A 72,089-nucleotide genomic window follows, 5' to 3' on the forward strand; every position below is an offset into this window, starting at 1 on the left:
CTCCTGGAAAGGGTTAGCCTCCAAAGTCAATTAATAAATAATTTCATTCTCTTAGGAGATAATTTCCCCAAAAGAGTCAAAATCCCTGGAAAGGGTCAGCCTCCAAAAAACATGATAAAGTCAGTCTTTTAACAGACAAATTCACCAGCTGAGTCAAAATCCCTGGAAAGGGTTAGCTTCCAAAGAAAAACAGTCTTTTAATAAATAAAATCTCCTCAGTAGAGTCAAAACCAACAAAAACAGTTAGCCTCAACCTTGGGCTTCATACAAGGCACCCAAACAATAAAACTCCCCTGTCAAGAGTCTGCCTCAACCTTGGGCATTGTACAAGGCAGATAATAGAGTCTCCCCAGTGAGTTCTTCATCATTCAGTAGCCACAACCTTGGGCTTTGTACAAGGCAGATAAACCATATTTTTCATGTGTCAAAGATTCCTAACACTTAGGATCTTTCCCCATATAGTCATCCATACTTAATTCATTTAAGAGTCCGCCACAACCTTGGGCTTTGTACAAGGCAGAAAATAATGTTTTCCCTAGCAACAGTCAGCCACAACCTTGGGCTTTGTACAAGGCACATAAAATAGAGTCATTCATTCAAATATCCTCAACAGTCAGCCACAACCTTGGGCTTTGTACAAGACACATAAATAGAGTCTCCCTAAGTAGAGTCAGCCTCAATTCTGGGCTTTGTACAGAACACTAAAATACCCTGTAATTAATCCCCAGTGGAGTCATCTCCCAGAGTCAATAATATCAATTAATCAATCAAAAAGCCTCAAGCTTGGGCCTCATACAAGCCAGCTAAAGTCAAATCTTTTATACAGTAGATAGACATAGCTTATCTCTATAGAGAGATATTTTTACTACTCTACCACATTCAAACAAACAAACATTTCATTTCAATTTTAATCAAGTCTCCCATTTAGGATTTTGAAAGGCATGAGCTGGCAGTAAAACCCAGACATGTGGTAACTTTCCCTAATTTGGATGAGCATCCTTCTTTCATTTAAGAGGCATTTGACTGGTATACTTGCACATACACAAGTAAGGTCCCCCTCTTGAATGAAATGAATTCAGTTATTCTGTCACTCTTTAAATGTTTGTGGTAGAATAGTACAAATACCCCTCTGTAGAGATAATTTCATGTCTCTTTACTGTAAACAGAGATTTAATTCCAAGCTTCAACCTTGAGCTTCAAGCAAGGCACCAAAAACAATTATTTTCCCTAGTTAGTTCCCCGAACTACATTAAGCTCTGACTTCCACTAGGGATATGTAGGCATGAGGTTCGCAAGGAATCTCAGCGAGCTAATAAAATACCAAAAAATAGTCAGTCAGTCTATCTGTCTGTCTTTCTTTAATCAATTCAATTCTCTCTCCTAACACAAAGGAGAAACTTTCCCAATCATTAGCAATAAACACAAACACAAATGACACAGAGAAGGTTCCTGTAGAGTACTACAGATATGTAGGGTGTTTAAACACTTTCCTATGTATAACCGACCCCCCGGACTCCAGAATTTCTAGTCTAGGTGAAATCCCCACACTTAGCAAACTCCTAGGGTTTAGTTGAGATCTTTTTTCCCCTTTCCTACTCGTAGGACAAAATAAGAAAGTTCGTGTGATATCGTAGGAAGAACTGAAACAAAATTCATCCCACCACGGGCGCATTCTCCTTCCAAATTTCGCGTGAAGGGTCTAGCGTGCCGTCCTCCCAAGTGAAACGGGGAGGTAAAAGAAAACGACACCACAACGAGATGGCTTTGTGGACAAGAACTACCTTTGTACTTCTCAAAGTCAGGGACCTTGAATTTAGCTGGTATTTGTACACTGGGAACCAAACATAGCTCCTGAGCATTCTTTCCAAACAAATCTTTTCCCCAAATAGCTTTAACTTCCAGCTGCATCTTGTTGAATTGTTCTTGGAGATCTCCTACAAGGCTTCGCTGATTTGTGCTATCACCTTGATCATGATAAATCTCATTGCTATCATAAGGAACAGTGTGAACCGTAGGGGTCAGAACCGTCATAGTGGGTTGAGAAAGTACCATAGTGATTTGGGAAAAAGTTACCCCCTGATTTGGAGTGAACAGTGAACTTTGTGCAGCGGGCGCTTTAGTTGTGGTTGTTTGAACCCCAGAGAAATTATGGCGAAAACCTGCACCAAAGCTGAAAGGCGTGCGCCAACCTTCTGGCATGGAGAAAGATGGAATGTTGAACGCAACCGTAGAGACTGGAGTAGTGACTTCAGATGTCACTGTTGCTTGACTGTTTGGTGGCGGCGGCTGATTCTGTGCGGCTATTAAGGAGTCAACCAGAGTAGTGAGACTTTCCAACTTTTCCTGAAGGGTGGTCACTGTACCACGGAGCTCAATATTCTCTTGTTCAGAGTGTTCCATTATTCTTCTTCTGCTTGAACGAGTATTGTATCTGTGATCTGATTGCGAGCGCGGTCGAGAAACTTTGAGACGCGACAGCTTGACGATCTATTGGAGAGAGATCCAAAAGATAAGACTCTAGACAACAGACTCGATATGCAGAATGATGTATGCAACAAGAAGTTTATGATTTTTCCAAACATTTTTTAAAGATTATTTCCTTGCAAACATTTGAACGCAAACTATTCTTTTATTGAATAAATGGGAAATGTTACAACATTGGAGCGTAGCTCCTTACAAAAGCAAATGATAAATAAAAAGCTAAACAATCCTAAGCATCTTCATCAGACGAAGAACTAAACGCATTGTGCAGCTTGAGCTTCATGATTTCTTTCCCATAATAAGCTTTCAACTTGGCCTTTTCGGTCCTCAGCTTGTCAATCACATTCTTCCAGTCGTCAGGAGTTGGAGCGTTGCTTGTTGAGCCTTCAAGCTTTTTCTTGCTTTCTTTGATGTACCTCTTGATTGCAGCGTCTTTCTGACGGATCTTCTCATATTTGCTCATGAGCCATCCATCTTGACAATAAAGAGTTTCTTCGTGATCTTTCACTCGTTTCTTCAACTTTCTATTTTCCACATCAGTTCTACGAAACTTTTCTTCCCAAGCGTCTTTTTCTATCCTCATATTAGCCAAAGTGTCTTGGTATTCCTCCATAGTGGGAATGTTGGGTTGTTGAGACACTGCAGGAAACATGGGTTTTTCATAATCATAAGGCATTTGAAACTCCTTTGCTCTTTTCTTTACCCAACAGGTGTAGGTGTCCACGGCAATGCAATTTCTCGCCTCACCTTTTTCTTTCCATCGGACGTCGTACCAAGCTCTCACCATTCTTGTTTTCAACCTTTGAGGATCATCCCCTTCTTTGTAAAAGTAGCATTCCACTGCGAGACCAAAGGGTTTAGCTGAATTTGCATACCCGAGTTGTCGTCGGGCTAAGATCGGATTGTAGTTAATTCCTCCTTGTGTACCAATGAGGGGTACGTTGGCGAACTTTCCACAACTTTCAATGGTTTCTGTACCACAGTGAGCCAAGGTATACCAACGGATATCATTATTAGTAAGAGACATAAGTCTTCGAGGCCAACGCAACCCTTCTCGGTTTTCCGTGAAAATAGGAGACTCAGGTAAGTGTGAAACAATCCATTTGAACAACAGAGGTGCACAACAAACAATGATTCCACCGCCTTGGCGATTCCTATGATGAACAGAGAAATACATGTCACCAAGCAAAGTCGGAACAGGATTTCCAATCAGAAAGATCTTTATGGCATTGATATCAACAAAGTCGTTGACGTTGGGAAACAGAACTAACCCATAGATGAGCAAGGCTAGTATAGCTTCAAAAGCTATCATGCTACCAGTTTCGATGAAATCAAAGGCTTTCTTTACCAGGAAGTGTGAAGTTAAACCCGGGAGGTTTCCTTTGGTAGTCCAATTACTCTCTACTTCAGATTTCTTCAAGTGGATACTTGCTGCAATGACGTGTGACTTAGGAATGGCTTCCAAACCATTGAAGGGTATTTTGTCAGATACAGGAATACCCAAAAGATTGGCATATTCTTCCAAGGTCGGTACCAACTGGTAGTCTGGAAAGGTAAAACAACGGTAGACGGGATCATAGAACTGAACCAGAGTCTTGAGAAGTCCTTCATCAACATGAGTATTCAGGATAGGCAAAAGCTTTCCATAACTTTTCCTAAAATCCGAAGGATCTTGTACAAAAGATGATAACTCTATCAGTTTTCCCACATCAGGCGCTTTGAAACCATATTTCTTGGTATGCCTCTTTACCTCTTCCATAACTTAATCCTAATGTTTGCAAAGAAAATTTCTCTAAATCTTTGGAAAAATCATGTTTTTTTATGGAAAAAAGATGGTTTTTTTTAATGAATGTATGAATGCGTGGATGCATGAATGCCACATATTCAAACATGGTAAAACAAACATGGTAATACGAACATGGTAACGCAAACATGGTACACAAACATGGTAACACAAACATGGTACACATAGGTTCAAAGGTCCAGCGTCACGAGCATGAGGTCAGAGAACCAAAAATGGGATAGTTCTAGTTAATCACCTGCACAACATGTTCTACTGATACGTCAGAGTCTACATTTTTCTTTCGGATATTACCGGCCTTCCACAATTAAACTCATGAGCCAGCAATATTCTCAAGAAAAACTCGTCTGAGTGTGGTTCTCCGCATGACAACTATCCAAGTCTTCACCTGGATCGTTTCTGCACCACGTCCTAATAAGGCCAGGATGGGTTGGGGTTCTACGGCCAACTCAGCTTCTACAGTTCAATGCAGCAATAATGTTTTCGCTACGAAACATGCTAAACATATATTACCAACAAGGAACCTCCACTGAGCGGAAGGATTCTCACGTACGCCTGTACATGACTATACCCTCCACCTAATTCTTATGTGTACTTAATCCGGGTTAGGATTTGTCCATAATGTATCACTTGTAACAGAACCACACAAGTAACAGAACCAAAGAATCACACATGTAAAAACAATAATTAGAAATAACCCTTCCTTTGGAAACAATAAAAAGATGGTCCCCAGTGAAGTCGCCATTTTTCTGTCGCGGGCGAAAAATCGTTTATCCTTTTTTTTTTTCGGGATGAGACACCTGATGCCTTCTTTGGGCTCGAGTGCTCATAAAAAATGATTTTTCTTTTGTTCCGACCAAACTTTTTATTGTTTCCAAAGGAGGAAAAGGAAAAAAGCTGCAATAACCTAAAAAGTGGGGGAGAGATCTTGGGTAAGAGGGTTGGTTATACGAAGGGAAGGTATTAGCACCCAACGTATCTATAGTACTCTATAGGATTCTTTATTGTTTTTCATTCTATGTTATGGTGGAGGTTCTGTTGTGAAATAGGTGGGACCTAAGGTGTTTGTTTGATTATGCTCGCAAAGATCATCGCGATCCTCTGCATACATATCCCCTATAGGGAATCAGAGCATCTGTAGCTCGAGGTCTACGGGTTCTAAGGTTTGAATGGTTTGAGGGAGAAGTTTTGCTCGCCAAGGATACGACCTTGTGCCTACGTATTCTCAAAGGGATGTTGAGAAAGTCAGAGCAATCGTAGTTCCCACTTATGCTAGTGGAAGCAAAGGATAAGAGACAAATGTCATCTAAATGTTCGATGTATCTAATCTATATCATCACATACATCTGTTTGTTTTTTGTTTGAAAATCTTTTCATTATAAGCCCTGGGCTGTGCCACTTATGGCGCTTAGAATGATAAAGATGTTTTTTTGTTTAACCAGCCTTGTGGCAAAAACTTTCAATGAAGTCAGCCTTGTGACAAAAAGTTTTGATTAATCAGCCAGCCTTGTGGCAAAAGTTTCAATGAAGTCAGCCTTGTGACAAAAACTTTGATTAATCAGCCAGTATGGTGGCAAAAAGGTTTGATTGATTAGCCAGCCTTGTGGCAAAAAAAAGTTTGATAAATTGATTGATTGATTGATTGTTTGTGATGATATAGATGAGATACTCCTATCATAGAGATGATAAATGTCTAATCTCCTAGGGTATTTGATTTGGATATTGGGGATGCTTATAATAAGCCCGTGGGTCCTTGTACGAAGCCCAAGAGGAGGCTATCCGAGGGTCCTTGCATTGTAAGCCCAAGAGGAGGCTATGGGAGGGTCACTCGTTTGTACAAAGCCCCAGGGGAGGCATGGTATAGTTGGTTTGAGCTCTTAGAGCGATTTCACCGGGAAACCATACTCTATGTCCTAACCTAAACTAGGGAGATTCTTTGCACGAAGCCCAATAGGAGGCTATGGGGAACCTAGTGTTGTACTAAGTTGAACAAGCACACATATCACACATATGAACAAACATGAACAAGTATGAACAAACATGAACAGGTATGAACAATTATATATATGACAAAGTGTGTGTATATAATGGAGTTTATGAAGGAAATATACCTGTAAGCATGATCCATTTGTATACACGGGGGCTCGGGACTTATACTCGAGGAGAGGTCCACTTGAATTTATTCAAAGCTATGTAAACAGGTATTCACAAAAGGGCTTGGGACTTATACCTACATGGAGGCCCATGTTTTATTTGCAAAACATGGTTGATTGTTTTATTTACAGACGCGTCGTTTGAAAAAACCGTTTGAAAGTTGTTTTGAAAGAAGTTTTTTGTTTGAAGAAACTGAAACTGTACAAAGGCAAAGGTATGTACAAAAGGGGCTTGGGACTTATACCTACATGGAGGCCCATGGTATATTGAAAAGTTTTGTTTCTTTGAAGTTTTGTTGTTTTGAAAATGATTTGAAAATTGTTTGAAAAGGTTTTATTTTGAAGAAGTTTTATTGTTTTGAAAAAAACTGTACAAAAAGAAAAGAAATGGTACTTACACTCTCTAATATTCGAGAGGCCCCACTTCGTTTTGAAAATCAATTGATCAATCAAAAAAAGATTTAATCAATAGTTCTTTTGAAAAGAAAAATCAAAAGGAAATGGTTATCGTTTTGAAAAGAATCGTGATCGCTTGTTTTAAAACGATTTTGAATTTAAAAGAAATCAACTTAATTAAGTTAAAACAAGTTTTAATGCTTAATTAAGACCTAAGTGATTAGGGTTTGATCACAAAAAATATTTACAAGTGATTATGTTTGAAAAAATCAAATAAAACAATATTTAAAGTATTTGAAAATACCTAAAAACATGTCATTTTAAACCTAATTAAAAATGTATTAAATAAATCTTTTTTGATGATTTTTTTTGGTATTCATAAAATATGTATATTAAACAAAGAGTGTGCAAAAAATGAAGTGAAAATAATGAATTTTGATTGGTTAAATTAATTGATGAAGTTATGAAGAAAAATAAGAAAAATAGTGATAAAAATTGGGTTTTGTCTCCACAAGGACTTGAACCCACGCCCTCATGCTTGCCAATCAAAACAATGACCAACTGAGCTGCGCGCGCAGCTTGTTATACGTATGCCTCCATTTAATTATATTAAAAACAAACATTTGAAATTTATGAACAAAAAATGGCGCCAAGAACACATCCCCAATTCAAATTTGAAAATTCTGAAAACTGAATTGTTTGGATCAAGTAAGGGGTCTATTTCACTCGATTTTCCATAAGGAACATGATGGTGATCTTTAATTTCATTTATTTCCACTCTAAGGTCATCAATTTTCTGGAAATCGTGAAGAACCCTAATTCTGAGATTGATCATGAAATTGTGTATGTGCAAGATAAATAGCAATTGATTGAGGGTTAATGATCCTCATGTGTGCAGAAACAAGATGGTATGTTCATATTTTATTTATGATGCATGGAGAATAGAGTTTGAAGTTCATGAACACTTACCTTAAAAATGGCAAAACTGAGAATCGAATTCTGCAAATGAGGAGTTCCAGTTGTTGTTTCTTGATCTGGACAGCATCAATGGACCTTATGGAACATGTTTGAATGCTTGGAACAGTTTGAATTCACTTGAGCAAGGCCATGGAACCCGATCTGCAGAAGCTTCAAGTATGGGTCGAGCTTGATGATTATGAGGTTACAGGTTGATGGTGAGTGTTTGGATAGTTCATATGAAGTATATGGACGGTGTTTTAAGTGTTAGTTTGGACAGAAATAGCCTGGAGTTGATTTTGGCATGATAAGGCTTATTATGTGCATATATGGAAGTGAGGTAGTGATTTTGAGATTTGAGGTGTTTTGGGGTGTGTGAATGGATCAAACACATCCCATATGATGTTTATGAGATGTTAGAACCATCACTTTGGCCATAACTTCAATGGTTTGGAGGCTGAGTTTTCTACCTCTTTGAAAACTATGAAACTTGCAATTCAAGAAAGAAGAGAGAAAACCTATAATTGTGAGGTTTTGGTGTGAATTTGAATGAAGTTTGGACCTCTATTTATAGGCCAAGAGTTCTGAACTCAGACCTTTGTAAGTTGATCAAGAAGTGATGATTTGGCTTAAGAGATAAAAAGGAATCTTTTACATTTAATGCAAAATGGTTAAAGTAACTTAACCATGGTCATTCTTCCAAGCTTCTTATCCTCTTCCATTCTGATCTCAAACCAGAAAAATATCTTCCAATTATTGCATTGGTGTGTCATCACTTGAATTATAGGTCATATAGTATTGAACTTAGTGAAAATGGCTTGTAATCTCATGCATAATGACCTCTAATGACAAAATTCAAAACCATAGCTAGGCTCCATATTTTTTCATGCTCTTGGACATTTTGGAAAGATCATATTTCATAATTCAAAACCCTAGTTGAAAGTTTCTTCAAGACCTTTAAGGAAATGGGTGAAAAAGATCCATGAACTTTGAAGAAAATGAAGTTTTAAGTGAAATTTTCAAAAGATACCAACTTTGAAGCTCCATATCTCTTAAATGGTTGATCTTTTGGAAAAAAATTATATGTGACAAAGTTGTTCATTGGATCAAAATCTACAACTTTCATGTTGGAAGTTTTTTTCAGTTTGTAGGTGAAATTTTGAGAAATTCCCTTCCAAAGTTTGGAAAAAACCATTGAAAAACACTTAGAATTTTTCTAAGTATGGAAAGTCAAACTTTTGACTTTTTGATTCTTGATTGATTTTCTTGATTTTTCTTGATCAAATGACTTCATATATCATATATTAATGATTCAAAACTTCAAAAGTCATGGTTGACCAAAATTCCCCAAAAGTCAATGGTGATCTTGTACAGTTGACTTTTTCAGACGAATCGCGTTTCTGGAGATTTCCAATGAACCAGGCTATCCTCATCAAATGAATGGTATGAATGGATCATATTGAGGCATTAGATGATATTGAGCCATGATTTGAGTTGTGGCACCATGTCCTGATTAAAAAGGCAGTTGTTCAGTGAATTAGGTCAAAAACCCTAATTGTCGACCTGATGAAATTGATGACTGTGGATCTTGAATTGAGATGTAATTTCCATTGGATGTTGTCATAGGGATTATTTGAAGATGATTGAAACCTTTGATTGACTTCCTGGGGATTTTTAGGGTTTCCCAAATGTGATCCCTGATTTTAGTCCCTGATAGTTCAAAACCCTAATCTGAGGATTTGTTTGATCAATCTCTGGGTGAGGGATGTCTTGATCCAATAAATTAGGTCAAGATAATGCACTTGGGGTCTTGATGTCATGTCCCAAGCCATAATTTCAAATCCTGAGCCAAAAATTCAAGAGTATGCTGTCTTCAGTCAAAACCCTAATTTGGTCGATTCAAAGCTGTTGAGCTTGTTGAAGTAAATCTCTGAGGACCAAATGTTGATTGTTGATGAAGATAGTTCTTTTGAGATGAAGGGAAAACAAAACCCTAATTGATTGTTACTTGTACTGAAGAGTGATTTCTTGATTAAACCCTGCTGAGCACAAGTAGCAAACACAAGCTATGCAATTTGTTAGAGATGCAAATGATGCATATGCAGATGATATGAGGTGGTATCTTAGGTCAAAAATTGGGGTATGACACATTGATAGCATCTCTTATATGGGAAATATTTGCTCTTTTTTTGATGTTTTCTTTTATGTTGCATCTTTTGATTAGGCATCATCTGTTCCATCAAGTAAGTCTGATTTCTTACTTTTGCATCCTTGTTGTGAGATTTGTTCAGCAACTTCTCTTTCAGAGCATCAATGTTTGACCGAAGGCTTATGTTTTCTTCTTGAAGGAGAGTGTAGGCACTTCTATCCTCCAAAATTCTTGCATATAGTCTCTCATTTCTTAGATTGTTCTCAGAGAGAATAGTAGCAAGTTCTCCGACCGTGAGATCGCTGGCAGATGTCTCTTTATCTGATTCTCTCAAATTTCCAGCTACATTTTTAACTGATCTTTCTTGATGATTTTCCTCGATCACTTCCTTGGTCATGGAGTCTTTAGAGGAACAATTTGGAATACTAGGTTCCCATAAGTAGCAGTTTTCTTTAGACCTAGAGCCCTTCATGACTTCTTTATGTTCTTCATTTGTGACGATGCATTCCTTCTTGGTGAATCCGACATTGAAGCCTTGGTCACACAATTGACTGATGCTAATTAGATTCACAATTATTCCTTTTACCAGAAGAACATTGTTCAGATTTGGACCTTCAGGATATTCTAGTGTTCCAATCCCTTGGATTTCTCCTTTTTCTCCATCACCAAACGTGACATAGTTAGAGGAATGAGGATTGACATCTATTAACAGATTCCTTGTACCTGTCATGTGTTTTGAGCAGCCGCTATCAAAGTACCAGTCTTCTTTTGATGACACTCGCAGGGGAGTGTGAGCCATTAAGGCAATGCCTTTAGGTATCCATTGTTGTTTCTTGACTGAGGCGTTCTGCTTAGTTTTATTTTGAAGCAACTGATTTGGATAACCATACAGTCTAAAACAAAAAGGTTTTATGTGACTAAATCTTCCACAATGATGACATCTCCATTGATTAAATTTCCTCCTAGCATGATTTATCCTTCTATTCTTTTGATGTTGTGTCAATGGTCTAGACATCTCCATTGCAAGATGTTCTTTCTTTTCAGTTTCCAACTCCTTTATGAGCCTCATTTGCTTCTCCACTTGCTTACATACTTCAGTGCTTTTGGCATATAGCTCTTTGTAGGAGGTTGCAAGCTCATCAAAGGTAAGTTCATCTTCACTGGAATCATCATCAGATTCACAAGCACCCGTTAGTGCTGTGACATATTGTGCAGTATCTTCTTTATTCTTGTTCATAGTATCAGAATTTTGCTGTCCCTAGATCTCACCCAGATGTAAACAGGCAGGGTGCCTGCTCTGATGCCAATTGAAAATTCTAGTAACACACACTCGATGTCAAACTGGATGTTATGACATCCACAATTACACAGCACAAACAGTAATAACAGAACAACATAAAAACAATAAAGAACACACAGAATTGTTTACCCAGTTCGGTTAAAACAACCTACTCTGGGGGCTACCAAGCCAGGGATGAAGTCCACTATTAGTAGTATCAATTCAAAGCTAAACTCCCCCGTTTACAACTTCTCACTTAATCACTACCCAATGACCCTTCTACCTAGGTCCTCCCTAGATATGGAATATCTCAATTCCACACCCCTCAATCACAGCAGTGATTACACAAACACAAATAACAATTACAGATAGAAGACACTCTTCAAAAACACACATTGATCTGCTTAAAAGCTTCAATCAAGAGACACATACTCGTGCTTAAAAGCTTAGAGTGACATTACACAAACACAAACTATTCCAACGCAATCATCAAGGACAATTGCTTGGATCACACGTAACAGCTACAGAACAATAGTTCTTCACAATACACAGTCAAAGATAAACTACTCCACAACAATTATCAACATGATAATTGTTTGGATCACAAGAAACACGCACGGTGGAAACACATAGAGTTTAATAATCTTTCATGCTGAAAACTCTGCCTCTGAAAGTAGGATTTGCAGTCGATATATAGTCAGCTGGAAAAAGGACTTGGGCCATGGGCCTTTCATACATAAATTAGGGTTACCCATGTAAACCTAATTTCCACATCATCAGGATGATCACATATGTTGTGATTCAGGATATTTTAGCACAAAACAAACATCGCACAATATATAGTTTCCTAAAAAGAGGCCTGAGATAGAAAAGGAAACCTCACAACTAAAAGATGACAGCTACTTCTGTCAGATACCAATGTCAAGACACCAAGCATGACATCCATTGAAAAGTTGTACTGGCTCAAACATACAATCCTGTATAATTCCACATACATACACCAGGAATGTTTTACCACAAAATACAGCCAATTTAAAACATCTTCAATTTTTTTTTTTTTTAAAATTGCATGGAGATGCCCCTCGCAAATTTTAAGGAGGGAATTTTGAAATTTTGAAATTGAGCATCGCGAGGGGTCCCCGAACGCACAGAGAAAATGACATAATTAAAAGTGTGCATTTGCGAGTGGTAACCCCTAGCCACTATTTACCGTTACTTTTGCGGGGAGTACCCTATCATATCTTTTGAGATTCTTTTGCCGCTTTGTCACATCACCGCTAGCGTGCCACAATGGCTTTAATGACAGTTCTGTTGGGACAATTTGACTTTGATATTTTGCAAGGGACTGTCCCAAGCTAAATACGATCATTTAGCCTGTGTGGAGTGTTCCGTCACAAATTCCTACATAACAAAATTTCTCCGCTTCAGCTTTCCAATTTCCAAAAAACGTATAATTCTTCATTCACTCTCTTCTTTCCCTGCTTTCACTTTCATCCACCTCAAACCTTCGTCTCTCTAAATTATTTTTTTCATCCCTACATCTATTTGAAGGTAATTTTTTACGTTTTCTATTTATTTTCTTTGTTTTCTATTTTTCAGTTTACATATAATTCTTTTCTCTTTGTTTTCTATTTTTCAGTTTACATATAATTCTTAATCATACTTTTTATTGTTAATTTTTTATTTTTTTTATTTTTAGGTACCATTTTCACATCTAAAGATTTCAAATTTTGCAAGGAGATTCATATCTAAGATTTGCAATTGTTTAATTGGTTCATCCAAGGTACACTTTTCTTCTCTATTTTTTTCTTTAGATTTGGATGTATTGATATTTGTTGATGTTGGGTTAGCTATTAATATAATTTTTTTTGTATATTTTTTTCCGAATAGTTATAATATGTTGTAAAATTGAAAATAATAGGTATGAAATGAAAAAACACTATTTTGAAATGTATTTTAATAATAAATATATTATATTCTGAAAATTGAAAAAAATATTATTTTAAAAAGTATTATATTATAAATATGAAATGAAAAATAGTATAAAAAAGTTAAAATAGTATAAAAAAAACAGTATTTTAATATAGTTAAATATTTTAGTTATAAGTTTATTATAAATATGTTATATTTCAAAAATTGAAAATGTAAACAGTATAAAAAGTATATAATTTAGTATTATAATATAGTTTAGTAATATATTTTAGTATTACTTTTAGTAATTGAAAAAATAATAGTAAATCTTTATTTATAGAAACTATATAATTTAGAAAAAGTATATATTTTAGTATAAATAAAAAACTATAATTTTTAAATTAAATTACACTTTTGCTTTCCCTATTATGATTTACTCACGAAATCCGGTCTTAATTTATTTTTGTGATGATGTGGTAGACTTATTGGTTTTTTTATTATCCCTGTTATTTTGTAATTAATTTATTGATTAATATTTTATTTTCAGAACAAATTAATAATATTAATCAAATTTTTTATTTGAAAATTAATGTTTTCAAACATTAAAAAAATTATTTGGGCTTAAGGCCCATTTCTCCAACTCACAAGAAAACATTTGTTCCAAGCTGAAGAAGTGAAAGATTCTGACGATGATGTAGATGAATTGTCACTTTTGTACAGAAGATTCAAGCAATTCTAGAAGAAAAGACAAAACAACTTCCGAGGATCCAGAAATAGAGGAGATCGTCTTGAAACATCTGCTAAAGGAAGAGAAAGTAAGAAAGTTACGTGCTACGAGTGCAAAGAGCATGGACACTACATAAATGAATGTCCAAAGCTCAAGAAAGAAAGCACCAGAAAAGAAAACTTCAGAAAATGAAGTTTTAGTGGCCAGAAGAAAGGTCTCGTGGAAACATGAGATACTCTAACTTTGAAGTATCAGAATTTGATTCTTATGAGGAGCATGCCAACGTAGCAATCATGGCTACAACGTTAGAAGGATACCCGACAGAAACTGAGTCTGACTCAAAACATGTATTCTCTGAACTTTCTTGTGCTGAATTGGAATAATGTATGTCTGAATCGTTGAATACGTATCAGAAACATCAACGAAAGTTTAAGATCCTTCTAAAAGTTCATGAATATGAAATTGAAGAATATGGTAAGCTAGAGAAAGAAGTTTCTGAACATAAAGAAAATATTTTTATTTTAGAAAAGGAAAATACTTTTCTGAACAAAAAAAATGTTTAAAACTTGAAAAAATTCTTTCTAAAGCTCCTTCATCTTTTGAAACTGTCTTATATAAATATGACAAGGCTTTTCAGAAATTCTTGAACAACAACATAGATAGAAGCAAAATGGCTTCCATGATCTATGGTGTTAGTCAAAATGGAGAGAGAGGAATTAGTTATGATTTTGATGTTGATGATCCAAACTCACTTCAAGAAAATCAACCCTTATCTCTTTTCTCTTATCATTACACACAAGCACAAACACAAAAATTTAATGCTGCACGAAAACTAAAGTTTATCAGAAACTCTGGGAAAGCTAATTTAAAAGGACCCAAAAGATTCTGGGTACCAAAAGATAAAATAGTGTATGTTGAAGATATCCTATGTAGTAGAGTCAAAACACCAGTCATGGTACCTGGACTCTGGATGCTCGCATCACATGGCGGGAAGAAAGCATATGTTCCAAAATTTGGAACTTAAAGATGTTGGATATGTAGGTTTCAGAGGAAACCAGAAAGGAAGAATCAAAGGATCTGGAATAGTTGGTAATTGATTTCTTCCTTCTATATCTAATGTACTATATGTTAAGGGATTAATGCTTAATTTATTATCCATAAGTTAATTAAGTGATAATGGCTATGATATTATTTTTAATCCGAAAACATGTAAGGCTGTCAGTCCGAAAGATGGCACAGTTCTCTTTACTGGAAATGGGAAAAACAACATTTATAAAATTAAGCTTTCTGATCTTAAAAATCATGATATAAAATGCTTAATGTCTGCAAATAAAGAGCAGTGGGTGTGGCATAGACGCTTGGGTCATGTTAGCACGAGAAGAATATCTCAGTTGAATAAACTTGAGTTAGTCAGAGCCTTACGTAAGCTAAAGTTTACTTCAGATGCTCTTTGTGAAGGATGTTAGAAACACAATTTTTTCTAAAACTTCTTTCAAAACCAAAAACATTGTTTCTACCTCCAGACCTATGGAGCTTCTACATATTGACTTGTTTGACCCAGTTAAAAAAGCATCAGTCAATGGTAAGAAGTATGGACTTGTCATAGTAGATGACTATAGTCGTTTGACATGGGTAAAATTTCTAAGGCACAAGGATGAGTCACATTATGCATTTACTAGTTTCTGTTCTAAAATGCAAAATGAGTTTGATTCTAAGACTGTTAGAGTCAGAAGTGATCATGGTGGAGAGTTTGAAAATAAACAATTTGAGGAGTTATTTGATTCTAATGGCATATCCCATGATTTATCCTGTCCTAGAACTCCGCATCAGAATTGAGTTGTAGAAAGGAAGATTAAGACATTGCAAGAAATGGTCAGAACCATGATTAATGAAACTAATGTGGCTAAGTACTTCTGGGCAGAAGCTATGAATACAACATGTTATATTCATGATAGAATCTCTATAAGACCTATTCTAGAAAAGACTCCTTATGAATTGTGACTGGGAAGAAAACCTAACATTTCATATTTTCATCCTTTTGGATGCACTTGTTTTATTCTAAACACTAAAGAGTATTCGAAGAAGTTTGATTCTAAAGCACAAAAATGTATTATGTTGGGATACTCAGAACGCTCTAAGGACTATAGAGTATACAATACATAAATACGTATTGTGGAAGAATCAATTCATGTTAGATTCGATGATAAGCTTGACTCAAAAAAGTCAAAGCTGTTTGAAAATTTTACAGATATAGAAATAACACTTGCAGGTTCTCGAGAAAAGGCTAAGGATTATGAAGACAAAGATTCTGTTAAAAAAGATGTTACATTAGAAGCATCTGAAAGTCCATTAGTCCAGAAAAGGAAAAGGCATAGGCAAACCATATCCGAAGATTTCATTATGGGAGATAAAGCTGAATCCATCAGAACAAAATCCACTTTCAAACAATCTGAAGAAACACATCTGGGGCTGGTTTCTTTGATAGAACCAACTTCTGATGAAGAAGCACTTTCAGGATAATGAATGGATCTTGGCAAAGCAAGAAGAGCTAAATATGTTCTCCAGAAACGATGTTTGGGATCTGGTACCTAAGCATAAAGAGACTCATGTTATTGGAACCAAGTGGGTCTTTAGAAACAAACTAAATGAGAAAGGTGACGTCGTCAGAAACATATGCGTGTCAGGTTAAAATTCGAATCTCATTTTTGTTCTTACAAAGATACTTCTACAAGTTAGAAGATGTCTAAGTCAGAAATATCTCAAGTAAGAAACCTTTTTGTATTCTTGAACTTGAGAACATTTACTCGTGTCCTCTCAAAATGTGTGGCTGTAATTCGTCTGGACACTTGTCTTTAAAGCGCAATTTGAGTGACACCTCGAGCAATGGGATTTTCTTGAGATTAGGTCAAAGTCATCATTATTCTCCCATTTTGTCCGCTTTCGTGTTCAGTAATTAACTTTTTTTACGGCTATTTATAAATCAATCTTTTTACCATCACACACTACATTATTCACTTCCCACACTTTATTTTTTTTAACCTAAAATCCTTAAAATCGTTCTCTGCAACTATTCCTCCATGGATGCTAAATAATAACAAGTTTATTAGTTCTCAAAGAATTTGGAACATCAAGAAGGATCATCTCATCAAACAAATGCAAATACTCAACCTCAAGCAGATTCTACCTTACAAAAATCTTTATCTTCTTTCCAAAAACCAGATGAACCACACATTCTTGATCAACCTCCTCATATTCATCTGTTAACACCTGCTGATAAACCGGAAGTACTTAGTGAACTTCTAGTAGATTTCGATAATCTTAAGAAAAATAGGTTGGATTTAATAGAGGATCTAAACAAGCCCGACTGGGAAATGTATTTCAAACGTCTCTATGGTCCCATTTACACCAATCTGATCAAGGAATTATGGAGATTTGCTGAAGCTGATGGGAAATACATAGTATCTCATGTTCTGGGTGTTAAAGCGGTTATCATTGAAAGATCGATTGCTACCTTGCTTGGTATGGAGGAAGCAAGAGGAAAGAGGAAAGAGGAAAAAAGATTTATCGTATAAATCCTAAATCTAAATTTTTGTTGAATGTGATTAACCCTTCTATCTACTCTGGAAGTAAGCAAGTTGTTTATGAAGGAAAACCATCCTAAAAGATCACAAATCTTGATAAGAATCTTCGAGTTTGGTTCATAATCATTTTGGGGTGTATTCATCACACACCGGCTTCCAGCTCATCGGACTATGTCAACTCAGATCAGAAATACATCTTGTATTATTTGATGAAGGGCAAAAATATTCACCTTCCATCCCTTCTTTTCAACTATTTGAGAGACTCAATCATTGAGACTAGAAGTAGTGAAACTGGGAAGTCCAAGAAGAACTGCATTCCTATGGGAAGACTTATATGAGATGTTTTGATTGAGAGTGGTCTTATAGAACATCTGACCAAACTAAATCTTCTGGAAGATATTATGGCAGATATTGGAAAACTCTTCAACGGAAATAATCTCAGAGGCGTGAGCCTTCTTAAGAAATCATCAGTTGTGGTCAAACCTAGCATCCATACAGATTTCCTAAGTGTAAGAAATCAAAGGATTCTAGTTGATAGATATCCTCTATTCACAAAGGTTGATCCACCACATGTTCTAGAAACGTATCTTAGAATGCTTGAAGCTGAAGGAGTTGATACTTCTACAGTGTCTTATGATACACTTGTTGAGAAACCTCCTTCTCTGAGAAACCTCCTTCTCTGAGGCGTGAGCATTCTTAAGAAATCATCAGTTGTGGTCAAACCTAGCATCCATACAGATTTCCTAAGTGTAAGAAATCAAAGGATTCTAGTTGATAGATATCCTCTATTCACAAAGGTTGATCCACCACATGTTCTAGAAACGTATCTTAGAATGCTTGAAGCTGAAGGAGTTGATACTTCTGCAGTGTCTTATGATACACTTGTTGAGAAACCTCCTTCTCTAACCGGTGCCAAAAGAAAGTCTGACTCTGCTCAAAAAACTAAAAAGTCTCATCATAAGAAGCTCAAAATTTTGGAGCAAGGAGATTTTGCAAACTTATTAAGGAATGTTACTTTGGATTCTTATCCGGCTCTGACTAGTAAGTCTTCTGAATCTCTCAATATAAATCTTTCTAGTTCTGACATTAGATCTATTACTTTATCAATTCCTACACCACCTCCACAAAATTCAACCACAGTTACTACAACATCCATTCCCCTCTCATCAACTTTAACAGCCCCCCTGAAAAATCCGAAAAAACTCTCACTTCTCAAACAACAAAATCCACAACAAAACCTACGTCTGTAAGTCCCACAATCATCTTTAAACCACCAACTTTCACACCACCTCCTTCTGAATCCTTACTTTCTTTCTCCTTCAAATCATCTTCTAAAACCACCCAACCAGAAATCACTAAACCTTCATAAATACCACAAATCATTATCCCTTCTCCACCAACTTCTGAGGCTATTATTTCTGAACCAACCCCCACTTCTAACATTCATACTTCTGATGTTCGTAATTCTTTTACGATTCCAAATTCTCCACCCAGAACCTCTCAATCCATCATATATATCATCAATTTTTATGAACCCTATGATTCTGGGTCACCCCTTCTGATTGACAACATCATTCTACAAAATAATCAGATTAATTCCTCTAACTCTAATGAAACTGTTTCTGATGAAAATGGTTCTAACGACGAAATGGAATCTGATGATCACACCTCTGAACCTGAACCTCTCAACCAGAAGCTTGATGAAGTAATTTCTTTGTTCAAGGACAATGCAATAAGAAGAGTTAAGAAACTTCAAGAGTAGTCTAGCACTTGCAATGACTCTTCTAAAGTGACTATTAGTTGGAACAAGTTCAACAGGTGGATGTCCGTTAAATTTATGAGGATAAAAAATATTTCACACCAGATCAGAGATACTTTGGTTAAGGAAGGTGAAGATAGGTTTTAGGCTGAAGAAGCTAATAAGGCCGTTGAGCGTGAAGCTGATGAGAAAGAAGAAGAGGAAGCAGCTGAGAAAGCAGCAGAGGACGCTAGTAAGGCTCTTGCTGAAACAGAAGTTGAAGGAACTTCCAAGGGTTCCAATGAAAACATATTTGCCCTTCTGTTGAAAACTCTTGGGGAAATGCAGAAAGAACAGAAGCTGGTCACAATAAGACTCGACAAGCAAGATGCTCTCAACAAAAACATTCATAACATGCTTGCCCAACTTGTTCAGAAAAGCCTTCATGCGTCTTAACCTTAGACACTTTAGGAAACTTTTTTTGTGTGTGTTTTTAACTCTTTCTATTTTTAATTATCCTTTATGTGTTTCCTTGTTTTATTTTTTATCCTCTTGTACCTCGTTTCTAATTATCAATGAAGTTTTTGTTTGTTTTGTTATTTCTTTCTGTCTCGTTGATTCTTTTTTATTCATAAAAAAAGGGGGAGAAACATAATGGTGATTTTGATTTATATATAATTCTCTAAATCTCATTGCTTACATGTTTTTCTAAATTTATAAATATGCATAGAGTTTTTAGAATGAGTTTCAAGATCAAGACTAGACAAAGATCAGATAAAGAATTTCTGATGTTAATAAATTTTTGATAAATCGAGTTATGAGAAACAACGCGCTCTGAAATTATTTCAAGTTCGGAAGTTTTGATAAGCAGACTGTAGGCTATAAGCAAGCTTTGATAAGTTTAACAAACACTCTGATACCCCTTATCTGACTCAAGGGGAGTTTTCTCTATCTAACTCTGATACTTTTTATGATTTAACCTTGTAAAATTGTTTCATCAAAAGACATTATTTTGTCATCATCGGGAGATTTTTATAACAAGATTTAGTTATGCATTTAATCTCTAGTTTTGATGATAATAATGCATATATTTTATATGCAACAATTTTGTACTCTAATAGTTTCTTAAGTGTGCACATATTATATTTTGATTGATCAGAATCAGCATTGGCACATCGCAGAAGAACAACTCATCCGTTTCTAAAGAAACATCAGCAGTTCCGAAGAATGTTGAATGTTTGCTAGAAAAGGATCTTCAAGTGTTTCTCAAGATAAGTTAATCTTCCAGATCAGAAGTCAAGATTTCCAACTCAGATAAACTTTTGCTTCTAGCTCAGAAATCAAGATTTGTTATTCAGATAAGCTTTTGCTTCCAGCTCAGAAATCAAGATTGGTTATTCAGATAAGCTTTCGCGTTCAACTCTAAAGACAAGATTCTAACTCTGAAGACTCTGTTACTCTTGGAACATTCATGTTACTTGATCTCTTATACACTCTCACTACTTCACATCAGAAATATATCATTTAGAAGGAAAGATCATAAACTTGCACAAGAAGATTAATGGTACAATAGTACAATACCCACTCCACTATTGTGAGGACATATGTATGACCAAAGAAATTATGTGCTCTTTGTCTCCCACGTTTTATGTATAGCCTTTATGTCAGCTGGCTTGGAAAGCGATGTTTTTTCCTTCTCAACAGTCTAATTTTTGGAGCTATATATAGAAGCATCACTTCATTGAAGAAGTGGCTAATTCTGGCTGAATTATTGTGCATTTTAGAATTAACGTGAAAGAAAAACCAAGAGAAAGAAATTTAAGAGATTATATTCAAAACACTCCATAGAGAAATATTTGTTTCTAAGAGAATCTTAAACACAAAGAGTTGTTGCTCATTATTTGTATACAAATTTGTTTTTAAACTTTGTTTCATTTGCTTATCTAGAAGCACTATTGTAAACATTTCTATTATAAATCTTTTGAGATTTGTTCTCCTCAAGTGACTAGGTTGTTAGTCTGTATACTTGAGAGGACTAAGGTGTCTTTCTAAACTCTTAGACGTTTGTTTGTAGTCTTTCAAGATTAGTGGATTAAGTCTTTTTTGAAGGCCAAATCACCTTGGCGGGTGGACAAGATTAGTCTTGTTTAAGGTGAACTTGTATAAACCGAAAGTGTCAATTTTCTTCTTAGCTTGTCTATCTTGTTTGTTTGAGTGAATATTTTTTCTATTTTTTTTTTTTGAAAACCCAATTCAAACCCTCATTTTCTGTGTTTTTCTCAACCTTCAAATGGTTTCAATATGATGACTAAATCACTACCAAAAGGGAAGTTTGAAACTTGTGATATCGTTGGTTTGACGATTACCTCCACATAGATGTGAGGGAGGGGGATATGTTAAGTACTGAACTCCCTTTCTAAATGTATAAATTATCAAATAATTTATTCCATTTGTGTATCACTTATTTTAAGTGGAGATGATAATTCGAGGGTATGAACATAAAGAGAAAAGAAAGGATAAAATCAACCACTAGAGAGAAAAGAAGTGAGAAAATCCACTGTTTTTTTCTTTGTTATTTGGCTGGTGTTAGATTTATTTGTGCAGTATTTTGATCATTTTTTCTACACTTATTTGATTATAGTGAAATTATTTCCTCGGTCAGAATAATCTGTAATTTTTACTCTTTCTTTGAAAAAAATGCAGGTTAAAGATTTGTTGTATTTTATTCACTTTTAATTGTTATATTTGTTACTATATATTTATTCATTCTACTCGTCAAAGATTCTTACAAGTTAGTAATTTTTTATTTTTTTTGATAAACAAAGAAGGTATATTAAAAAGCACAAGGGGTGCTAACCCACAATTACAAGAGAGAAAGGCCTCGGCGATTCCCACACCAAACAAACCAAGCTACCAACCAAAAAACACCGACACCAACAATCAAAGACACAGCACTGAATGAACACACCAATTCACCCAAAGAGCCGTATCTCTAACTTGGGAGGAAGAGAGAAACCATTCCCAAGCCAAGAATTTAATCATCCCCACGGTATCAAAACTATCTAACACAACCCCTCTAAAAACAATCTCATTCCTACAAAGCAACACCCCCCAACAAAAAGCCAACCCAAAAAGCCACCTAGAGTTCAATTTAAACTTGAATTTACAAATAGATTTCAAAAGACAAAAACGATTATGAAGAGTACCCGAAAAAAGCGCTCCGTCACTGCCAAGCCAATCGCAAAATTTCGTCCACCAAAGAGAAGTAACCGAACAACGAACAAAGAGATGTTCCACATCCTCCTCCTCCAAGCCACAAAGAGGGCAACACACAAGAAGCAGATCCACCAAAATCTTCCTAAGAGCCAAATTTACCTTTGCTGGAATTCTATTTAAAAGCAATCTCCATCAAAAAATAAGAACCTTACTAGGAGTTTTAGATTTCCATAACCCATTCAAAGCAAGCAAAAGGTTGTCATCTAAACTAGGGCCCCTCCCGCTTCCTTCCAACACCATGTCGTAAGCGGCTTTTACCGAGAACCCGGAAGAGTTTTTCCACCACACGAACAAGTCATCCAAGCCATTTGTTGGAGTTATACCTCCGATAGCCGCTAAAAGATTGGCTACGGTTTCCCCTTCAACCTCCCCGTCCAAAAAGGTGATAAAATTGATTCGCCACACCCACGAACCGGAGATCCAAAAGCCATTATCACTTACTTTAGAACCCAAGGGATCCGTGAAACGGTAAAGAGCCGAAAAACGGACGCAAAGAGGCGCACCACCCAACCATCTATCTAACCACAAATCAATGCGATCACCATTCCCTAATTTGCAAAGAATAGAAGAAGGAAACCAATTCTCGAACGGCCCATTTCCCCCAGCTCCCACCAAACAAATGTCCTTCCACCAAAGAGAAGCTTTATTTCTTTTGTGAAGCACCAAATTTGAAAGCATAGATTTTGTTATATCATCGTACCTACAAGAAAGAATGTTAGTCCATAAAAGATTTTTCTCACTCAAGATCCGCCACCTCCATTTACTAAGCAAAGCAACATTAAACAATCCATAATGCTTCACCCCTAAACCTCCCTCCTTCTTCGGTCTACATATAGTGTTCCACCCAATCCAATTCACTTTCTTTTCCACCTCCGAACCACCCCAAAGAAAACATCTTTGGATTTTGATAATCTATTTAATGATCACCTTAGGAGCCTTGTAGAAAGAAAAAAGGTATAGAGGTATACTAGATAAAACCGAGTTTAAAAGCACCACTCTCCCACCTATCGATAAATGTCTAAATCTCCAAGAGTTCAATCTTCTTCGAAGCTTTGAAACAACTGGTTTCCACATGTCCCGCCTTCTATGATTAACACCAACCGGAATGCCAAGAAAAGAAAAAGAAGAAGACCCCACCGAACAATTAAGAAAAGACGATGCCGCTTGAACAAAAACCGAATCTAAATTAACCCCCAATAACTTGCTCTTAGTCAAATTCACACGAAGGCCGGAAACCAACTCGAAACCCCTCAATAAAGCCTTAATACTCCACAAGTTGTTTAAAGAACCATCACCAATTAAAAGCGTGTTGTTCGCAAATTGGAGAATCTCAAAGTGTGTCTCGCCACCTACATGGAAGCCAACAAAATCTCCCAACGACGATGCTTTAGCCATCAACGCCGTTAGCCCTTCCGCCACTAACAAAAAGAGAAAAGGAGAAAGCGGATCCCCTTGCCGAAGACCCCTAGAAACAACGAAGTCTTTGGTTGATGCAAATTGTTTGTTAATCACGATATGTAATTTTGCATCATATCACATATCTTATTGTTTTGATTTTGATTGTTTGCATTTTTATGATAGCAAATTAAAGATTGAAAAGTAAGATATGTGCTAAATATTGAACAATAAGATTCACTTGGTCTTGATGAATCTATCTCTTAGTTTTGTAAATTATTCGTGTGAGATGTGCAACTAGATATGAATGACTCCAAACTAAAAGTATAGTATACTTTGCCCCCAATGTGTCATCCATTACCCCCTACAATATCTTGTTCTATGTTTGCAACTAGATATGAAATTCAAGACAAATTTATATTCCAATTCTGGTTATAATGTTAAATACTCCATTTTTAAGAATATATCTATATATGATCTATGAAATCTTTCTCATAAGAAATCTTTCTACTTGTGAACCACTGTACTTAATGGTATATTCAAGACATTTTCCTACTTATTTTTCAAGTTGTGATTGTGATTGTTCCTATTTGCATTGGAAGAACTTGATGCATAAATAGTGTTAAAAGCATATAGCTATATTAAATTAATTCAAAACATTAGGGTTCTAAACCACAACTAATTACAATAATTTCTTTTCTAGATATGATTGTATAAGTTGCTAATTATATACATGGTACTGTCAAACCATACCATTACTATTGAAATAACTACACATTGAGTGAGATTCTTTTTTAAACAAATTGTGTCAAAAAAAATGACACACCCTGGTATAAAGTGAGTTGAAAGTGGTTTATGTAGCGATAAATTGCTGAAAAAATGAATTGAACCGTAAATTTTAGTGTACAAATGTTCAAAAGTTACAAATTATGAGTACAATTAGAATCAATTTTGAAACTAATAATCTTTTCTACTAAAAAATAATCAAACATATGGTTTTAAATTGCAGTTCGCAACTACAAATGTGACTTCAATATTATTGATGCAGTAGCCTCTGCAACTACATTAGGCCGCAATTTCACTGTGATTTTAAAATCACATATTTGGCCGCATTAGAAATTCTTTTGAACAATTTTGTCTTTCATTCTTCAAGTATTTTCATCAAAATTCTTAATTTCGTAATCTCAAAACTCAATTTACTTTTGAGGTAATAAAAAAATCTAAACATTAATTGTTTTATAACGTTGTATTTAGAACTCCTCTTAATCAAAATTCACGCGAAAATGACATCGCACTACTCGCAACTGCAACCTCCGAGACTGCAATTGTAATTTAAAACCATGACTAAACATGTTAAAATCAATTCTATATATTAAAATCAATTCTATATATTGAGAATCAATTTTAGAGACTCCAAACATGAAACCAAATATATACTAATACATTCAATGGCAATTCATTTGTCACATATTTTTGTAACCATATTTTTAAAATAATTGTAAAGTACTATATTCTGGTTAGAGAGTACACGTCTCATTTTCTTCTAGTATATATATGGCTTAAAATTCAACAATTAGTTTCATCAAAACCATTAAAACATTGTTATTACCTCTTTTCTAGCCTTCTTTGTACTACATTTTTTCTATTCCTTGTAAGCATGTATTAAATTTCATTACACAACATGAAGTAACACTAACACTCTTTGTCAATGTCATTGAGATTCTATTGAAGAGGTTTATTACTTTATTTGCATAAAATCAATAGTCTTTTAAGCCATAATGGTGTCTATTTGCTTTCTTGTTTTACCATAAGAGTGTAGTCATTGTTTTTGGTAATAACTTCTGGTTGAGAAATCATGGAAGAGACATTTGTTCCATTTCGCGGAATTAAAAACGATCTTCGAAAGAGACTGATGTGTTACAAGCAAGATTGGATTGGTGGTCTCACTGCAGGTTTCAGGATCCTTGCCCCTACCACATATATATTTTTTGCATCAGCGATTCCCGTTATTGCATTTGGAGAACAATTGGAAAGAGATACAGGTACATTATAAATTTCATCCATGCATGAAATCTTTTTAGTATATCTTCAATTTGATTTTCTGTGTTCCAACGATTTTCTAGATGGGATACTCACTTCTGTGCAAACATTAGCATCAACTGCAATGTGTGGAATTATACACTCGATTATTGGAGGCCAGCCTTTGTTAATTCTTGGAGTAGCGGAACCGACTGTAATCATGTATACATTCATGTTCAAGTTTGCTAAAAATAGGCCGGATTTGGGTTCGAAGCTCTTCCTAGCTTGGACTGGATGGTATCGTTTTCTTAATTAAGATATATAAATTACTTTTACATCTTAACTTTCGAATTCTCGGAGAATGAGGCTCTAGTAATCCGTAGTTTTGGCTAGAAGATAAGTTAAGTATAGTCAGTAATTATTGAACTCGGGTTCTTCTGAAAGACTTTTTCATTGGCAGGGTATGCATGTGGACAGCCCTCTTATTGTTTCTATTGGCTATCTTAGGGGCTTGCTCCATCATCAACAGGTTCACTCGAGTCGCCGGTGAACTTTTTGGCCTTCTTATTGCAATGCTCTTCATGCAAGAGGCTATTAAAGTAAGATACGTCTTTCTACATCTTTTGTCCTCTACTATGAAGAACGGACCAGACATAGACACCGGACATGATATAATATCTGATATAGATGTTCCCTAATTGCATTTGACAGGGACTAATTCACGAGTTTCATATACTTGAGAGATCAAACCGTGCATCAACGGAATTTCAATCTTCTTGGAGATTTGGAAACGGCATGTTTGCTTTGATTCTGTCCTTTGGGTTTCTGCTTACAGCATCGAGAAGCCGTAAAGCAAGGTCTTGGCGATATGGATCAGGTAAGACTTTTGTGAAATTTTAGATTCTTAACTCATCTTGGAACCAAGTTTTCACTTATGTTTCAATAGTTTATAGATTTATTTTCTTCTTATTGCAGGATGTTTACGAGGTCTTGTAGCGGATTACGGTGTCCCGATGATGGTTCTGTTATGGACTGCTGTTTCTTACATACCAGCTGCAAAATATTCCAACCGGAATCCCTAGGAGACTCTTGAGTCCGAATCCATGGTCCCATGGTGCATATAAAAACTGGACTGTCATAAAGGAAATGCTGAATGTGCCAGTTTTCTATATTATTGGAGCATTTATTCCAGCAACAATGATTGCTGTGCTTTACTATTTTGACCATAGTATAGCATCTCAGCTTTCTCAGCAGAAAGAGTTCAATTTGAGAAAGCCTCCTTCATTCCATTATGATTTACTTCTTTTGGGATTCATGGTACATGATCCATCCCTTTATGCCTTATTTGATCCTTTGGTTCTTTGCCTTTTGACTATTGCAAATGTAAAAATATGGTTTCTTGATCTGTCCATGAAGTGAATTTGATCCCTAATTTTTTAATGGTTGATATGTTGAATGACAGGTTATATTATGTGGTCTAATTGGAATTCCCCCCATCAAATGGTGTTATTCCACAATCTCCAATGCATACCAAAAGTTTAGCTACATTGAAGCATCAGGTATACATATTAAAGTAATTTTTTGTTTTTTGTTTTATAGCTTAAACCCTGCCTAGGTAAGCATTGATAATTTGATATGCATAGTCGGTCTCAAACATGGTTAAAAGGAGAGGGATGAGTTAGACAGTCGATAGTTAGGGTAAATCTTCGTCGTTTAATTTCCATGACGTATATCAAATGCGTAATAATGTGAATGCTAGGTCGTTTCCCGGTAATGTGGTGTATGGCTCAAGTACAAGATCAAATGATTAATGGTTGCTGCATCGCCGCCTAGATGCATGGTATAATAAGCAAGGGTTCCCACATTTTCGTAAAGGGGTGTGGATAAAGTTAGTTCCTGATTGTAGAATTTAAACTAAGTGGACGGGTGTAAAGACAAAAGAACTACACACTTCGGGATTTAAACTTTGATACACCGAAAAGGTTAAATAATGGGGTGTGAATTATTATAGATAAAGAGTGGAAGAATGATATTGTAGATGTAAAAAGAGTAGGAGGTCAAATTATGGTCCTAAAATATACGTGGTGAAACTAAACACTCTTAATGTTATTAATCGTTACGCACTTTAGATTGGGTTATAAGAACACCTTAGAATAAAATTTATGGAGGATTTAACACACTTATAGGGAACATAGTTAGAGACTTTGAGCGCGTGTAAGAGGATATAGTCTCAGGTAGGTAAATGGGGAGGGTAAATCTTTACTAAATTTTTCGTTGATTTTTGATCTTATTATAACTAATACATGCCTTAGAAAAAGATATAAGCATCTTATCACATTTAAGAGTAGTGTGACATATTCCCAATTAAATTTCTTTTTTATTAGAAAGTGAGATAGGAAGATTTGCTTGAAAATCAAAGTTATATCTGGAGAGAGTTTGACTATCCAATATAAGATATTGGTTATGGATGCCAGATTCAAAAGGACAGCGAAGAGAATAAGTCACATGAGAGCTTCATGGATCAATTGGTGGCATTTGAAGGTTGAAAAATAAAGGAGTTTCCAACACAAGATCTCGAGGGGGTTTCAGACAGCCACAAAGAAGCGAAAATGATATGTTAAACAAGATGTCGCAAGAGATGAGAAAAGTAGGTAAAGAGACATTTGGAGAATCAAGAGTTTTTGGATCTAGGGGTAAAGAATCGTGGTGGTAGAATAAAAATGTTTAGATTAAAGTTAGAGTAAGAAAATGAATGTTTTAAAAAATGGTCTAGATGTAAAAACTTGGAAAATGTATATGAAAGATAAGAAAGAGATCAAGAAGGCAGCGAGTGAAGCAATAACTCAAGATTTTGACGTATTATACTAATATTCAAGAACCAAAAAGAGAGAAAAATCTATATATATGTTTGTTAAGGAAAGAGAAAGAAATAAAAAAGAAAAATTAAATCAAGTGAAATGTGTCAAAGATGAAAAAAAGTAAAGTTTTAGTTCATGAAAAGGATATGGAGGTTATATGGAAGATGAATTTCTATAACTTAGACTGATAAATGTTGTTAATGCATTTCCATTACCTCAAACTTTGGTAGGCCTAGAACTTCAAAACAGAAAGTGGAATCGTAATATAGAATGATTACCTGTATGGTGAAACAATCCATTCTTATACTTTTGGTGATTTGCAGTTACTTAGAACCAGACTTGTTGCAACAGCTCGAAGTTGTATGAGAAAGCAAGAAAACTTAGAACAAGTATATGGAAGTATGCAAAGTGCTTACTGGCAGATGCAAACTCCCCTAACTCACCAGGAACCTTCCTCAATGGTATGTATGATGTAGTCTTTTTATCACCCCTCTTCTCCCCACTGGTATAACATAAACCTAGTCGTAGCTGACAACGATTTCTCGGAACATGACTCCTAAGTTCAGCTTTATGTTTTTAACAGTCGCAAACCTAGGAAAGATACATAAAAATCTTTCGTCGTGTAATATATCATCCAACCTTGCCTAAGCTTGTTTTGACAGGGACTGAAAGAGTTGAAAGAATCAACTATTCAACTGGCATCGAGTATGAGAAGTATAAATAGTGCGGTCGATGAGTCCATATTTGATGTTGAGAAAGAAATTGATGAATTATTACCTATTGAGGTTAAAGAACAGCGAGTAAGCAACTTGCTTCAATCTTTAATGGTCGGAGGATGTGTAGCAGCTATGCCTTTCCTGAAAATGATTCCAACTTCTGTACTGTGGGGATATTTCGCTTTCATGGCCATTGAAAACTTACCTGGCAACCAGTTCTGGGAAAGAATTTTATTCATTTTCACTGCGTCGAGCAAAAGACACAAGTATTCGCTTTCAGAACATTTTGTCTCCATTTTTCCTTTATTTCAGAAAATTTGTTGAGTGACTCAAGTATTCGCTTTCAGAACATTTTGTCTCCATTTTTCCTTTATTTCAGAAAATTTGTTGAGTGACTCGCTAACTTTCTGGTTTTTTAGAATTCTTGAAGAATGCCATGCAACTTACGCGGAAACAGTACCTTTCAAGATAATTGCAGCATTTACATTCTTCCAGACTGTATACTTGCTTGTTTGTTTTGGTATCACTTGGGTTCCAATCGCCGGAGTTCTGTTTCCATTGATGATAATGCTTCTCGTTCCTGTAAGACAGTACATTCTGCCCAAGTTCTTCAAAGGGGTATATCTTCAAGATTTAGATGCTGCAGAATATGAAGAAGTTCCAGCATTACCATTCAACATATCTGCAGTAAGTAGTCAAACATCACCTTATTTGTCTACATATTAGGAGTTTCTTGGCCAAAAAAGAAATGGAGGAAGGTGTTCAAACTATATATAAACATGTCAGGAAATTGTATGAAAGAGCAATGACATTGATATCAAAAAGATATGAACTAAACTTGTTTTTCTCTTCTTTCTAGCAAAGCCAACTTGAGGTCAATCCAAATCTTAAGCTGTTCTTGGTTGTTGGTTTGTGTAGGAAATAGAGTTGAGCAGGACAGATTCCTTGGCAGAGGAAGGAGAGATTCTGGATGGGATTATCACTAGAAGCCGCGGAGAGGTTAAACGAATTTGCAGTCCAAAGGTGATGAGCTCCATTGTAACACAGTCCAAAGAGTTTACAAGTATTTCAAAATCCATAGTTCCCAGATAAAGTATACAGCCCTCAACTTCAACCAACACATCATTAATCATATTTATGTCTCATATACTAAGCTTGTCAGTGTAAACAAAAAGACATTAAAAACAATAAAACTAATCACTGCTATTCCCGAGTTTACTAGCTCTACACAAGTACAAAAGTCAAAAGAATCAACCACAATAAGGCACGTTCGTTTACTAGCACTACACTAGTACAAACGTCAAAAGAATCAACCACAATAAGGCACGGCTTAGGAACAATTATTTTCCAAATGTTGAATAAACAAGACACTGAATCATTAGGAAGAAACTAAAATAGTTTTAACAAAAGAGTGGCAGATAGAGAAAGTAATTGAGCAACTTTTTTTATTTCAACAGTTTAATATAACCATCATAAGAACCAAGGAAGGTAATTTCTATATGATTGATCTGTCAAACCCAGCACTCTAAATCATCTGGAATTAAACTAATTAAGCTTCTTTAGGAGGAGTCTTGCTAAATTTACGACCAGTAATTTTCTCTGACTCGTACAATATGTGATTTATAAGTCCCCTTGCAGCACTGTAAAACAATAGAAAGAAAAAGAAAAATATCATTTTCTGCTAGGACCAAAGAGAACCAAAGAAGAAATGGGAACAGACTAGAAATCTAGAAAACATATGTAATATAAATGCAATATATATTAGAGCACAGACTTACTCATCCTTTAACTTTTGAATCTTGTCGGGATCTGTCTCATGCATGTTTTTCTTAAACTGTTGTCTCACCATTTCAACAAGAAGCGGTGTGTTATGTTGCTGAAATAGAATGAAAACGAGCAGATCTTATTTTTATCACACATGAATGTTGTAACAAGCATAAAAAAGGACAGTTACATAACTAGCTATTTGGTTGGAGCAGAACAAAGAGGAAGAAAATGATATTTATGGAAGTGATAGATTTAGAATTTGGAGAAGATAGGAGGTGTCAGGTGGTCGAATCACCCTTCTCAGAATTTTACCCCACCCCCCAAATGAATTAAGATGTGCACCATGATCATACATGATTGATTTAGAATTTAGAGAAAAGAGGAGCTAGAACTCCCCGTTCCCAAATTCCGGACGCCCTCACCCAGGGAGAGTAAATGAGTTAAAATGTGCACCATGATCATACATGAAGAGTGTAATAAGCATAGAAAGGGACCGTTGTTTAACTAAACTAAGACAAAGTTTCCTTCTTTCTGTTCCTACTATTTTCCTATCACGATTTTACATGTGTATTATTCTTCCAAAGGTCAGATATCCTAATATTAATTCAAAAAGTTCTACAATACATGTTCTTCCAAAAGGGGTTTTCTGCGGCAACGACAAGGAAGGGTGCATGGGTGCTTGCCATTCACTCACATCCTTTGTGCATTCCTACTTTTAACAAAAACATTCTCAACACTTACAACTTCCAAGTCACATAAGCCTTCTACAAGCTAGCTGCTATTGGCAGTCTCATTGGTAAAACACATGAAAATCCTTTTGAACCAACTGAGAAGAATTTAAGATAGATCCATATTCTGAGAACCTTGAAGTAATAAATGGGAGTCAAAGGATCATTGTACAAATGGTGCTATTACAATTGCTTCCCTCATTTCTTCTCAATCAATTGCTAGTCACTACTACCACCGATCTTATAAAAATTCCCCCAATATCAAAATCAGCACTAGCCACACACCCCAGACAGATTCAACGTCAATAATGGCGTGAATAAGAATGCTGGAAAGAAATCATTCCAATCGTCCACCCTCTCAGATCCCCATCCACAAATTGATGAATGACATCACCAATAATGTCCCCAACTAGAGACCCCCTCAATAAACGTTAGACATGTCACAGATACACCATTTCCCTTAGCACTATGTTCTCTGCCATCCACCACCTTAGATCCCACCACCGACAACATAATGAATCCATTCATCGACAATGTCTCCGGCAAGAAGCCATGGCTTGACATGATACCCATGAACTTGACTTCTTTTAGAGCGGTGGTCACGACATAGAGTTGAAAAAAGAATACATTGCTGACATCTAAAATTGTGATAGGAGAACAGAGTGCCCATAACGTAGGAAACAAAGTTAATGTTCTAGTTGTTTATTTTCCTCTCCCCTCCCCCTCCATTGAAATTCCTACACTCACATCCCCTCTTTAAAGTTTAAACCAAACAATCAGCAAGTAAATGATGTTGTGTAATCAAAGGATCTGAGTATCTTAGAAAGTGTGGTTGAGCCTAACTCAACCTTATAAAACCGACTTGAAAGGTGGGTATTAGCCCCACTTATAAACACAACACATATAATATCTCCAAGCAAAATCCACCCCTTCAAACCCAACATAAAGAAGGTGTTGGAGGCTGCAATGAAGGCAGAAATTCTAACACACCTTGTCACGCTTCTCAAAACACAACACAAGCCATATCCCTATGCATTTTGTGACTAAATAGACCCCTTCAAACCCAACACAATGAAGGTGTTGGAGGCTTCAATTAAGGCAAGTCAAATGCCCAATTTAGGGGACTAGGGGCGGACCGCAATGAAAGCATAAATTCCAATCGAGTAAGTCCACCTTGCTAGCTAAATCTCAACATCTAATTGTAATAATATGGATCTCAACTACATGTCTTTAGAATTTACACCAATTGTAAACAAAAACTTAATGGCAAACAAACTCACTATGGCAAACAAGAAACCTAATCAATGCAAAGTTATTAACATATTTTGTATTTTTTAGTGGGTGATAGCGATAACAAAAATCACATCAGTGTTTAAATTAGGGTAGCAGCAACAAACACCCATTGAAGCTAACTGAGAGTAACAGAAGAAAGAATCACTTACCCGATGACCAATATATTTAGCTCTTCGTAGACATTCACGGTAAAGCTAAAACAAAACATATCAAAATATTAAAAAAAAAAAATTATTTTCAAACTTAAAACAAGTAAAAATCTTCCATTGAATTGAACAGAAAGAAGAAGTTTTATATTACCCTAATGGCATTGTTAGCGAGTTCAGGAGGCAGTGAAGTTTGAAGAGTCGGCATTTCCGAAACTATTTACCCTGCAAAACAAAAACTGAAAATAAGAAACTTCACAGAGACAATTCATCGAGCACTTCGTAGGCAGATATGAAAAATGGTCAAGCAGAAAAGATAGATGAACCCCATTATAGGATTTATGGATTGGGATCATGGGCAGTTACCTGATTGTGATATCAATTTTTCTGAGTCCGCCGCAGAGAGACCACTAGAACCAGAAAAGAAGACAAGAAAGTGGCGTGCGTTTAGGCCGAACGGGTGAACGACTCGCCGTTTTCTTTTTTTATTATAATGAAGTTTAAATAAAGTATATAAAAATAATAGGATTAAATATGTTTTAATATTTCAAATTTCACTTTTAATTTTTGAGTTTAAAGATAGTGTTATGTTATTGTAAAATAGTTTACACATATAACCAATCAAAATCAAAATGCTTCAATTTATCATGTAATTTCAATTTTTTAAAATTAAAAATGAGATTTATTCTGATGCATGTCTCTCATTGACCGTGTAAAAATATTTTACACTGTCCATGCATTTTCTTTTTTTCCATGATTTTTTTAAGAGAAAATGGGTGATGCACTGACAGTGTAAAATAGTTTTACACTGTCAACCAATCACAACCATGTATCCAATTCCATCACACTTTTATCTTTAAAAAATTTTAATGACATGGCAAATTGTCTGTTTTCTATTGGATGACAGTGTAAAACTGTTTTACACTGTCAGTGCATATCCATTAAACCTTTTTTTTAAATTAGATTGAGACAAGTTGATTGATTAGTTTTTATTTTTATAATGAGTTTTAATTATTTGAAATTTTTTTCTATATATAGTTCATGTATTTATATTATAAAAATGTATGGTCAATTTTTTTGGATAAAATATAGTTAATATTTTTTTTAACAACAATATGAATTAATGATAAATAAAAATAAAAATATATAAGATGGGGTGACATATAACAACATTTAAAAGATTTCACAATTAAGACGGACAAACAAAATAAACTACGCAGAAAAAGAATGAAATAAACCACAATGACAACACTAAATGTTTAAACAAAAGTAAAACTCCAAAATTAAGAACTTGTTACACTTTGTAGAAAAACATTTCAATATTTTTTATAAATTGTAATTTACAATACTATAATTAACTTATTTAAATAGATATACATTTAAATCTTATGAATCGTGCAAATAAAATCATTTTTATCTAGTCTGAACTAGGGGTGGCAAAACGGGCCGCCCGCCCCGCCCGCCGCCCGCCCCGCCTTATGCCCGCCAAAAAACGAGCGGGGCGGGCATGCCCGCCAAGTAAAATGGGCATAAAATTCATGCCCGCCCCTGTTAGAAATATCGGTGAGATCGAATGGATCCAGGCTGAATCGCGAACGGAATCACTTTCCTTAAAAGTATTTCAAGCACACTCTCGATTGTCTTAGAGTTGGAACGGCCTGAATACCCAGGATAATTCAGCCTTACTCGAGTCTGCACAAGACCGGTGAAGAAACTCGAATGCAAGGAAGCTGTCTGGAAATATATTAGAGGATAATGATTTTGTGTGTTGATTCCGAAAATAACAAGCTTGTATTTATAGCCCATGCAAAAGTGTGTTTCATAAGTTGCAACTCTTCATGAAACAATATTATTTAAAATATATATAATTGCAATGGTTCATAAAATACAATGCACCACTTCATGGAATGTTATGTATTTCGAAACGGCCGAAGGCCGGGCCGCCCGCCGGAGGCGGCCGGAGCGCCACCGGCGCCGCCTCATTAACGCCGCGAATAGCCCGATCGCTCCGATGCGACGTGCCTAAGTGCTCAAGTGCCGTCTACAAGCCGCCACTAGCGCCTCTACGCCCACGCCCTCGGACCCGGTCCCGGAGCCGGAGCCGGTGTCGCCGGTGGCGACACCGGCGAGGGTGTTTTTGGTAGAGACAAGTGGCATAAGGCTTGGGACCACCACATATGACTATGTGGCACTTTATCCTCTTTGGCTCTTTTGGAATGCACATTATTCCAAGTGATATATAAATGCTTTTAAAGTTTGCTCCACTTTCTATGTGGGACTATTTATGAAGCATTTATTGCCATTCTCACATTTGTCATTTTGGAACAAAATTTGATGGAATTAATCCTTATAATTTCCAACAATCCCCCACTTGTTCTAATAATGACAAATCTAATAATTCCAGAAATATAGTATAAAGAGTGTTAATACAGTTAGGTATCTTTCGATTTAAAACTTAACCTTAGTGAGGACAACACAAAGTTTAATCGGAATATTAGGTAGCAAAGCTTTTAAACCATGAATCCATATGATTAGACCGGTGTCGCCTTACACACACTCTTTAAGGGTTCTTCCTCTGCATAACTCGCCTAGCACTTATTTATGGCCATGTGCTATCCTGTTTCATGAATTTTTCATGAGAGAAACTCCAACTCTCACTTTGAGACGGCACCATCTCGAAATTCACATAGGTGAAGTTCATATTGTGTCCTTTTCCACAAGACACGTACCCCTGGTATTGAACTTCATTAAGAGTTTTTAAAGTAAAACTCAACCCTCGTTTCAAAGTCAACATTATCACGAAATGTTTGACAATTATCCAAATCAACGACTTGTTGTTACCCATTGAAAATCTTGAAGTTAATGTTCTGTTAACATAAGATTGGGTTGCCGCCGTTGTCGGAACTCTTACTCAAGGAGTTTCAACCCCATGCCTCTCGAGGTTGTTTTTACTAAGTCTCTGGCCAGTGGCTTAGTAAACGGATCAGCCAAATTATAATTTGTTCGTATATACGTGAGTGAAATGATTCCATCCTTAATCAACTTTCTCACGAAAGAATGTCTAAGTCCTATATGCCTAGACTTTCCATTATACACTTCGCTGAATGCTCTTGCGAGAGTGGCTTGGCTATCACAGTGTATCATAACCTTTGAAACATTGTCCTTAGCCAATGGAACTTCTAATAGAAGATCCCTCAACCATTCTGCTTCTTGACCAGCGGAAGCGAGAGCCACAAACTCTGATTCCATGGTCGAAAGAGTGATGCATGTTTGTTTCTTGCTCCTCCAAGAAATTGCCCCTCCAGCTAGTGTAAATATCCAACCAGTTGTAGATTTATGATCTCCAACATTTGATATCCAACTCGCATCGGTATATCCTTCTAGTATGGCAGGAAATTTACCATAATGAAGGCCAAGATTTTTGGTTTTCAGTAAATAGCCAAAAATTCTCGTGATTGCCTTCCAATGTTCATTACTCGGGTTGCTAGTAAATCTACTCATTTTACTAACTGCAAAAGATATGTCAGGTCTGGTACATTGCATTAAGTACATGAGACATCCGATTGCACTTGCATATTCTAGTTGAGCCACTGCTCTTCCATCATTCTTTTCAAGCTTGATTACATGATCAAATGGAGTGGTTACTTCCTTGAATTGTAGGTGTTTGAACTTATCAAGCATTTTCTCAATATAATGTGTTTGATTAAGTTCATAACCCCCACTATTTCGCTTGACTTTTATTCCTAAAATAGTGTCAACAAGTCCAAGATCTTTCATCTTGAAAGTGGAAGTTAGAAATTTCTTTGTTTCTAAAATCCCATTCATTTTGTTGCTAATTATTAGCATGTCATCAACATAGAGACACAGAAATATTACAGTGTCTTTGTACACTTTTGTATATAGGCACTTGTCGCAAGAATTAGGAATAAATCCATTTGACAATATTGTAGAGTCAAATTTTTGATGCCATTGTTTTGGTGCTTGTTTCAATCCATATAAGGATTTGACTAGTTTGCACACCTTTAGTTCATTTCCAGGAAGTACGTAGCCTTCTGGTTGTTCCATATAGATTTCCTCATCGAGATCTCCGTTTAGGAACGCTGTTTTAACATCCATTTGATGAACTATAAGATCATTCAAAGAGGCTAAGGCAAACAACAATCGAATTGTGGTTGTCCTTGCTACTGGTGCATAGGTGTCAAAGTAATCTATACCTTCCTTTTGTCTGAATCCCTTTGCCACTAATCTTGCTTTATAAGTGTTTAAGGTACCATCACTATGATATTTCCTTTTAAACACCCATTTGCATCCAATGGGTCTTGATCCCTTTGGTAAGTCGACAAGTTCCCAAGTGTGGTTGGACATAATTGAATCCATTTCATCTTTGATAGCATCCTTCCAAAAAGAGGAGTCCCTGGAAGTTATTGCTTCCTTATAAGTTTTAGGATCATCCCCTACTTGAAGTATGACCGGAATACTTTGAACGAATTTTGTACTATTTCCTTCGACCAGATAAAACGAAATGGATTGAGAATCAATTTCGTCTGGTCCTAAGTTCTTTGTTTTCCGGACTCTTTTGCTTATCCTTGGTTCGGGTTGTGATTCAATGATTTGAGGAGTGCCTTCAGGTTGTATTTCTACAATCCGAGAAGAATCTTCTTCACAAGATTCTTTATTTGTGGCCGACTCCGATTCTTTATCCTTAGTGATAAGATTTTCAAAGAATTCTACATCCCGGGATTCAACAATGATATTAGACTCTAAATTTAAAAGTCTATATGCTTTACTATTTTGTGCATATCCAACGAAAGCACATCTTATCCCTCGAGGACCCAACTTGGTTCTCTTAGGATCCATATTTTTGTAGTAAGCGACACACCCCCACACTTTGAAATAACCAATATTTGGTGCCATGTTTTTCCATACCTCATATGGAGAAATACCAGTTTTCTTTAAAGGAATTCTATTTATTATGTGACAAGCGGATAGTAACGCTTCGCCCCACAAATTGAAAGGTAATTCTGAATGCATTAACATAGCGTTCATCATCTCTTGATATGTTCGGTTCTTTCTTTCGGCTATGCCATTTTGTTGCGGTGTTCTAGGTGCCGAACATTCATGTATTATGCCATGTTCTTCACAAAATGCATCAAATTCAGTAGAGAAGTATTCACCGCCCCTATCACTTCTAAGGACTTTTATACTTCTACTTAATTGATTTTCTACTTCTGCTTTATAAATCTTAAAGGCATTAAAAGCTTCATCTTTATGCTTTAAGAGATATACATATGTGTATCTAGAAGCATCATCAATGAAAGTGATGAAATATCTGTTTCCCCCACGGGTTAACATGCCATTAAATTCGCACAAATCTGAATGTATAAGATCAAGTACATTTGTCTTTCTTTCAACACTTTTGAAAGGTTTTTTAATCATCTTTGATTTAACGCATAATTCACATTTGTTAAAATCATTGATGTTACATGATATCATTCCAGATTTAATTAGTCTCTTCATAGAACTAATACCAGTATGTGCTAATCTATTATGCCATAAAGAAACAGAATCAAGCATATAAGCAGAATTAGAAATTTCATTAATCATATTGTTGGTAATACATAGTTTGATCATTCCCTCAGCGGAATATCCTTTTCCAACAAATACACCATTACGGGTCAATATAAGTTTGCCCGATTCATAAACAGATTTAATACCAGGTTTTCCCAATAAATCCCCACTAACAAGATTCCTATTCATGTCTGGGACATGAAGCACATTGACAAGAGTAATTTTCTTTCCGGAAGTGAAGTTGAGTTCAACCGATCCAGTTCCAACAACCTTAGATCGTACTTCATTTCCCATTTGTACCTCTTGTCCATCATTAGTCTCAGAGTAGGTTTTGAATGCAGCCCTGTCATAGGAGACATGCACCGTGGCACATGTATCGTACCACCAGCCTTGAACTTTGCCCTGGATTGCCATAATCTCGCTCACAGTAGCGATTATGTCATCATTTGAATGAACAGCATTGATCTCATTCTTTGATTTATTGTGCTTGCAATCTCGAGCATAATGTCCAGGTTTACCACAAACAAAGCATCCGGTCTTTGGACCTTTCTGACCCCCAGAATTCTTGAACTTGTTAAGTTCCTTTTTTGGTCCTAGATGACGCTTGTTGCTATCATGCTTCTTTCTTTCTTTGTTGGTCACAGCATTGGCTTTGGAAAGACCTGCAGATTCTGATTTTTCCCTTGCCTTCGATTCCTCCTCGATTCGAAGGTGTTTCTGGATTTTCTCCAAGGAAAAATCCTCGGAACTGTGCAGCAATTTCTTTCTATAGCCTTTCCACGAAAGTGGCAATTTTGCAATGATTGCACCAACTTGAAAGGTTTCTGGGATGTCTATTTTCACTGCTTTGATTTTGTTCACCAGGACTTGCAATTCGTGCACTTGGGGAAGAATTGGTTTACCGTCTACAAATTTAAAATCAAAGTACTTAGAAATTAAAAACTTTTTCGTACCTTCTTCTTCGGCCTTGAATTTAAACTCGAGGGCTTTCCATATCTCAACCGCGGAGGGATTATCCGTATAGAGGTCGTAGAGACGATCAGATAATGTATTTAGGATATGTCCACGACACAGCAATTCGTCCTCCTTACGTTTCTTGCGTTCTTTTTTGACTTCGTCAGAATCATCATCTGTTGGTTCTGGAATTGGCGGCAAGTCAGGATCTAAGACATATTGAATCTTCAGGGCAGTCAGAAGGAATGTCATCTTGTCTTGCCATCTGGTGTAATTTGTTCCATCAAAGCGATCCAATTTGACAAGATCCTGGTTCATAACTTTGATGCTTGAAACTGCAGCGTCGGAAGCCATTGAAGAACAAATACTTTTAAGATTGTTAGAAATATCGGTGAGATCGAATGGATCCAGGCTGAATCGCGAACGGAATCACTTTCCTTAAAAGTATTTCAAGCACACTCTCGATTGTCTTAGAGTTGGAACGGCCTGAATACCCAGGATAATTCAGCCTTACTCGAGTCTGCACAAGACCGGTGAAGAAACTCGAATGCAAGGAAGCTGTCTGGAAATATATTAGAGGATAATGATTTTGTGTGTTGATTCCGAAAATAACAAGCTTGTATTTATAGCCCATGCAAAAGTGTGTTTCATAAGTTGCAACTCTTCATGAAACAATATTATTTAAAATATATATAATTGCAATGGTTCATAAAATACAATGCACCACTTCATGGAATGTTATGTATTTCGAAACGGCCGAAGGCCGGGCCGCCCGCCGGAGGCGGCCGGAGCGCCACCGGCGCCGCCTCATTAACGCCGCGAATAGCCCGATCGCTCCGATGCGACGTGCCTAAGTGCTCAAGTGCCGTCTACAAGCCGCCACTAGCGCCTCTACGCCCACGCCCTCGGACCCGGTCCCGGAGCCGGAGCCGGTGTCGCCGGTGGCGACACCGGCGAGGGTGTTTTTGGTAGAGACAAGTGGCATAAGGCTTGGGACCACCACATATGACTATGTGGCACTTTATCCTCTTTGGCTCTTTTGGAATGCACATTATTCCAAGTGATATATAAATGCTTTTAAAGTTTGCTCCACTTTCTATGTGGGACTATTTATGAAGCATTTATTGCCATTCTCACATTTGTCATTTTGGAACAAAATTTGATGGAATTAATCCTTATAATTTCCAACAGCCCCGCCAAGAAGGCGGGTTGGCGGGCGGCGGGCTTACCCGCCTATTTTTATTTATATTTTTTTTAATAGATTAATAGACTTTTTTTACCTTTTAATTAAACTTTTCACTTATTTTTTAAAACAATTTTTTATAAAAGTAATTTTTAACAAATTTACTTAAAAAATATTACATATATTTATAAATAAATGTATAAAATAAACCATCAAGAATTGCAATTACTAGAATTAACTAAAAAAAGAGTGAGTTTTGGAGGAGGAGCAGGCTTTCGCGAGCGGCGGGCTTTGGCGGGGCGGGTATGGCGGGCGGCGGGTTTTGGCGGGGCGGGCTTGGGCGAGCGGCGAGCCTAAAATCCCAACCCAACCCGCCATTTTTTGGCGGGTGCGCGAGCGGCCCGGCGGGCCCCGGCCCGTTTTGCCACCCCTAGTCTGAACATATGTTTATAAGTAGAACAATTCTCATCTTATAAGTCAATTTTGAAAGTTGAGTTATGCTCAATCCAAATTTCAAGATGATATTAAAGTCTCGTTTAAGATTCGTTTGGTCATCTACAATCAAAATTCCACTATCAAATCATCCGTAATTTATATCACGCATCTAATATTGCATTTGAAAGAGTGTTTGAAAAGTTTTACATCAGACAATATGTAACTTGAACATATGTTGTTTATAAGTAGAGACAATTCTCTAAGTTAGAAGTCGATTTTATAGAAGCCGAGGTAACCTCAACCCAAATTCTTCCATCTAGGAAACACATATTTTTAAGCTTTGAAATTGGAACAAAAGATTACAATATGTTTTATTTGATTTGAATTCTAAAGAAACCTTTCTATCTAAACCTGTAACTTTTCATAAATATGTTTACCTAACAAAGTTGGTTATGTGCATTCATCCCTGCATAGGATTATCATTCTGCTTGTGCACAACCAACATACACTGATTTCAATTCATCAACTACCATTGAACCTGAAACCATATTTCCTATTTCATAATCAACCCGAAGCCTATTACAATATAAGTCCCAAAAACTAGACTTAAATTCTATATCTCATACCTCAAATAGTGAGAAATCCTAAGTTACCCACAATACAAAACCACAAACACAATAAACCAAATGTCTCTATACATGTACTATATATAGATACATATGAATATATGATATGATATATCCTCCATAACATCTTAACTACTGCATTCATAATCAGACCGCTCGACAACGGTTTCAGGCTCACCTTCCCTCAAACAATCAAGTGGAGGAATAGTCAAGGTCTCTTGTCTTCCATAAGCATTCCAACAAAAAGGGTCATCAACCAATTCACCTTCATAAGGCAAAAGTTCAATCTCAGAGAGAGTTATGTTTGTGCAAGCAACAGTGTCACTGCAAGCAAAGTGAATAGGAGGTGTTCTAACATCATAAGTTCCCTTTATTTTTCTGTAGGATATGTTGTTTACGTAAATCGCCGATGTTTGATTCATACACTCTTTCGATAAGCAGTAGAATTGGTCTATGTTGATGCAGTTTCTCACATTCTCCATTTGTATGTTGTCAAATGTTAAACCTGTTACTGATCCTGTACCTCCTTGCCATGTTTTGATTCTTAGTCCATTGTCTGATTCTCTTATGATCGAATTTCGAACCGTTAGGTTTGAAACACATGCATGGGAATTGTGTACTCCAAGGCTTCCAATGCTGTTGAAATTGCAACACAATGAACACGATTGTTAGTCAGTTACAAGCCATACAAATAATACTAAAGCCACATTACAACAATACATCATTCAATACCGTTGAAATGATCTAGATTACTATTGTCACGACCGTTAGGACCGTTTTTACAGTTAAATTGTGATTAAATAGAGTGTTAAAAACATTATCATAATTAAATCGTGGTTTAATAGAACATCTATTTGATTTGTCATGATTAAAACTACGATTAACCTACAGAGAACCTCTAAGTTGTCTGACTACTTTGACTATTTTCATATTTATGATCGGAAGTTTGAAACTTCTAACCATAAAAGTAATGAAGTCACATTAAAAAATCTAAAAGAAGAAAATAAATCCTGTGATCATTTGAACTTAGAAAGGAGGTTTCAATTTCAAAAACAATTTTTTCATTATTTATTTATTTTTCTTGAATATAAAATGTTATCTTATGAGACACAAGAGTTATTACACTCACGCTATAAGTTAAAGTCACTTTTCATTTGTTTTTGGCTTTTGAAATGGTTCTTGGACCACACAAATATAGGTACATAATATATGAAAAAACCATCAACTAAATTTGTTTTTTATTAACCATAATTAATTGTTAGTTAAAAACCATTTTAACTAAAATAACCGAAACTATGTGACATACCTAATTCCGTGGGTAGGAGCACAAGTAACACCATCTACATTCACATTTGAACAACCAGGTCCAATTGATATGCAATCATCACCTATTAAAAAATGTAACATTTTCTAAATTAATAAATAAATAAATAAAATAAAATCAATATAAAAAAAATTTCTATATTGAGAAAGTTAAACAATGTTAATTTTTTTTTTACCATTGCTTATCATGGAATTATAAATTCCAACTTCCTTTGTGTTTCCCAAGTGAATTCCATCAGTATTGGGACTAAGTTTTGGTGCAGAAATGGACAATTGATCAATTAATACACCTTCACAACCATCAAATTTCACATGGAATTGAGGACTGTTTTGTATTTTCAACCCACTTAACACCAAATTTGAGCTCATGAAGAACCTTATCATCTATACACAAAAAGAGACATAATCAATGAGACTTCTAATGTTATTAATTATTGATGATAAATTAGTTTACTTACTGTAGGGCTATCACATGGTCCTGAAATAGTTTTTCCACTAGGAGCCTGAAATGTCAAAAAAATTATTACTAGAATTTACTTAATAAAATGTAACTTTAAGAAGCTCGTGTCGTCCAGATCAGTTAAATGAGTGTAAGTTGTTGATTTAAGTCTGAATTTGAAAATACAAAAATAATTGCGTCAATGTTAGTTAGTATTACCCGGTGAGGTTTGCAAGGAAGATTCCACCATTTTTCTCCGTTGCCTTCGATAATTCCGGTTCCGTTTAGAGTCATTTGATCAAGTCTATAAAATACAAGCCATTGATTTTTACTATCTGCCTCAGGCCAACATTCTGGTCCATCTGGTGCCATCAAAGTTCCATCAATCTGTACATATTTCAAACTTGTTGGTTAATTAAGTATAGAAAAATTCTTAGTAATTTTATATTGCGATAAAAGTTAAAACTACGGAAAATAAGGGTATACGGTCGAAATTGCAATTACGAAAACTAGAGACAGTCTGTAACCGCAATTGCGGCCGCAATGTGAAGGATTCTTAAGCATTCACAACCACAATTGCAGCTACTTCAAAGGAAATTTAGGAAGAATTCTTACTTGGAAAACTAGTCCAGGTTTGCATGGACCTGTAAAGATAGTAGAAGTGATTTTAAAACAGTAGTTTTCGGGAGCGAAAAGAACTCCTGATTCAACTGCACATGCTGCTTTCCATGCTGCTCTAAATGCAGCCGTGTCGTCGGCCTCACCGTCTCCGACTGCTCCGAACGACCGTACATCGAAAATACAGTCTGAAGGAGATTCTCCAGGGTCATTTGGAAGTGGATATGGATCAGAGGGAACACTAGGAGAAGGAGGTGAAGGGTCACTTGGAGCGGGGGAAATTTTCTTTGGTTTCTTGTGATGATGGTATCTTCCTTCCACATTATGGATGAAAAGAATCAATGTTATCCATAGGATAAATAACCAATGAACATGACTCATGATGAATTTTGTACCAATGTTAAATCATAGAGATGATATATGTATCTGTGAAAATAAAATTCAAAATGGTTAAAATCAGAATTTTAATATTGCAAAGATGAATGAAGGAGATTAATTTAAATTTGAAGTGATTTTCAGAATGTTCAAAGCAAATTGGTCTAGTAAGAGATTTATGAAGCAAAATGTTGATATATATACCAAAAATTAATAATTGTATGATGGCTAAGGAAAAAGTTCACAAGCATATGTTTGACACGTGTTGATATCTGGTTGATCAAAAGTCTAGGTTTTTCAAAGAAAAATTGAAAGTTTTTAGACACTTTTTGAGGTCAATTTTCTTAATAACATGACAATGTGTATGTTAAAGTTAAGGTCAATACGAGAATCACTATAATCTGAGTCATTAGGATAGATGAGACTCATTAGAATTATGATAAATCTCAAAACTCGAAAAACACAACTCACAACCTCTCGGTATATGAACCAGCGTTTTATCAACAAGTCAATATTTCTCTATATTCGGAATATCAATATCTAAAAATAATTCTAAAAATTGAAAATGAGTTTTTTTGTCATCATATTTTGTCATATAGTAGTCACAAGACATCTTTCATTTATGAGTTATTTACCTTGGAAGAGGTGAAACAAACACATGCATCTCTAAAAAAAAATCAAAATACTAATCAATATACAAGATATTGCATGTGAATTTATGGCTATATATAAGTTAGAATCAGAACTGTAAAGAACAAAGTACCAACAGATAGTAAACAAGAAGAAAGCTACACATCATAGGAATCTTAAGCATCACAAATCTATCTATGCCATAGGAAAAAAAACATAAAAAACAATTGAACTTACACAATGAATCACACCAATCTTTCTAGTTTGTGACATGTGAGGATTAAAGAGTGTGACTTACATTAAAAATATTTATATTTGAATAAATAATTGAGATTGAAATGTGAACGTTTTGTATTGTATTAGTATTAACCCTTTTTGAAAGGTTTGATAGGACAATACATAGAGAAGTGTAGAAATGGGGGAATGTGGTTTTGATGTAAAAGAAAAAGATATCGTGACTCTATGTTGTTGTTTAGCTGAATGTGGCCCTGAATGTATTGAAGGGGGGTTTATATTGGTACCCGACATGAGAATTAAGGCATTCACGGGTGGAATCAAATTCTCTATTATTTTCAAACCAAAAAACAAAGGCTAGAGGAAAATGAAGAGATAGAACGTGGAAAGTGATCTTCATTCTTCACATAGAGACTAGAACCGACATGGTATGGAAATATATTAATTAAAGAAAATGACAATTTCATAAATTAATTAAATTGCCTTTGTTGTAGTTATTGGAATTTTACTATCATATTGTATTCATTGTTTGTGGTGTCCTCTGTTTTTATGTTTTTAATGAAAAAGTAGTTATAACTAACTACTAACTATTAGTTTAGTTATTCATCTAACCATTAATTAATTAAACTTAACAAAGGACTAATTAGATTTTAAATCTTAACACTCCCCTTAATATGGGCATGTTAAATGTTTATCAGGCCAAACTTGGAAACATAGTTATTGAACTTAGGAGTAGGTAGAACTTATGACAAGAAATTTGCGATTTGCTCTTGTGATGTGATGGGAAGTAGGCGTAGCAAGCCTTGTTAAACCTTGTCACGTGAAAATGGTGGTCTGTTTCTAGATGTTTTGTTCTCTCATGAAAAACTAGATTGGAAACGATCTGCACTACACTTTTGCTGTCACTATTAGAATTAAAGTTGAGTCTAACTCATCCTGGCAAAATCAACTTGTAAGATGAGGGGTGACACTCTATATAAACCTATAGAGACTCTTTGTCTATACTTTGAGATTTTTCTTGAAAGTCACAATATACGACATGAGGTTTGGAACAAGTGATCAAAGGACCCTTCATTAGAAACATCAACCAAAGTAATTCACATGTAGCTTATGATAAAGCCCCATACTCACCTTTAGATGAAGATCGAGAAATGGTTTGTTATTTCTTTGCACGCCAAAAAATCAAGGAAGAATCTAGAGATAAGCAATAGTGAGAAGTTGATTATCTAGAATCAATACAATCGATCTAATACATATTTGAATAGATAATGATTTGAAATTTTGAATTCCTTTGGAACATGAGACCTCTATTAATTAGACCTCTACAAGAAGCTTGGTAATGAATCATGGTAGAATTATGGAGAAATTGACTTAGTTGTTGTGTAGAAAAAGTAATATATGACCTAGTTGTGTTCAAATATAGAAATCTACCAATTAATCTTCTATAAGATCAAATGTCATCAAAAGATTTTCCACAATTAGCGTGAAATTTGATAGAAGGATCACGTGGGTTGCAGTTGGTTTGGAGCCAAGAAGACTATATTCGTGTAATAGATCCAAGTAATATTTTCTCCGAGATAGAGAAATTCCATCTTTGTATTTCTCAGTTCTAAACCTAGAAAGTACTTGATCAATCTTAAACTTTGTATGTTGAAACTTGTGTCAAGTATGGCTTTAATTCTATCAAACTCATGCAAGTAATTTCCAGCTACTATAATGTCATCAACATATACTAGAATAGTTGTAAATGTTTCAATGGTTTTAAAAGTGAATAAAGAATAATCGTAGGTGGATTTAGTGTAACCTTGTTGAACAAGTAATGAATTTAATTTCTCATACAATTTTCTGCTAGCTTGCTTCAATCCGTTATGAGTTTGCAGACTTGGCTAGGCATGGCATAAGGAACACCTTCAAAGATGGCCATATATACATCTTCTTGCAACTTTCCATGCAAGAAGACATTGTTGTCATCTTGCTGGTGCAAAAACCGTTGTGAATTGCAGTAGTTGCAAGCATGGTTCTGACCCTTGTGAGTTTTTACACAGGTGAGAATGTTTTAAAGAAATTCTTTAATCCATCAATTTGATTATATCCTTTGGCTGTACCAACCTAGCCTTATATATCTTTATAAGGTCATCAACCTTATGTTTGACGTTGTAAATGCATTTTTTGCTAATAGGTTTGACATGAGGAGGTAAATCTACGATGGCCGAGGTTCCATTTTTTTAAGTGCATCGAATTCAGAAACTGTATCCTTAAGCCAATGATCAGACATACATGCTTCCATATAATTCTCAAAATCAGTGTTGTGTGTGATAGATATAGTGAAGACACTGTGAGATTTGAACAATTTAGATAGAGAATCAAAAGAAGAAATAGGATAAAGAATATAGGAAGTACCAGAAGATAATTGAAATTGATGAAGAATTGCACACATAATCTGGGAGATAACTTGGCGCATGCCTTATTCCAATAGGTTTATTTTTTGTTATATTACCATTAGTAGATAAATTTTGGTTTATGGTTTGATCAAATGGTAGATATTAGACATCATTCTTTAAAAAAAGATGTGTGGCATTATGAACATGTGGTTGATTGGAAATGATGGATTCAGGTATAATTGTTGTTAATGGTGGTTGAGGATTGATGTTAGGATCAGTATGATATTCCGAAGTGGGAATGGTTTTTTTGGTTTAATAGGGAAATATGTGTAATATTTCTAGATACAAAAACTTATTGACTATTGACATCATATAGAACAACTTCCTTCATACCATTCTTGTAACCCAAGAAAAAAGGTATACATCTAGGTACAAGTTTTGTTCAGTGAACATGAAATGTGGAATTATAAGCTAAGGAATCAAAAAATTAATGTGTATGATTGTTAGGTATTTAACTATGCAAAACTAAGCTAGGGATTGATTTTGAAGTACATGAGTAAAAAATTTATTCATTATGAATGTAACATGTAAAATAGAATATGATCAAAACCTTTAGGAAGTTTTGATTGGAAAAGAAATGCCCTATCTATGTTTGAAAGGTGTTGATGCTTCCTCTCTACTCTAGTATTTTGTTGTTGAGATTCCACACTGATTGTTTTATTTATCAATCCATTAATGACATAAAATTCAAGAATATTAAATTCAGGACTATTATCTCAGCGAATGACTTTGATTCTGGATCCATGTTGAGTTTCAATAGGTTTGCCAAAATTCAAAACATGTTGCCTAGCTTCTGATTTATTTTTCATAAGTACAATCTAAGTATACGTATTACATTCATATACAAAAATTAAGAAATATGAATGATATGTAAGAACAAGATTGATTCTGCACATGGCCTTGAGTTTTGATGATAATTTTACATGGTATCCTAGAGAATAAATATGCATTCTAATAGTTTCTGTCTAGTATGTAGCTTTTGCTAAACATGTTCTAACTCTGGTAAGAAGGCGTGTGACGTCATCAGATTCTGAACTCAACACTCTGGAAGAATACCTATGATGTGTTACAAAGGAAGTCAATATTCTGGAATGCTTCTTCTGCAACGTTTCTAAGGAACGTTAGTACAAGGGCTTCTGATCGTAGCTTTTACAAGGAAGCTTTGGAGGCCTTGTAAAGCTTTCCTTCTTTTGTTCCAAGTTCTGAAGATGCTAAAGACAATATTCTGCTTAATAGGTTTTGAAGATCTGAAGACATTACTTCTGAAGACCAAATGTTGAAGACAAGGTTCTGCTGAACACGTTCTGAAGACTCAAAGACTTAGGTTAAGAAGACTCAAGTTCAAATCCTTTTATAACATGCTTCAATCCATATACACTCAGAAGCCTATGAAGATATGGAAGACAAAGATCAAGAATGGCTTGCATGAGATGGTGAGCATAAAAGTACAAACATAAATTGTGACCTCTACTCATATAGGGTGGCGTAAGGACAGTACTATATGTACTTGTTATTTACCATTTCCCACCATGACCGTTGGGAACTTTACAGCTGGATTTGTGTTTCCTATTGTACCCTCCAATGTATATATTCTTCTGCTATAAAAGGAAGACTTGGAAGAATTTAAAATCAACTAATCAGTTCTACAAAACTACACCTAAGCACTGCATAAAATCTGTTGAGATATTCTTTGTATAGTTTTGTATTTTTAGCAAGGAACTTTTGTTCATGTCTTGCTTTCAACACTTTTGTGTTGCTATACTTAAACATTGTGTAGTCTGCTTATTAGAAGTATCTATGTATACACGTCTTTATAATCAACAGTGGTTGATAGATTCCTTGGGGAACTAGGTGTTAGTCAGAATTCTCAAGAAGACAATGGTTGTGGTCATTATGGTTTGCTATAAGGATCGGCGCACTTGTTGGGGTTGTCATCAAGGTTGATCGGACTTAGTGTGGTTGTTTGTAGCTTGGCATTAAGGATCAACTGAACTTGTTGTGGTTGTCAACAAGGTTGATTGGACTGAGTATGGTCGTCTGTAGCTTGACATTAAGGATCAACAGACTTGTTATACTTATCATCAAGGTTGATCGAACTTATTGTGGTTATCTATAATTTGTTTGGCTATAGTGGATTAAGTCCTTATTAATAAGGCAAAATCACCTTAGCGGGTAGACTAGAGTAACTTAGTTAACAGTGAACTAGGATAAAAATAATTGTGTTAGTTTATTTTTATTCACTTGTTAGCTTCATGTTTTGAGTTGCGAAAAGATTATATTTGGTGCAACCCAATTCAAATCCCCTTTTTTGTGTTTCTCGCACCTTCATGATCATGTAGATATTTAACAGCAAGAGGATCCCAAATGACAAAATGTATGATATCATAAGGGTGTAAAGCTCAATTAGTGCTAATAGTATAATGTAGTTTTCTTTGTCTAGGATAATGACACACATCACAAACATCTTTAATATCAATTGGAATAAAAGAAAATATTAAATGTAATGTTTACATTCTACTATAAGTGATCTAGTCTAAAACGCAAAATAGCGTTATTAGGAAGAATTGTAATGGTTGAGACATATGTATTAGAGGTATACATGCCCTTATCTAATAGAGTTTAGTTGTACTAGCCTTATATTCTTTCAGGAGAACTAATCATTCTTAGTGAAGTCTTGTCTTGAATAAAACATACCGAGCCACATAAATTGATATTAAAGTTCGAATATTCACACAATTTTGAGACTGATAAGAGATTCAAAGATAATTCTGGTATGAATAGAAAATTTTACACACTAAATCTAGTTAAAAAATTCACAGTATTGGAATGTTTAGCAACCATGAATTGACCATTTGGAAACATCAAAATTATAATTTAAATAAGTTAAATTTGGGAAAACTGATACAGCAGCAGATCCATCACTAAAGTGGAAAAAATACAATTTAGATTGATCCAAGATTGGATCAGTAGATTGACGACGCGGTGGCATTTTGCCTGAACAAAGTAAATATCAAATGGTAAAAGCAGAGGAACGAGGATCTTAATTGTTGATGATACCATGTTAAACTAATGAAAGAGGAAGAATTAATGGAAGCATTGAGATTGGGAGAATGATGTTCATTTATTCAATATGATTGAGTTCAATGAAGGGGAACTCAATATATACAATGAAATTTAAATGGGAAGAAATGTTAGTAAAGTTGAAAACTATAATCCAAACACCTCTCACCAATAAGCAAGGGAAATCATTTTAAGTGTGGAACTCACTAAAATCAATATTTCTTGGAATTTTTATGCCAACATTCCTAAAATGAAAACAGAGTGCCAAAATGTTTCATAAAATATATTTCTTAAATGAATGGGCGAATGGGACACTATTTCCTTTGAGGCCTTCACTCGGTTAATAATATACTATTTTTAAATATTAAATGAATTAAATAATATATTTTAATCAATAAAATAATATTTTTTAAATAATAGTAAATACTTTAAAAAATTTGTAAATTATTTTCTCTATTAAAAAAGTAAAATATTTGGGTTTGTGTTTGTTGTGTCAATTATTTTCTCTATTGGCTTTGGGTTTGTGTTGGTTGTGTCAATGTTTGAGTAAGTGGATCAATTGAAGGGATATATTATTCGTTATGTATGGATATTATAGGGTATTGAGAAAATGAAGAGTTAAGTTGTGTTGTTGAGGAGTTTGAGTTATTGCTGTTTAGTTGAGGGATCAGAGTGTATTGAACAGGTGGACGAAATTAGGTTTGTTGTTGTAGTGTTTGGTATAGGTAGTTTGTTTGAGGTATTAAGATGTAAGGAAAAGTTTGTTGAAACTGGATGGTATATAAAGCTTGTCGTTGTGTAGTTTGGGTTTAGTGGTAAGGGTGTTTGTTATTGGTGTATGTTGATGGTTGTGGACTTTGTTGGTTATATAATTGTTGAGTTTGGTTTGGTTGGAAGTATGTGTTTGAATATGGGTTTTCGGAGGTAATAAGTTTGGATTGAAATTGAGTTGGGTATGCTTGTGTCTCTTGTTGAGGAAAGGGCGTGATACGTTGTTGATAGGAAGTAGAACCACATTGACATGGTCATTTAAAAATTGTGTGACAACGACCTAAGTAAATAGAATTGAGTAAAACCAAGTCATGTATTATAGGATTGACTTTACCTCACCATCCCGTAATGTGCCTTTCAGAATCTAATGGTCTTTTCTCTTCCACTCACGTTGCTACTTTTTGTTAATCCTAGTTTAACTGTGATGCCATGACTTGATCATAGTCATCCCATGATGTTCTCGTAAGCATCTAAGTGGATCAGAGATTTGTTGTTTGTATCTAAATTGAAGTTTGACCTTATATGTTCGATGCATTTTCATAATGAAGAAATAATTCAAAGATATTGTTTCCCTCCAAAATAAGTTATCTTCAAAGTCACATGATATATAGTGAAGATTTGATCTCCATGTAAGGTGATACATGATATATATATATATATATATATATATATATATATATATATATATATATATATATATATATATATATATATATATATAATATGAGGAGAGATCAAATTACACCCTAAGAGTTACACCACGAGTTACACTCGTTCAATAACTACATTTCGAATTAATATTCTTTAAATTCAACCGTTGGATTGAAACATAATATCATATAGATCATACCTATAAAGTTTGAGCTTAATCTATAATGATTTGTTATACGATCAAGATATCCAAAGATTAACGTCAAAATGAGCTTTCATATAACGTTAATTTTGATGTAATTCAATGACATAGTAAATCATTATAGATTAAGCTCAAACTTTATAGGTATGATCTATATGATATTATAGTTCAATCCAACGGTTGAATTTAAAAAATATTAATTCAAAATATAGTTATTGAATGAGTGTAACTCGTGGTGTAACTCTTCGGGTGTAATTTGATCCCTCCTATATATATATATATATATATATATATATATATATATATATATATATATATATATATATATATATATATATATATATATATATATATATATATATATATATATATATATATATATATATATATATATATATATATATATATATATATATATATATATATTTTGTTTCCGTATGAATATTGAATAAAAAATATCAAAAAAATTAAGTTGAAAAATATTACATATTTTGCCTCTATAGGATCTATTGCATTTTGATATCCATGTAAATGATTATGAGCGTTATTTTTAAAATCCATCCTTTGGCAAGATCATCTAGCATAAAAAGAAAATAAAATTCATTTAATTAATATGTTAAAAATTAATATGCATGTAATACATACATTAATAAATTTAAATTTACCTTAATGCATATGGATGTGTAAGTATTGCATGATTGATAGGAGAAATTAATATCATACTGAAAATCCCTAAACTTTAAGCAAACATATAGTTCTGGGTAATTACATGCCTAGAAAGGAGAGACCTAGTCATTATTCCAAATTATTCCACCAAGGTATAAAAGGTACAATGCAACCTTGCTTAGAGCTTCACACTAAATCCACACCATTGATTGCTGCCTACTGTTAGATATCATCGTACTACTTCTCGCACTCCACGCTTGAAAACATGAGACGTCTATAACCGACACTCATATATAAAGCATCTCACGTGAAACCTGAGTTACTCTCTAAATTATAACTCACATTTACTCTTCCTTCTCTTACTAACTTCTGCGTTGGAGTGCTAATCTTACAAGTTCATCATTGCGCCGCCGAACTAGGGATCTGCTCCGCCGCATCAATACTCAACTCCACCATTTGACCAAACATTTTATTGTTCTCTAGCGGAACAAATATGCATTCTATCATACTATGTACTCTTACTACAACAACATTGCATATGAATTTATGTAGTGTAGCCAAACAAGTCGAATCCCATCTATATTGGCCCGACTAATCAAGATGTTTATTGAGTGGTAACATATGAGCTATCATCCATCAATGTTATGTATGAACAACCAAATTTTAATTTTCTTACCTTTCTAGTTCGACCACTTAACTGTCAAAAACTCGTGTTAAAGGCTACAGATAGTATTAAGAAATTCTAATGTGAATCAAAGAAAATGCTCATATATGTTTATCTTGATCATAAAACACATAAGCCCGACTAGACATGATTAAAATAATGTGCAATGAGTAAAATGAATGATGACTATATTACCTTCCACATAAAAAATTATTAAACAATTTCATGGGCGAAAAGCTTATGCAAATTCAATGGACAAAAACGTAATAATCAACTTATTGGGCGAAAGTTTTATTTTATTGTTTTTTCTTTTTTAAATTCATTTTCTTGTGAATTTTATATTATTTATATATTTAAATATTATTTAAAATGGAATTAAAGTTTATAAATGGTATTAAAATTTAAAAAAAAATCTATTTTTCATCATAATTTTTAAATTATTTTTTATTATTAAAATACTATTTTATTGTCTCTTAATTAAAATATTATTTAATTCATATAATATTTAAAAAAATAGGATATAATACTGAATGGAAATAAAACAGAGGATGGCTTGTATTCCAAGAAACTGTCAACTCTATGTAGTAGGGGACCATTCAAACAAATAAATAACATTAAAAAATGTTCGTAATGCCTAGTTCTATTAGCAATACCGATCAGTATTAGCCGAACACATTCACTTGGATCCCAACAAATAATTTACCATTATGTGTATATCATATACAATTTAAAAATAATCATGACCTCACCAATTTCTCAAAGCTCGAGAAATTTCTGTAACAAGCCAATGCAATTGACCAAACATGATAGCATTTGTGAATTCTGTCTAGACAATTATTGTCTAAATTAAAAGAATGACTTGCATTATCAAAACATGTGTATATGACAAACGGGACTTATATAGAATAGTGACAATGTGAAAATATTTGATGAGCATGACCATGCACTCATTCATATATTTGTCTTAACATGTCACATGTGTACATACACAATCACAGGTGAGAAAACAGAAAGAAACTCGATAAACAACAAAACCAGTTCATAATTTCAACAGAGTAAAAATTGTGACTAGAGAGATTCGTGATCGTGAGTGCTTTTTTTTTGTGTTCAGTGTTTGTGACAATAACCTATAACACGTGGCTTATAGTTAATCACACGCGCTTCACTCGCCATGTTAGTGGTTCATTGTCATGTTACGTGTAACGTGAGTGTTGTTATGACCTATGATTGATAAGGGATTAGGTATTATTACTATCACAGTTTCAATTCCAATGCAGTATTTTCACATGCAGCTTTAAGCAGATTCTGCAGAAATTTCAAGAAGTAGGAAAGTTTTCTTTTTATTTTTGTGGTCATTTTTCATGAGAAGGAGAAGATGAGACACGTGTTCTTGAGAGTATTTCACGGGATGGTGTTTTTATTCTGTGTGTCACGGGCGAATATAATTCATTAATAAAAAGTTTGAATAATTAATACTATAATAACATTGTTAATTATGGTTTTTGTTGGTTCTTTCTTTGGATTCTAACAAATAAATGCCTCTAAAATTGTTTTTACATTGTTAGGCTTTTTTTTTACTAGATAGCTTTTGCTTTTTGATTTATCACAAATAGTTTATTTTATATGATTAACTCGTAATATTTCTCACAAGCAAATATTTTTTATTAGTTTATAATAATATTTTATAATAGTGGTTGAATTTAGAATTTAGAATTTTTTTTAATTTTATAATTAATATTTTATTTTTAATATTTTTCAAGTCAATTCATATCTATCAACGCAACTCTAGGATTATTTAAGACAGAGAGATAATATTGCCTTCCTTCAATTATATACACAACTATTAATTTAATATTATACTATTATTTTTAATTTTCTCCATATTTTATTTTTAATTTTTAATTTCAAAAGATATTTTTAGCTACTTTGGTTTTCAAATAAACTAGTTACAATATGAATCAAGTGATGAAAGAAATTGTTTGATTTAGAGACAAATTCATTAATCACTTTAGACGAAAAGGCACAAACATCAAATCCATAGAGAGGTCCCGTAAGACTATTGTAGCATATATATAGTTGGATGCCTACTAAAACTAGAGTTGTTTGTCTGTTCATTTTGGATCAAGGTAAAAACTCATATTGTCTAAAGATAAAATTTATTTGTTGTTCGGTTCAATTTTAGATAATTGATTAAAAAAATTCAATCCAATTCGATTTAATTTCACACGATTTGTTTAGATGGATATCTAAATTACAAGTTATATATTTTTTATTAAAATTATAAAAATGATGCTAAATAATAGATTTGATATAATATATTAAAAAAATAATATTATAAAATGAGAATGGTTGATTATGATTGAAACAAACGAAATAATAAAATAAAATTATATATATATATATATATATATATATATATATATATATATATATATATATATATATATATATATATATATATATATATATATATATATATATATATATATATATATATATATATATATATATATATATATATAACATGTGTTTGATTTGGAGGTGGTCTTTTATAGGAAAAATTACTCTTCCCAATTGTAAGGATAACTATAACTAGATTGTACTTATTCTTCAATATTATAATGTTATATGTAATAAAGTCAAAACATTAGTTCTAGTGTAATTCAAAATAACTCCTATGTGCAAATTGATTCCAATGGTCTTTATATTTTGATCTTGTTTCTATTGTCTTGTGTAGCAAAGCTGGTGCAAACCTAACGATGCTGATTCCTGTATTAGGAGACAGTTCAAAGGCGTTACATTGATGTCCAACATTGGTTACACTTCAAACAAGAAGACTCTCACTATTTGCTAAATGGTTTCAAGAAGTTTATATTGTCCATAATGTCTAGGATTTAGGATTTAGAAATATTGATGATGCGCAACATGTTACTAATTAATCTTGGTTCATTTTGTTGGATCACGATTTTAACAATTTTGCCACCAAAGAAATTACCGGGTCGAGTCGCGGATCGGTACGCTTTCTTTAAGACGTTTCGCGGTACTGCCAGAATTATGCAAAGCAGCTCTTAATAACCACAACGCCTCCAGGATAAAACAGCCCAGTTCTATACTATACGATTACTACTTACACGGTAGATAATCAGTCTAGAAATACACCTTCAGATGGTACTAGGACCATTCAAATATGGTATCAATACCATCTTAGTATCTGGTATAACGACCAGTCGTAGTAATTCCTCAAACAAAGAGAAATTTCAATAATTCTCTAAAGAGAATCCAATAAAAATTATACTTGATAATTTCTCAACTCAAACGAGGAGAAATTAACATTATTCCCTAAGGAGGATTCAAGAAAATACTCGGAAAATTCAACGAGTAGAAAGAAAGGGGGAGAAGTTGGCGCTTCGACAATTCGAAAGACGCAGAGTTATGAGAGTGAGGAAGGAAAGACTCAAAATAAGTTTTTGGTGTGTTTTGGAATGAAATAAATGACTTCCTTATATAATGAAGTAAACTAGCCAAGATTTCTAATCTAAGCGATGTGGGACTAAGGAATTTTTCCAACTAACATACAATGTGGGACTTGACTTAATGAACTTTTTCAGTTCATCTCCCTATATTGGAATATATACATAATGTTCCAACAATCCCCCACTTGAATTTAAAACAGTGTTTCAGAAATAACATCAGACGTTTCTAAGATTGTGCATAAGCAGAGGTGTCTACGACTTGAACCTTTGCGTAGCAAGTAGGATTCCGATTCAACAAGAGTGACACAATTGTCTTGAACTCTATCTCAGACATCAAACTCGCACACAACCTTTTCTTAAGGTGTATTCTTAATAGCCCGTGCTTTTAATGGCCCTGCACGTGTATCCCGGTTTAGTGAAGGCTCTAGGAATTCTGCCTCGAAATTCCATAGGAACCGGCCTCAGTTCCACAATCACATAGGTGAGTCTATCAAGAGTACTCCTGTAGCCTAGGTACTCCCTCATACAAAGTATAGATCTCATTAAGAGTTTCTATTATCTCATCCTCTTATTACTTCAGGATTCATGCTTCTTTTATTTACTCTAGCATGATCGCCTCATATTACTCACAACTTGTTATTACCCATTGAACCTATTTCTTGGGATCTACAGTCATTTAGGTCGGGTTACCATCATGAGCAACTCATTTCTGTATAGGCATTAGTCCCATCTTTTTAGATGTATTATGGACTTTCTCTCTAGCTAATCCTTTCGTCAAAGGATCTGCTAAGTTTTCATCAGTGCGTACATGATCCACTCTTACAGCTACTTTAGAGATACAATCTCTAAAGGCATTGTGCTTTCTTCTTATTTGACGTCTTTTACCATTATAATAACGGTTCTCAATTTTTGCAATAGCCGCGGTACTATCACAATGGATCAGCACAACTGGCATAGGTTTTTCCCATAAGGGAATCTCAACTAGCAAGCATCTTAACCAACTCGCTTCTTCACTAGCATTTTCTAATGTTATCATTTCAGACTCCATCATGGACTGAGCCAGGATAGTCTGTTTCTTTGATTTCCAAGATACAGCTCCTCCAACTATGTTGAATACATAGCCACTAGTAGCTTTGGAATCACCTGACAAGGTATTCCAATATGCATCACTGTATCCTTCAAGTACAGCAGGAAATCTCTGATAAAGTAGGCTGATATCTATGGTCCTTTTAAGGTATCTCATGACTCGCTCAATAGCTTGACATTGCTCGTTACTCGGTCTACTCGTAAATCTGCATATCAATTCTACGACATATGCAATGTCGGGTCTAGTACAATCAGTGACATACTTAAGACTGCCAATGATGCTCGTATACTTTGTTTGTCTTACACTTTCACAAGTGTTCTTAAAAAATTTCACACTTGGATCATATGGTGTGCATACAGGTTTACAATCAAAGTATTTATATTTCTTTAAGATCTTTTCCACGTAATGTGATTGATCCAAAGAAATTCCTCGTTCGGATTTTGTGATCTTGATGCCAAGAATCACACTCGCTTCTCCGAGGTCTTTCATATCAAAGTTGTTGCACAACAATGATTTCATAGCATTAACGGCGTGAATGTTTGATCCAAATATGAGTAGATCGTCTACGTATAGACATATGATAGTGCAAATGCGATTCTCAGATTTGTAATAAACGCATTTTTCACTTTCATTCATTTCGTACCCATTTGATATTATTAAGTTATCAAACTTTTCATGTCATTGCTTAGGAGCTTGTTTTAATCCATACAAGGACTTATCTAACTTACAGACCTTGTTTTCTTGTCCATGGATCACAAAACCTTCCGGTTGTTCCATATAGATTTCTTCTTCTAAGTCACCGTTTAAAAAAGTTGTTTTTACATCCATTTGGTGTACTATCAAATTATAAATAGCAGCAATTGAGATAAGTACCCTAATGGATGTAATTCTAGTGACTGGAGAGTAGGTGTCAAAGAAATCTACATTTTCTCTTTGTCTAAAACCCTTGGCTACAAGACGAGCCTTGTATTTATCAATAGTTACATCAGGTTTTAGTTTCTTTTTCAAAATCCATTTACAACCGATTGGTTTGCATCCAGGAGGCAAGTCTACTAAGTGTCAGGTCTTGTTAGACTCCAGAGAATCTATCTCATCATTAATAGCTTCTTGCCATAAGTCTGCATCCAGAGATGACATAGCTTCTTGAAGATTTATTGGATCTTCTTCTACATTATAAGCCGCATAATCAGGCCCATAGTATTTAGAAACTCTTACTCTTTTACTTTGTCAAAGTTTTGTTTCTACATTGTTCTTGCTTTATGTGCTTCTTATCACAGGAATGTGACTCGATTGAGTGCCCCCACTATTTCTCGATTTGAAGGGAAATTTGTCTTCATAGAAATCAACATCATTTGATTCTATGATCACTTTTGCATTTAGGTCATAAAACCTATATGCCTTACTGTTTGCTGCATACCCGATGAGTACACATTCATATGCTCTACTAGCGAGTTTCACTCGTTTTGGCCCGAATTCTGACATAAGCTAGACATCCCCAAGTTCTCAAATAAGACAAGTTTGGTTGTCTTTTCTTTAATATCTCATAAGGATAGATATTACTTTTTGACTTGGGAACTCTATTCAGGACATAACAAACAGTTAATAAAATTCCCCCCACTAGTAAGGTGCAGCACCAGAATTCATCATAATTGTAACAACAAGTTCAGTAAAAGTTCTATTCTTTCTTTCTGCTTTACCATTTATTTCAGGGGAATATGGAGAAGTCGTTTCATGTACAGTTCCATGTTTATAAAAATTATTAAATAAACTAGAATCATACATGTTACCTATCATTACAACTTCTTACTGAATTATTTTCAAATTCTTTACAAATTTTAAAAACTTATCAATTTCATTCACAAAAATATCATTCTTTCTGATGATGGTGTATAAAACTACCCTAATAAACTGACTAAATCTTGCCTTATTTAGAAGAAGGAAAAAAAACATAAACATGATTCTTTTTAATCTCGGGAGCATACATGACATCCTTCAAGATTGAAGTCTTTTCGCAGGTGGACCTTGTTCTACTTCTCCAATATCGACAACATTAGTGGTGTGGATATCTCCCAACAACACTTTCTTATCTTTAGTATTCGTGTATGTTTTAAACATAACACGTTCATAACAAACACGACGAGAGACGCCTGTGTTTATCCACCAACAATCAGATCTATCAACCATGTTGATTTCAATGATCATATGAATAAATTTTTCATTAGCCATGTTAACCCGTGCATTACAGGCTACACCAAGTTCAAGCATTATAAAATACATTTCTTAGCCATATGACTTAGTTTCCCACAGTTGAAACAAAAGGAAAACAATGTCATTTCTTTGAGGTGGTGGTTGTTGTGTAGTTGGAGCAACTAGGGCCATAGAAGGGTTCCCATTCTTAATTCGATTCACAATATTGCGGTTCTAATTCTTTAATGATTTGCCATATGGCTTTAGAACCACACCGAATTTCTTTTTTTGTTGTTGTTTAAAACAACCAAGACTTTTCTATTTAATCATGTCTCTGATATTCTTTAATGAGAATAATCAGTCTCTCAAAAAAAATTATTTTATTTTGTAACAAAACATAATTCTTAAAAACTTTCAAACCAGGGGCAGTTTATCAATAATAAAAGAAATTCGAATTGCTTATAAATACATACCTTCAGTGATGATCTTATGAGCAATCTTTTGAAGTTCGTGACTTTGAGTTTCTACGGATCTTTCAACTACCATCAGATACTTCACGTAGCTGCTAAAATCATTCTTTTGTTCTCCAGCTTCTTCAATGTCATACTTGTTTTTCAGAGCCTCTTAAACATATTTTGAAGTATCACAGTTACTGTAATAGTCATACAGATCATTTGTGATTCCATTCAGAATGTTATAATCATTCTTTCTATAAGGTGATTTATTTTCTAAGCTGTAAATTATTCGCTTTAATCTGTGCAGCCGATTCAGCTTCAACACTATTACGTGTTCCTTTTGATCCTTAGATTTCTTACCGTTAGTTTGTTTGATTGATCCAAAAGGAGCATCAAAATATCCTCGGTCAAAATGTTAGCTATCTTTTTCAACATTAAGAATAAGATCATCATTTCTTGCCAACATTTGAAGTGACATCTCTCAAACATGGACGGTTTTGTCAAAGAAAGTATCCACATAAGTACCAATAATTTCTTCAGTAGCCATGGAAATTCGAAACGTCTAAAAATTGCTGGATCACGATTTTAACAATTTTGCCACCAAAGAAATTACCGGGTCGAGTCGCGGATCGGTACGCTTTCTTTAAGACGTTTTGCGGTACTTCCAGAATTATGCAAAGCAGCTCTTAATAACCACAACGCCTCCAGGATAAAACAACCCAGTTCTATACTATACAATTACTACTTGCACGGTAGATAATCGGTCTAGAAATACACCTTCATATGGTACTAGGACCATTCAAATATGGTATCAATACCATCTTAGTATTTGGTATAACGACCAGTCGTAGAAATTCCTCAAACCAAGAGAAATTTCAATAATTCTCTAAAGAGAATCCAATAAAAATTATACTTGATAATTTCTCAACTCAAACGAGGAGAAATTAACATTATTCCCTAAGGAGAATTCAAGAAAATACTCGGAAAATTCAACGAGTAGAAAGAAAGGGGGAGAAGTTAGCGCTTCGACAATTCGAAAGACGCAGAGTTATGAGAGTGAGGAAGGAAAAACTCAAAATAAGTTTTTGGTGTGTTTTGGAATGAAATAAATGAATTCCTTATATAATGAAGTAAACTAGCCAGGATTTCTAATCTAAGCGATGTGGGACTAAGGAATTTTTCCAACTAACATACAATGTGGGACTTGACTTAATGAACTTTTTCAATTCATCTTCCTATATTGGAATAAATACATAATGTTCCAACACATTTTGATTATCAATATCTTTTTTTCCTCTTAATTGTCTCATTCTGACTTTGTTTGTTTACATTAAATTACTTCAATATACATATTATGTTGAAATTGCACACAATGTGGCAACAAGAAAAAGGAAGGACATTTTGAGCATGCAATGCAATTAGACATTGTTGTCACTAACAAACTGGCCAGACTTCACAGTCAAGAGGACAAATGATTTCTTTTTGTAGTATGTTAAGTTATTTTTGCTTTGGTTATTTTTTTTGTATGAACGTGTAAGAAATCTTTGGAATTGTTATTTTGATGAGTTACTCTGTTTAAGTCACACACACACACACACACAGATATATATATATATATATATATATATATATATATATATATATATATATATATATTCGACTATTTAAGTTATATTTTGAACCTTGTTCTAGTCATATTTTGTTCTCCTGATTTTTTATGTGTGATCGTTATTTGTCACAACTTTTGTTCATACACTCTAGTTGAACTTAAGATGTAAGTATAATACCCTTTAGACTTTTGAGTTCTCTTTGATGGAAAGTAAATCATCTATTTTTCCTAACTCAGGCACATCTGAGACAAATAATGTGACATTAAGAGTCTTTTAAAAGTATATTTCTAAATAGGTTCACATATGTATTTGTCGCGGGGAAAAATCGTTATCTTTTTTTCTGGATGAGACACCTGATGCCTTCTTTGGGCTCGAATGCTCAAAAAAATGATTTTTCTTTTGTACGGACCAAACTTTTTATTGTTTCCAAAAGAGGAAAAGGAAAAAAGTTGCAATAACCTTAAAAGTGGGGAGAGATCTTGGGTAAGAGGGTTGGTTATACGAAGGGAAGGTATTAGCACCCAACGTATCTATAGTACTCTATAGGTTTCTTTGTTTTGTTTATTCCATTCTTGTTATGGTGGAGGTTCTTGTGAGAAAGAGGTGGGACCTAAGGTGTTAGTTTGATTATGCTCGCAAAGATCATCGCGATCCTCTGCATACATATCCCCTAGAGGGAATCAGAGCATCTGTAGCTCGGGGTCTACGGGTGCTAAGGTTTGAGTGGTTTGAGAGAGAAGTTTTGCTCGCCAAGGATACGACCTTGTGCCTACGTATTCTCAAAGGGATGTTGAGAAAGTCAGAGCAATCGTAGTTCCCACTTATGCTAGTGGAAGCAAAGGAAAAGAGACAAATGTCATCTAAATGTTCGATGTATCTAATCTATATCATCACATACATCTGTTTGATTTTTGTTTGAAAATCTTTTCATTATAAGCCCGGGGCCATGCCACTTAGGGTGCTTAGAATGATAAAGATGTTTTTGTTTAACCAGCCTTGTGGCAAAAGTTTCAATGAAGTCAGCCTTGTGACAAAAACTTTGATTAATCAGCCAGCCTTGTGGCAAAAGTTTCAATGAAGTCAGCCTTGTGACAAAAACTTTGATTAATCATCCAGTACGGTGGTAAAACAGTTTGATTGATTAGCCAGCCTTGTGGCAAAAAAGTTTGATTGATTGATTGATTGATTGTTTGATTGTTTGTGATGATATAGATGAGATACTCCTATCATAGAGATGAAAAATGTCTAATCTCCTAGGGTATTTTGATTTGGATATTGGGGATGCTTATAAGAAGCCCGTGGGTCCTTGTACGAAGCCCAAGAGGAGGCTATTCGAGGGTCCTTGCATTGTAAGCCCAAGAGGAGGCTATGGGAGGGACAATCCAGGGTCCTTGCATTGTAAGCCCAAGAGGAGGCTATGGGAGGGTCACTCGTTTGTACAAAGCCCAAGGGGAGGCATGGTATAGCTGGTTTGAGCTCTTAGAGCGATTTCACCGGGAAACCATACTCTATGTCCTAACCTAAACTAGGGAGATTCTTTGCACGAAGCCCAATAGGAGGCTATGGGGAACCTAGTGTTGTACTAAGTTGAACAGGCATATATAACACAATCACAAGTATGAACAAGTATGAACAAACATGAACAAGTACATGAACAAATATGAACAGTTATATATATGACAAAGTGTGTGTATATAATGGAGTTTATGAAGGAAATATACCTGTAAGCATGATCCATTTGTGTACACGGGGCTCGGGACTTATACTCGGGGAGAAGTCCACTTGAGTTTATTCAAAGCTATGTAAACAGGTATTTACAAAGGGGCTTGGGACTTATAGCTACATGGAGGCCCATGGTATTTTTTTGGGAAGATTTAAAGAAAAACCTTCATTTTTGGTTTGTTATTCAAAGTTAAAAAACAGATTGATCGAGGTATGTACAAAAAAGTGTATGTACAAAAAAGCGTACAATGAAATACCTAATTTCATGTACTGGAATGGGTATGTACAAAAGGGGCTTGGGACTTATACCTACGTGGAGGCCCGTGGTATTTTTATAAAACATGGTTGATTGTTTTATTTACAGACGCGAGGTTTGAAAAACCGTTTGAAAGTTTTTTTGTTTTGAAAGAGTTTTCTGTACAAAGAAAAACTGTATAAAAGAAAAAAGAGTGGGTCTTATACTCTCTAATATTCGAGAGGCCCCACATCGTTTTGAAAATCGATTGATCAATTAAAAAGATTTAATCAATAGTTTCAAAAAGAAATGGTTTATTGTTTTGAAAAGAAATAAACGTTTGTTTTAAAGCAATTTGAATTCGACAAAAGTCAACTTAATTAAGTTAAAATCAAATTTTAATGCTTAATTAAGACCTAAGTGATTAGGGTTTGATCACAAAAATATTTACAAGTGATTAGGTTTGAAAATTAAATGAAAAAAACAATATTTAAAGTATTTAAAAACACTTAAAAATGTATCATTTTAAACCTAATTAAAAGCATATTAAATAAATCTTTTTTTGTGATTTTTTTTATATTGTCAAAATATGTATATTAAATAAGAGGTGTGTAAAAAATGAAGAGAAAATGAATTAATTTGATTGGTTAATTAATGGGTTAAAGTTGTAGAGAAAATAGAGAAAAATGGTGATAAAAAATTGGGTTTTGTCTACACAAGGGCTTGAACCCACGCCCTCTCTCTCACCGGCCAAAACACTTACCAACTGGGCTGCGCGCGCAGCTTGTAAGACACACGCGTTCAATTGATTATATTTTAAACCTGATATTTGAAATTTCTGAAACAAAAATGGCGCCAAGAACACACCTTCAACTGATTTTCAAAATTCTTCAAAACTGTGTTGTTTTGATCAATCAAAGGGTCTATCTTACTCGGTTTTTCACGAGGAACATGATGGTGTCCTCATAATTCATTTATTTTCACTCTAAGGGGATCAATTTTCGCATGAACATGAAGAACCCTAGAACTGAAATTCAATGTGAAATCGTGTATATGCAAGTTATGATGCAATTGATTGAGGGTTAATGATCCTCATAGGTGCAGAAACAAGATGGTATGCTCACATTTCATTTATGATGCGTGCAAATATGAGTTTGAAGTTCAAGTGACTTACCTTCAAAAACGGCCAAACTGGAAATCGAATTCTGCAAATGAGGGCTCCCAGATGTTGTTTCTTGATCTGAACACCTTCAATGAACCTTAGGAAACATGTTTGAATGCTTAGAACTGTTTGGATTCATCTGTGTAAAGCTATGGAACCCGATCTGCAGTATGGCTCAAGTGAGAATCATGCTATGTGATTTTGGAGTTACAGGTCATGGATGATGGTTGGAACAGCTCATATATGGTATATAGGATGTGTTTGGATGATTAGCTTAGACAGAAATGAGCTTGGGTGAGATTTGGCATGATAAGGCTCAATATGTGTTCATATGGAAGTGAGGTAGTGATTTTGAGTTCTTGGTGTTTTTGGGGTGTATGGATGGATCAAACAACTTCCAAATGATGTTTATGAGTTGTGGGAAGCATCATTTTGCTCAGAACTTCAAAGGTTTAGAGGTTGAGCATTTTACCTCTTTGAAACTTAAGAAACTTGCAATTCAAGAAAGAAGAGAGAAAACCTATAATTGTGAGGTTTTGGTGTGAATTGAAGAGTGATTTGCACCTCTATTTATAGGCCAAAGTTTCTGAATACAAAGCTCTTGCAAGTTGATCAAGAATGATGATTTGGCTTAAGAGATAAAAAGGAATCTTTTACATTTAATGCAAAATGGTTAAAGTGACCAAACCATGGTTAAAACTCTAGCTTCTTATCCTCTTCCATTCTGATCTTCTAATCAGAGAATATCTCTCAATTATTGCTTCTATGCATCATTGCTTGGATTATAGGTCATGTAGTCTTGAAACTTAGTGAAAAATGGTGAAAATTCAAGTGAAAATGATCACTAAATGCATAATTCAAAACCATAGCTACACCCCATATTTTTTCATGCTCTTGGACATTTTGGAAAGCTCATATTACACACTTCAAAACCCTAGTTGAAAGTTTCTTCAAGATCCTTAAGGAAGTGGGTGAAAAAGATCCATGAACTTTGAGAAAAATGAAGTTTCAAGTGAAATTTTCCAAAGATGCCAACTTTGAAGCTCCATATCTCTTAAATGGTTGATCTTATGGAAAAAATTTATATGTGTCAAAGTTGTTTATTGGATCAAAATCTACAACTTTCATGTTGGAAGTTTTTTTCAGTTTGTAGGTGAAATTTTGAGAAATTCCCTTCCAAAGTTTGGAAAAAACCATGAAAAACACTTAGAAAATTTTCTAAGTATGGAAAGTCAAACTTTTGACTTTTTGATTCTTGATTGATTTTCTTGATTTTTCTTGATCAAATGACTTCATATATCATATATTGATGATTTTTAACTTCAAAAGTCATGGTTGACCAAAATTCCCCAGAAGTCAATGGTGATCTTGTACAGTTGACTTTTTCAGACGAATCGCGTTTCTGGAGATTTCAAATGAAACAGGCTATCCTCACCATATGAATGGTATGAATGGATCACATTGAAGCATTAGAGGATATTGAGCCATGTTTTGAGTTGTGGCACCATGTCCTGATTAAAAAGTCAGTGGTTCAGTGAATTAGGTCAAAAAACCCTAATTGTCGACCTGATGAAATTGATGACTGTGGATCTTGAATTGAGATGCAATTTCCATTGGATATTGTCATAGGGATTATTTGAAGAGGATTGAAACCTTTGATTGACTTCCTGGGGATTTTTAGGGTTTCCCAAATGTGATCCCTGATAGTTCAAAACCCTTATCTGATGATTTGAATTTTCACTGTTGATCAATCCTTGTGTAAGAGATGTTCTGAGCCAATGGATTAGGTCAAAATGATGCACTTGGGGTCTTGAGGTCATGTCCCAAGTCATTAGGTCAAATCCTGAGCAAAAGTCAGGAGTATACTGTCTTCAGTCAAAACCCTAGTTTGGTCGATTCAAAGCTGTTGAGCTTGTTGAAGTGAATCTCTGAGGACCAAATGTTGATTGTTGATGAAGATAGTTCTTTTGAGATGGAGGGAGAACAAAACCCTAGTTGATTGTTACTTGTACTGATGAGTAATTTCTTGATTAAACCCTGCTGAGTCACAAGTAGCAAACACAAACTATGCAATTTGTTAGAGATGCAAATGATGCATATGCAAATGATATGAGGTGGTATCTTAGGTCAAAAATTGGGGTATGACAGATGCCCCTATTTAAGTTTCTTCAACCTGAGACATGAAGATTGAAAATCTTCGTTTTGATAGGGTGGAAGAGACTTAAATATCAGAAGACGCGAATTTTGGACCTAAGATACCAAAATTGCGAATGATGCAAAGATATTTTTACCGAGGGAATATCAAAAACTGACTCCGCTGGGGAAAAGAGATTGGGAAGGATGTCTCAATCCGTTTTAGGAAGAGAATCCGTTTTGCCTTTTCGGGAAAGCAAGTGTATGCTTCACCGGGGAATGATAGCTTTGTAAGAAAAGCTTACCTATCGACATTACCGACTATCAGCACAGGGATAGACTTGTTTAATAATGCGAAGGTGGGAGGTATGAAACTGTATTACCGACTATCAGCACGGCGATAGACTTGACAAGGTAAAAAGAGTTTCAAAGGTTCGGTTAATATTACCGACTATCAACATGGTGATAGACATGTTTAATAATATAACCAGAACAAAAGGGTTACCGACTACCAGCCTCGTGATAGTGGTTTTGAAGACATGATCAATTATCAGCCGAGTGATAAAATGATTCTGGAGACTTTGTTAGGGGAATTACTGGTTATTCAGCCTTGTGAACAGTAATAAGGCCCTGATTGTCAAATGGTCTTCATGATTGATTTCCTTGAGAGGAAAATCTTTTGAAAGAAACATAAACTGCTCAGATGATGAGGCTATTGTTTATTGTCTGTTTTTCACGACTCTATTTGAGGAATTGGTATTTTGAACCTCTGGTAAAGACAAGGTTCTAACCAAGAATGAATTGGAAAGAGACAGTCAAACAAGACTTTGTACCCATGAGGAATGAACTCGAATGGGTATTTTCTCCTTTGTTTTGAGAGGAGAAACTAAAGCAACCTTCTTCCACGAGGAATGATCTCAGTGGGGAACTGGAGAAAGAAGATGTTCTTTCTGCTTATGGGTGACAACCTACTTGGAGAGATGACACGCCCATATCTGTTTCTTTTTCTTCTCTCTCTTTTTTTTTCTTCTCTTTTTCTTTTTTTCTCTTTTTGAGGATAAATATATCCTAAACAAGTAAGTATTGAAAAATGCAAGAATGCATAAATGATGCAAATATGTATGAATGATGAATGTCATGAATGTAGTATGCATACTGACAATACTGACATACAGAGGAGTATATACTGGAGAAGGACCGACGTCGCAATACAACCAGATACTTGGCAAATGTTTTTCAACACGTTGTAGATAGCACGGGTGATGAATGGTGCTGCATGTTTTAAACTTCTCTGGGGAAGATGAGCATCTTTTCTCACTGAGATGGAAGAATCTTCTTTACTGGAGATGGAAAATCTTCGTCACTGGGGATAAAAGACCTTCTTCACTGGGGATAGAAGAGCTTCTTCACTGGGGATAGAAGAGCTTCTTTACCTCGAGGGATAATTGCTTCAAGAATTCTTTTCTGGGACAAGAATACCGTTGTCTCATCATCTTCTTTTTGGGAAAATAAACAATTCTGAAGGATAATCTTTGGTTCATCCTATGGAGATAGTTGTTGATGTTCCTTCTGTTGTTCACGACTCAAAGGAAAGTTTCGCTTTTATTTTGAAAAAGGAAAGTAAATTCATTTAAAACTTTTTTTTCTCAAAAGTGAATAACACAATTAAAGCGTCATTTTTCAAGTTAAAAGAAATCAAGAGTTGCAAACAAATGGGCACAAGGCTCAAATTTATTTAATAGGATGGTAATCAGCTAAAGGCGTGATTCTATAGAGTATTTACAAAAGTTGGAAATGGTAATTATGCGGAAAAGGCTACATTGAAAGCAATAACCACTATTCCCTCTAACAACTTTGAGTTACAACTGTGCTTGTCGCTTCAGATTTGGCGATGATTTGATTGAAGATCCTTTGATGAAAAAGACTCTTCAGGTGACGAAGTACAGACTGATGTAGTTACTTTGTCATTAATCCCTAATTTTTGCCTAGATTGCCCTTTCAGGTTTTCAATCTACCAGGATGAATTTTTTTCTGTTTATTGTCTCAAATTTTTGCCTGGACCGCCCTTTCAGGTTTTCAGTCCACCGAGACGCTCATTTTTGCCTAAGTCGCCCTTTGCGGGTTTTCGACTTACCGAGCTGTTCTTTTGTATTTTTTAGACAAAGTATTTCTTGACTGCATCAGCATTCACAGGATGTGGGAGTTCATCACCATCCATGGTTGCAAGAGTCATGGCGCCGCCAGAAAATGTTCTTTTGACAACATACGGGCCTTCGTAATTAGGAGACCATTTGCCCCTAGAATCTGGTTGAAAAGACAAGATCTTTTTAAGCACGAGGTCGCCTTCTCGGAATTCACGAGGTCGAACCTTTTTGTTGAAGGCGTGTTTCATCCTTGCTTGGTATAACTGTCCATGGCATAGAGCAGTCATACGTTTTTCTTCGATTAAGTTCAACTGATCGTATCTGCTTTGACACCATTCAGCCTCTGATAACTTAGTCTCCATGAGGACTCTCATTGATGGGATTTCAACCTCTACGGGGAGCACAGCTTCCATGCCGTATACTAGAGAAAAGGGAGTTGCCCCTGTTGAAGTACGCACTGAAGTACGGTATCCATGTAAAGCAAATGGCAGCATTTCATGCCAGTCTTTATAAGTGACGACCATTTTCTGGACGATCTTCTTAATGTTCTTGTTGGTAGCTTCAACGGCGCCGTTCATTTTTGGTCTGTAAGGAGAAGAATTATGATGCTCAATCTTGAATTCCTCACATAATTCTTTCATCATCTTGTTGTTCAAGTTTGAACCATTGTCAGTAATGATCTTGCTGGGAACACCATATCGGCAAATGATGTTGTTCTTGATAAACCTCACAACCACTTGTCTTGTAACATTGGCGTAAGATGCTGCTTCGACCCATTTGGTGAAGTAATCAATTGCTACTAAGATGAAACGATGACCATTTGAAGCTTTCGGTTCAATCATTCCGATCATGTCGATACCCCACATGGAGAAAGGCCATGGAGATGAGAGAACGTTGAGTAGAGTCGGTGGCACATGGATCTTATCTGCGTAGATCTGGCATTTGTGACATCTCTTCACGTGTTTGTAACAGTCAGATTCCATTGTCAACCAATAGTATCCTGCTCTTAAGATCTTTTTGGACATTGCATGCCCGTTTGAATGAGTTCCAAAGGACCCTTCATGCACTTCATGCATTAACATGTCTGCTTCGTGTCTATCCACACATCTGAGCAAAACCATGTCGAAGTTTCTTTTGTATAGCACATCTCCGTTCAGGAAGAAACTGCCAGAGAGTCTCCTTAGAGTTTTCTTATCTTTGTTTGATGCCCCAAGCGGGTACTCTTGAGTTTGAAGGAAGCGCTTGATGTCGTGGAACCACGGTTTATCATCGATGACTGCTTCAGTTGCAAACACATAGGCGGGCCTTTCAAGGCGCGTAATTCTGACTGTAGGCATATCATTCCAATGATTGACTTTGAACATGGAAGATAGAGTAGCCAAGGCATCTGCCATTCGATTCTGATCTCGAGGTATATGATGCAATTCCACCTTGTTGAAGAAAGTCAACAGACGTCTTGCATAATCTCTGTAAGGAATCAAGCCAGGGTGGAAAGTTTCCCATTTGTCTTTGATTTGGTTGATCACAAGGGCTGAATCTCCATATATGTCTAGGATCTTGATCCTTAAGTCAATGGCTTCTTCGAGACCCATGATACAAGCTTCATATTCTGCGATGTTGTTGGTGCAATCAAATAGTAATCTGGCGGAGAATGGGATATGAGTACCCTT

At 35.0% G+C, this 72,089-nt stretch overlaps 2 protein-coding genes and 1 pseudogene across 2 annotated transcripts; 1 reads left to right on the plus strand and 2 right to left on the minus strand.

The window, feature by feature from the left end:
- Positions 1-25,699: 25,699 nt before the first annotated feature.
- LOC131597949 (boron transporter 1-like) lies at positions 25,700-30,529 on the plus strand (annotated as a pseudogene).
- A 262-nt stretch (positions 30,530-30,791) lies between these two features.
- Positions 30,792-33,859, minus strand: LOC131595305 (uncharacterized). Its single transcript, XM_058867625.1, has 5 exons — positions 33,738-33,859; positions 33,526-33,596; positions 33,375-33,419; positions 31,216-31,313; positions 30,792-31,077 (listed from the first exon to the last, which is right to left on the minus strand). The coding sequence occupies exons 2-5, from the start codon at positions 33,577-33,579 to the stop codon at positions 30,987-30,989; spliced, it is 288 nt and encodes a 95-aa protein (XP_058723608.1). The 5' UTR covers positions 33,580-33,596; positions 33,738-33,859; the 3' UTR covers positions 30,792-30,986.
- A 7,998-nt stretch (positions 33,860-41,857) lies between these two features.
- LOC131595306 (polygalacturonase At1g48100-like) lies at positions 41,858-45,062 on the minus strand. The gene is made up of 6 exons (XM_058867627.1): positions 44,515-45,062; positions 44,119-44,286; positions 43,919-43,963; positions 43,637-43,844; positions 43,444-43,525; positions 41,858-42,773 (listed from the first exon to the last, which is right to left on the minus strand). The coding sequence occupies exons 1-6, from the start codon at positions 44,896-44,898 to the stop codon at positions 42,266-42,268; spliced, it is 1,395 nt and encodes a 464-aa protein (XP_058723610.1). The 5' UTR covers positions 44,899-45,062; the 3' UTR covers positions 41,858-42,265.
- Positions 45,063-72,089: the final 27,027 nt, after the last annotated feature.

This window comes from Vicia villosa, linkage group LG4 (assembly GCF_029867415.1).
Source record: "Vicia villosa cultivar HV-30 ecotype Madison, WI linkage group LG4, Vvil1.0, whole genome shotgun sequence".
NCBI lineage: Eukaryota > Viridiplantae > Streptophyta > Magnoliopsida > Fabales > Fabaceae > Vicia > Vicia villosa.

Excerpts from the sequence above, each read along its gene's own strand:
- LOC131595306 (XM_058867627.1), bottom strand. The coding sequence starts at position 44,898 with ATGAGTCATGTTCATTGGTTATTTATCCTATGGATAACATTGATTCTT. Across the intron at positions 43,964-44,118 it reads TTCCTTGCAAACCTCACCGG|GCTCCTAGTGGAAAAACTAT; the intron begins GTAATACTAACT and ends TTGACATTTCAG. Across the intron at positions 42,774-43,443 it reads GCTCCTACCCACGGAATTAG|CATTGGAAGCCTTGGAGTAC; the intron begins GTATGTCACATA and ends CAATTTCAACAG.
- LOC131595305 (XM_058867625.1), bottom strand. The coding sequence starts at position 33,579 with ATGCCGACTCTTCAAACTTCACTGCCTCCTGAACTCGCTAACAATGCC. Across the intron at positions 31,314-33,374 it reads CTAAATATATTGGTCATCGG|CAACATAACACACCGCTTCT; the intron begins GTAAGTGATTCT and ends ATTCTATTTCAG. Across the intron at positions 31,078-31,215 it reads ATTCAAAAGTTAAAGGATGA|TGCTGCAAGGGGACTTATAA; the intron begins GTAAGTCTGTGC and ends ATTGTTTTACAG.